The sequence below is a fragment of the Scyliorhinus canicula genome, chromosome 13, assembly GCF_902713615.1.
Source record: "Scyliorhinus canicula chromosome 13, sScyCan1.1, whole genome shotgun sequence".
Taxonomy (NCBI): Eukaryota; Metazoa; Chordata; class Chondrichthyes; order Carcharhiniformes; family Scyliorhinidae; genus Scyliorhinus; species Scyliorhinus canicula.
In genome coordinates, this window is record NC_052158.1 from 13502086 (window position 1) to 13574174 (window position 72089).

Sequence of the window (72089 nt, forward strand, 5' to 3'; positions counted from 1 at the left end):
TATCCCCGTAACCCCAGCTAACCTTGGAATATAAGAATTTAATAATGAACCCTATCTATTCGAATGTAGAATATTGAGAGGTGGCCTGATTGAAACTTATAAGGGAGACTTGACAGAATGGAGACGGAAAGGAAGTTTCACTTGTGGAGGAGAAGGGAAATAGGCGATAGTTTAAAGAAAGGTGTCTCGCATTCCAGCTGGAGAAGAGATTATTTTTTTTATCTCAGAGGGCAGTGAGTATTTGGAACTTTCTCAGAATCTCCCTGAAGTGCATTGGAGGCAGGTCAATGAATATCCTCAAGGCTGATTCAGATGGCTGCTTGAGTGTCCAAAAAGGTTAGGTGAGGTTGATGGGTTACGGGGATAGGGTGGGGTTGTGGGCTTAGGTAAAGTGCTCTTTCCAAGGGCCGGTGCAGACTCCATGGACCGAATGGCCTCCTTCTGCCCTGTTAATTCTATGATTCAATGATTCTGTGACTAACGAGGAAGTCAAAAGTTGTCAGTGGTCGACAGAATGTGGGGTTGAGACCACAGACAGGTCAGTCGTGATCTTATCGAATGGCGGAGCAGGCTCGAGGGGCGAATGGCGTACTTCTGCTCCTCATTACTATGTTTGGAAAGGTGGAGGTCTTAAGTTTAGCTATTTTCATAAACTACCACTGTACACTGTTCCTGAAATACAAACAGGAAGAGTCGCAGTTTTTCCTTCTCACGGTACCTGCAGTTTCAGCGGAAGTATCCATCTACGTTGATCATTCCACGAGTATATATAAATCTTTTGAGTTACCAAAGCGGGGAAACTAGAAACAATGTTTTGACAACTATATAGAGAGGAATTTTTTAAAGGAGCAGCAATCATTATTATTACGCTACTTAATATTCAAGTACATATACACCGAGCAATGGCAGGAATGAAACAGAAGATCGCACAGATACCCAAAATAAGAGTAATTACTTGGAATAATCTTAACAGCACTTTGTGATTCGTTTCCTACTTTCTGATCGTCAATAATCCTTAGTATGGACATATTTTCTGTAGGTTTCATAAATCGTGAATTTCAGTTCCTAATCCTCTTTGCAAGGAAGTGCTGACGCACCTCTTTAATTGCCGTAAATCAGTATGTTCCTGCATGTGTTCCACAAATAGTTTTGTTGCTGCAGAGGCGAACGGGAAGTGCAGAGCTTTATTGCATATTTCGCTGCGAAGTTCAAGTAAGTAGATTTTTATAGTTCTGTTTTTAAGTAATGCTCAAGCCGTGTTCAATGTTTATCTGGGTATTTCTTTAAACTGTTGTGATTGTTTAATTCGAGGAAAAAATCATGGAGAATTAGATAAAGAACAAAGAAAATTACAACCCAGGGACAGGCCCTTCGGCCCTCCCAGCCTGCGCCGATCCAGATCCTTTATCTAAACCATCGCCTTTTTTTCCAAGGATCTACTTCCCTCTGTTTCCCACCTGTTCATATATCTGTCCAGATGGATCTTAAAAATGATGCTATCGTGCCAGCCTCTACCACCATCGCTGGCAAAGCATTCCTGGCATCCACCAACCTCTGCGTAAAAAACTTTCCACGCACATCTCCCTTAAACTTTCCCCCTCTCACCTTGAAATCGTGACCCCTTGTAATTGACACCCCCCACTCTTGGAAAAAGCTTGTTGCTATCCACCCTGTCCATACCTCTCATAATTTTGTAGACCCCAATCAGGTCCCCCCTCAACCTCCGTCTTTCCAACGAAAACAATCCTAATCTACTCAACCTTTCTTAGTAGCTAGCACCCTCCATACCAGGCGACTTCAGGTGAGCCTCTTCTGCACTCTTTTTACAGCATCCACATCCTTCTGGTCATTTGGCGACCAGAACTGCACGCAGTATTCGAAATATGGCCCAACCAAAGACCTATACAACTGTAACATGACCTGCCGACTCTTGTACTCAATGCCCGTCCGGTGAAGGCAAGCATGCTGTATGCCTTCTTGACCACTCTGTCGATCTGCGTTGCCACCTTCATGGTACAAAGGACCTGAACTCCCAGTTCTCTCTGTACATCAATTTTCCCCAGGACTCTTCCATTGACCTTATAGTCCGCACTTGAATTAGATCTTCCAAAATGCATCACCTCGTATTTGACTGGTTTGAACTCCATCTGCCATTTCTCTGCCCAACTCTCCAATCCATCTATATTTTGCTGTATTCTCTGACAGTGCTTCTCGCTATCTGCAACTCCACCAATCTGAGTATCATCTGCAAACTTGCTAATCAGACCACCTTTATCTTCGTCCAGATCATTTATGTATATCACAAACAACAGTGGTCCGAGCTCGGATCCCTGTGGAACACCACTAGTCACCTTACTCCATTTTGAGACACTCGCTTCCACCACTACTCTCTGCCTCCTGTTGCCCAACCAGTTCATTATCCGTCTAGCTAGTACACCCTGAACCCCTACGCCTTCACTTTTTCCATCAACCTGCCATGGGATACTTCATCAAACGCCTTACTGAAGTCCATGTATATGACACCTACAGCCCTTCCCTCATCAATTAACTTTGTCAATTTCTCAAAGAATTCTATTAGATTTGTAAGACATGACCTTTCCTGCACAAAACTATGCTGCCTATTACTGATGAGTCTATTTTCTTCCAAATGTGAATAGATCCTTTCCCTCAGTATCTTCTCCAACAGTTTGCCTACCAATGACGTCAAGCTCACAGGTCTATAATTCCGTGGATAATCCCTGCTACCCTTCTTAAACAAAGGGACAACATTAGCAATTCTACTGTCCTCCGGGACCTCACCCGTGCTCAAGGATGCTGCTAATATATCTGTTAAGGCCCCAGCTATTTCGGCCCTCGCTTCCCTCAGTAACCTGGGATAAATCCCACCCGGACCTGGGGACTTGTCCACCTTAATGCCTTTTAGAATACCCAAAACCTCTCCCTTCCTTATGCCGACTCGACCTAGAGTATTTAAACATCCATCCCTCGCCTCAACACCCGTCATGTCCATCTCCTTGGTGAATACTGATGCAAAGGACTCATTAAGAATCTCACCCATTTCCTCTGACTTTACGCATAAATTCCCATTTTGTCTCTGGGTGGCCCAATCCCATTTTGTCTCTGGGTGGTTACCCTCTTGCGAATAAAAGGCTTTGGGATTTTGCTTAACCCTGTTAGCCAAAGATATTTCATGACCCCTTTTAGCGCTCTTTATTGCACGTTTGAGATTTGTCCTACTTTCCCGATATTCTACCAAAGCTGCATCAGTTTTAAGTCGCTGAGATCTTATGTATGCTTCCATTTTCATCTTAGCTAGTCTCACAATTCCACCCGTCATCCATGGTTCCCCAATCTTGCCATTTCTACCCCTCTTTTGCACAGGGACATGTTTGTCCTGCACTCTAATCAACTTTTCTTTAAAAGAGTCCCACATTTCAAATGTGGATTTACTCTTAAACAGCTGCTCCCAATCCACATTCCGTAACTCATGCCGAAGTTTGTTATACTTGGCCTTTCCCCAATTTAGCACTCTTCCTTCAGGATCACTCTCGTCTTTGTCCGTGAGTATTCTAAAACGTACGGAATTGTGATCACTATTCCCAAAGTAATCACCGACTGAAACGTCAACCACCTGGCCGGGATCATTCCCCAATACCAGGCCCAGTATGGCCCCTTCCCGAGTTGGACTATATACATACTGCTCTAAAAAAACTATCCTGGATTCTCCTTACAAATTCTGCTCCATCTACGCCTCCAACACTACATGAGTCACATTCAATGTTGGGGAAGTTAAAAGCTCCCATCACGACCAACCTATTGCTCCGCCATTTTTCTATAATCTGTCTAAATACTTGTACCTCTACTTCACACTCGCTTTTGCGAGGCCTGTAGTAAAGTCCCAACAATGTTACTGAACCCTTCCTATTTCTTAGCTCTACCCATATTATCTCAGAGCTTGAATCCTCCATCGTGCACTCCTTAATCACAGCTGTGCTATCATCTCTGGCCAGTAATGCAACTCCTCCACCCCTTTAACCCCCCTCTCTATCCCTCCTGAAGCATCTATACCCTGGGATATTTAGTTGCCAGTCTTGCCCTTCCCTCAACCAAGTCTCAGTAATACCAATAACATCATATTCCCAGGTACTAATCCAAGCCCTAAATTCATCTGCCTTACCTGCTATACTACTCGCATTAAAACAAATGCACCTCAGACCACCTTTCCCTTTGCGTTCATCATCTCTTCCCTGTCTACTCTTCCCCTTAGTCACATTGAGTTTACTATCTAGTATCTTACTGGATTTAGTTGCTGCCTCTTTACTGATCTCTAACGTCCTAATCTGTTTCCATCCCCCTGCCACATGAGTTTAAAACCTCCCCAACAGTGTTAGCAAAAGCACCCCCTAGGACATTGGTTCCAGTCCTGCCCAGGTGTAGACCATCCGATATGTAATGGTCCCACCACCCCCAGAACCGGTTCCAATATCCAAAAATCTGAACCCCTCCCTCCTGCACCATCTCTCAAGCCACGTATTCATTCTGACTATTCTTGAATTTCTACTCTGACTGTCTCGTGGCACTGGTAGCAATCCTGAGATTACTACCTTTGAGGCCCTACTTTTTAACTTAACTCCTAACTCCCTAAATTCTGCTTGTCGGACCTCATCCCGTTTTTTCCCTATATCATTGGTGCCTATATGCACCACGACAACTGGCTGTTCACCCTCCCCCTTCAGTATGTCCTGCAACCGATCTGAGACATTCCTGACCCGTGCACCCGGGAGGCAACATAGCATTCGGGAGTCCCGTGTTCGACCACAGAATCGCCTGTCGAACGTCTAAGAAACGTCTTAAACGCCCTTACGATTGAATCCCCTATGACTATTGTTCTGCCAGTCATTTTCCCGCCCTTCTGTGCAGGAGAGCCAGCCACGGTGCCATGAGCCTGGCTACTACTGCCTTCCCCTGGTGAGTCATCTCCCCAAAAGTATCCAAAACTGTATACCTGCTTTGGAGGGAGATGACAGCAGGGGACACCTGCACTGGCTTCCTGCTCTTTCTCTCCGTTTTGTTCACCCATTCCCTGTCTCTCTCACCAATCCTAATCTGCCGTGTGACCAACTCACTGAACGTGCTATCCACGCCCTCCTCAGCTCCAAAGTCAGTCTATCCGCAGCTCCAGAGCCGCCATGCGGTCTAACAGGAACTCCAGCTGGACATACTTCCCGCACAGGAAGGAGTCAGTGGAACTCCCACATTCAGCACGAGGAGCAAAACACGGGTCTGGGATCTCCTGCCATTTTTACACTTTACCTTAACTGATTAGAAATGTAATATCAAATACTGAATAAGTGAAAGGAATAATGATTTTACTTACCAATCGCAACACTTACCAACGTACGAAGAGTTAACACACAGGAACACACAGGAAGGTTGAACGGTATGTATTGATTCACGGCATGTGGGCATCGCTAGCAAGGCCAGCATTTGTTGCCAACACCGTATTTTCCTTGAACTTAGAGGCTCGTGGGACCGTCTCAGAGGGTCACCAGAGTCGACCACATTACTGTGGACCTCGACTCACACACAGGCTAGTCCGGGTAAGGCTGTCAGATTTGCTTCGCTGAAGGACTTAAGTTAAACAGAAGGATGTTAATGAGAATTGAAGAGTGTCCCGGTCCCCATTTCTTAGGCAAGCTTTATATCTCAGATTTTTCTCATTCATTGATATAACTTAAGCTGAACCTATGTGCCCGGAGCATTAAAACTAAATCAAAATGCTGCGGATGCTGGAAATATGAAATAGAAAGAGAAAGTGCTGGAAAAACGGAGCAGGAGAGGCAGCGTCTGTGGAGAGAGAGAGACAGAGTTAATGTTTCGAGTACAAGTGCCTCCTCTTTCTCTGGAATGTTAGCCTAGTCAGCTTATCACTAAACTACTGTCCTGATTGATATGTTTCTGTAAATAGTGCTTTCATGTATTAGATTACGAACTTGTGCTATATGTCAATGGTAAATGTTCATGACTATATGGGAAGATTTATGCTTCCACGCTTCCAAGAACAATTAACGGTGGACAATGATACCTGGTCTTGACGGCGGCGCTCACATCCCATAAATTAATAAAATATATGTATTAAGCAATTATCCTATTGACGCTCGATTCAGCAATGACTCAAGTAGGAAATTCGTCTCCCTATTTCGAAATCAGTCCATTGCCCAACACCGCCCTAGTGCCCTTTAGCTCCATATGGCCAGTCTATCATTGCCTTGTCATTAATCAGCATCACGCATTCAACATATTATTAGGTCATAGTTTTTGTTGTCTTGGTCCCTGACGCTGGAATTCCCTCATGAAACCGTTCCCCCTTTCCAGCGTTGTGACCCCTGCTTGAACTGACCTTATAAGACATGAGTCGACTCGCTGATCATTCTTTGTTCACTTTCGAGGCCATCCCACCAACCCTCTCTTCCGAGTAATCGGACCAGAATCTACAATAAAGGATGCAATTGGATCTGGTGGATAGCGAAGTACCACATGCCTGATATTCGGGTTACAGACGTCAAGAAAAATGAATATTCGCCACAGTGTGGTTTTGAAAGCTCTCGCCGGTGAATCTGACGGTGATAGTTTCAATTGGTCGCAATATTCAAACAAATTGCTCGTCGGCAGTAATGCGGGTGAGCTGCCATGTCAGAGCTGCTATTTTGTGGATCAGAGGTAACCCGCTACGTCTGGTCCCTTTCAGGCGGACTTAAGGAATCCCGCGAAACTTACCGGAGAATAGCTGGAGGAGCTATTCCTGATGCCCTGGCAGTATGTGTCTGAATCTGGCCATTGTCCCAATGCTGAGTTTTCTACATTGCAACAGTGACTGCACTTCAAAACTTACTTGAAAAGCTCAATGGGAACTTTTGTGGTCATAAAAGATACTGTAAAGTGCACGCTTTGTTTGACCGATGCATTGCTGCCTGCTTTTCATAGCCGTTCACATTGAATTTAATCTCTACGCTATAGATAAATATTGTTATTTTATTACGCAGTACATTACTTTGATTAGGTGAGTGGTAATTTCAGCGCAACTTAATTGAAAAAGTATCAGCGGCAAATAATAGAAAATAAACACCAATTGTACCCTCGTTTCTGACAGCAGAACAACACAGTTCTCAAGCGGAAACTAATGATTGGTGAATATTGAAGTGAAATACTTCTACCTGCCAAAAAACACTCCAAAAAACCCGAATCGCATGGAAATTATCGCTCCTATATGTAATGTCCGTCCAATTTATTAAGCCTGGGAGCACAGGACTTGCATGTCGAAACATACTTCGAATCGAATTTCCCATTCAACAAGACCATGGTTGACCTTGCGGGCTCAACCCCTTGCCCCTCCTCCTCCAGAACCCTTGATTCCTTCAATTATCTACAACCTGTCTAATTAGGCCTTGAATAAATTCAAGACCAGCCGCCATTGCATTTTTGGGAAGGGAATTTCATATAGCAACAACACTCTGCGAAAACCTACCTCCTCATTGCCGTCTTAAACTGTAGGCCCATTATTCTTGCATTTGTCACCTCACTAATCACTCCCAACAGTGAAAACATTCTCCTCTAAAAAATAAATCCTCTCAGAGTCCTTTTTATTATGAATAAGATCGCCTCTCATCCTTCTAAAAACAAATAAGTATAGACTCAAATTATCAAGCCTCATTACATTGAACTTGTAGGTCACCAACCAGATAGTATAGTGTCATCGGAAGTATATAGCTGTAAAGTTAAGTTCATGTTCTCTCTTTCATCGTTGTAACTGTGGCGGGAATCACAAGAAAGGCAGTTTATCGGCTAAATACGGAGACATTATGATTAGGACATGGGTATTGAGCCCCGATAGTTCGTTGGATTTTACCTCCAAAGTGGTTCCACGTTTACGCCCGGCTTTCTGCAGCATTTCCCCTGGCATTGGGCTGTCCAGGGCGGGAATACCACGGAATTTCTCCTTCATCTATCTAAAACAAACGAACAACCAAAGTTGAGAAAAAAACATTGAACTGAGGGTTGCCTTTTCGAGAAGGTAAAATGTCAGATGTGAACAACTTTTAATTAAAGCTGCGAGACTAAATGCAAATTAAATGTGTAGTTTCAAATCTCGTCTTCATTATTGCATTCACAGGACAGGACAAAGTAGGAACATGTACCCAGATACTATCATCGGGGTATTGCTGATTTCTGGTAGGTCTTTAATTTACTTGAAGCAAAACATTTATATGCGTTAATGGAATGTGGGCCTCACGAGCAAGGCCAGCATTTATTGTATCCCTATTGTTCTTGAGAGCCACCATGTCGAATTACTGCAGCCCTTCAGGTAGAGCTATCCCATAGTGTTGTTCGAAAGAGGTTCCAACACTTCCACGCAGTGATATGATGGGAAGGACATATATAATTCCAAGTTAGGATGCAATGTATCCGGGAGGTGCAAATGTTGGTGCTGCTGTTACCTTGCACCTGGTGCTATTTTCTCTGGAGGCAGTAGAGATCGCAGGTTCGAAAAGTGCAGTTGACTGACGCTTGGAGAGATGCTATACCTATGCACAAATGGGAGGGGTTGAATGGTAAAGGTGGTGGATAAGGGTGTCGATATAGCAGTCTACGTTGTCCCAGATCGTTTCCATCAGCTAGAGTGTAGTTGACCGCGTTCATTTCAAGAAATTGGGATTGTTCCATATCTCTTCTGACTTGGAAGTTCAGCTGTTAACACAAATTTGGGGAGACAGGGGGTGACATACGCAGAGTAGAATTCCAAGCCTTTGACACTATCTTGTAGACACAGCATTGTTTTATGAATTCATTGAACGTCATTGTTGCTGGGAATGCCAACATTTACTGCCATCCATATTAGCATTTGAGAAAGTGATCATGAGCTACCTTCTTAATCTACTATAGTTCATATGTGTGGGCACAACCAGAGTGCTGTTAGGGAGGGAGTTCCAGGATTTCCATCCAGCGACAGTGAAGGAACGGTGATATGTTTCCAATTCAGAATGGGGAGTGACTTGGACGGGAACATCTAGATGATGGTGTTCCATGTGTCTGCCGCCCTTGTCCTTTTAGAAGATCGTTATCGTGGATTTAGATGGCGCTGCCTAAGAAGCATTTCTGAGCACCTATTGTGTCTCGAGCAGACGGTGCAGACTGCTGCCACTGTGCGTCGGTTGTGCAGGCTGTAAATGTTTATGGGTGGATTGCTCACTGGCTACAGGAGAACTGAATGCACAGCGACTGTCCTTGAGAAGGTTGTGCTGAACCACCTTCTTGAATTTCTGAAGTTCCCGAATCGGTGGCACATCCATAGTGCCGTTTATTTGGGTGATGCAGTTAGATTTCTAGCCAAGAGTAACACCCAGCATATTTTTGGTTGGAGATTAACCAATGGTAATACAGTTGAATGCTAAGGGGAGATTTTTAGAGTCTCTCTTTTTGAATCTGGTTTTTAGCCCAAGTCAGAATATTAGCCAGGCATTGCTCCAAGCTGGCAGGGACAGCTTTATACCTACGTTAGGAGGAGAAGAGATTAAAGTACAAGAATCCACATGTATCTGAACTTATGGTATAGAGAAGGCCACTCATGAAGCGAATGAAGGTTGGGCCCAAGGCTCTGTGTCGGGGAACACATGCAATGATGTCCTTGGAGGAAAATTGAACTCAAACAACAGCAACCATGTTTCTTTGAGGTAGATATTACTCCAGCCAATGACGAGTTTCCCCGGGGTTTCAGTTTATTTCAATTTTACAGGCTTTCTGTTCAAGAGCAATCTCTCTCAGTTCCCGCCTGCGATTTATCACTGTTTAGACCAAGGCTGCAGTGATGCCTGTGGACAACTGATCCTGGTAAAACGCAAACTGAAAATCCGTTAGCAGCTAATGGCTAATCACCATCTCCTTTATATCATTGCCAAAAGATGTACCTTCTACCCATTTATTGATAATTGCGGCGATATCTGTGGCCATAGTTCACTGGATTATAATTGGCCTGCTGTCAATGGATAGATTTTACGTGAACAATTTCCGGAGCATCGGGTAGACAACCATTTCCTAGCAGTACGACCACAGGTTGGCTAAGGGCATCTGAACAAAACGGGGATCAAGTTGGACCAATAACCATTGGAGTTTGGAAGAATGATCTTCCTGAAACAGGATGGGTACTGAGGATATTTCCATTTGTTGGGAAGTGTAGAACTGATAGACAGTTTAAAATCTATGGGACTCCAATTTAAGCCTGGATTAAGGAGAACATTTATTTCTCCGTCAGAAGTTCGATTATCTGTGGAACTGTTTTCGCCATAGAACAGTCGAGTTTTAGATTTTGATTATGTTTAAGGATCATTTAAACGTATTTGTGATCAGCAAGTGAATCAAGGGCAACGATGGACAGACGACAAAGTGCATTTGAGTCTACCATCAGATCAGCCATAATATAATCTTATGGCAGAGATGATTCGTGATTTCGAAAGGCCTCCTTCTCTTCCTAATTCTGTTCTCCTTGCGATGTGGTCAGTTATGGAGCCGACGTCACCAGAACTGTAGCCTGAATGTTATCAGATCCCACACCCTTTGCCCATTCCAGATTTTCAGCAATTCCTTGATAATAGGTGGAATGAGCCCTGATAGCTGAAGTAGTATATGCGATTGCGTCAACATCAGTGTTACGCAGCGATGGATCATCCACTCAGCTTATCGCGTTGAAGATGGCTAGAAATTCATCCACGCTAACACTCACGTGCTGGATTCTTCGTTGTTGGAGATGGTGGACACTTATGGAGCTTCCTCCTACATTTAATTGTTTAAGTACCAACAAACAGGAATGGGTTTGGCAGGACTGCAGAGATGTTATGTGATCCGTTGGTTTTGGGTTGCTAATTATTATTAACACTTTGCTTTTTGTATTTGGCTTTCATGTGTTGTATCGACACCAGGTTGGTATCGGATCTTTAGGGCTGTCTGGTGCTGTCCCTGGCATGTTCTCCGCCACTTCTCATTAAATTGGTAACGGAATGCCAGGTCGTTTCTGTGGATACCGGCAGTCCTTGCACATTAACAGTCCCTTGACCGACTCAGTGGGCGTCAAGGAAATGAGAAGTTCCATGTGCGACTTATCAGTGAAATTGGATAGGATGCTGATCCCCCGACATTGCACCTCAGGTTTAATGGCTCCAAGGGAAAAAAATAACTGTCCGCACCAAAATGGTTCATGGCAGGAAACTCTGGTCATCTTGTCACGGACTTTCAGGGGATGTAAGTGGGTAGTCGTTGTTGGAATTCGAAATTAGTTGCATTTGAATTGTTTGCAAGGTGTCAGTACAAGTAATCTGAAATGCGGAGTTGATTTCTCTAACAAAGATCATTGGTGTCTCTGTTTTACAGCTGCTGCTATTGCTGATGTCAAAGTAACTCAAAGTCCAGGAAATATCGAAATAACCGAAGGGCAGGAGTTTCAAATCTCCTGCACGTTTACTCCGTTTAGCATCAAACTTTACGCAATCACCTGGTCCAAGGCAGTAATAGGTTCTCAAAACTGTAAAGTTACGAACACGTCTGAAGAATTTATTGGGCGAGTATTGTATAAACACGATAAAGTGTCAAAATCCAGTCAACTTATAGTCATGGACACAAAACAGAATGATTTTGGGATATATTATTGTGAAGTGCAAGTCATGAATGCTGGCAATGGAAGTGGAAAGGGCACACGGGTAACAGTCAACGGTACGTGGCTATTCTGCTAATTTCTGGCTTTCTTTGCATCTATTCTTTCCAATAACGGATCATCCTACTTCCTCTTCCAACATCCATTCTGTAATTCCGAAATAAGAGTCATGAAGAGCATTTATAAATATTGAATCTGTGTAGATTAATTCTCATTTAGTCGACTATAAACCTAATAATCTGCTTATTATGAACACTACAAAAGGATGAATTTCAGTGTTGAATCCATATTCATTTGGAGCATAGGTTTAAATGTGTAAATCGATTAATCATATTTGAAACTTCCTGAGAATTTGAATCTATCTGTACAGATTGCCGTTTTAACACAATTTACCGTGTATGAATAATAGAGCCCAACTATTTTAGTTAACTTAATTCTCTCTGAATTGTATTCTACTTTGAACCTAAGTTCAGTGAAATCCTCCAAAAACACAACAATACGTTACACCTGCATTCCGATAACACACAGCGGAAATATGCGTGCCCCGCCATACTACAATAACCAATAGGCTTGTTGTTGAAACACCTAAACATACAACATAGGATCAGGAGGAGGACATTTAACCCTTTAAGGCTGCTCCGCCGTTCATTATGATCATAGCTGATCATCCAACTCAATAGCCTATTCCCACTTTCCCCCATATACCTTGATCCCATTCGTCCTAATTGCTATATCTAACTGCTTCTTCTGAAACCTACTGGCCGAAATATCGGGCAGAAGCAAGAACATCCGCTCCAATGAGTGGCGGAAATACCGCCCATCCCTCGTTGTTGAGCACCATAGAGCTTTCTGGCGTCAGGGCTGGTCGGAATCAAATGACGTAGTTTCCAGGGGACATTGCATCGCCACTAGTGAATCAACCCATTGGTTTTAATTCCTCAAACTCCATGGGCAAGGGATTCGCTGCAAGGGAACTTTGGGACGACTGAAGCCATCTCGATTGCCGTCACAAATACTATTTCATGACCGTTGTCTCAGTTGCTGGTAATTGTTTCAACTGAGTAAGACATTTTTCAATCTTGGTGCCTTATTTGACGACAAGTTTAGTTTTCGTTTGTACATTTGTGTTATCACCAAGATTGTTTATTTCTACCTCCTTTATATCCCGTTTAATCTACCTTAACTTCTCTTCCAATGAAATCCTCATCCATTTGTAAATTACCTGTCGATTTGATTATCCCAATTCATGCAATTATTCCTTCTGCAAAATCGCGTGTTCACCTGAAACATGAATTACTTTTCATAACTTGTCTTGCTCGCTATCTTATTCACCAATCATTCCAGAAAAATAGAAACCAAAGTTGGAAGGCAGAGGAAACGGGGGCCAGAGAAAAATTATATGTAAAGATGTTGAGAAGACAAGTCTCAAGTCACAGTATGTGAATACACGTATGATGCGCAATATGGTAGAGGAATTTACTAAGCAAATTGGGACGCACAGGAATTATATTTTTGTAATTACGAAGATATGGCTGCACGGTGATCAAGACTGGGTATTGATTATCCAATGGTATTCAATATTTATGAAAGACTGAAAAAAGGGAAAGGGGGGTGGTGTGATTATGTTAGTTTTGAATGATATCATTGCAATAGTGGGGTAAAAGCGACACAAGAAATGTAAGCCAACCACCGTTCACGAAAGAGGAGTCCTATAAAGCTGCCAGAAACAGAGCATATCTAAGGATTAGTAGAAGGTCGATATTTTGTAAAGGAAGAAAACGAGATTAATTAAGAGAGGTAAATAGTGAATGGGAGTAAACTTTCAAGGAACATAACCGTGCCATTTTAAATATATTAACAGAAAAAGACACAGGAAGAGAAATGCAAGTCCTACGTTCCATAACAGGATACTTTATAACAGAAGAAAGGAAATGGCAGAGCAAATAAACAACAACTCTCCTTCTCTCTTCACGTAGGAAGAAAGAAATCACTTCCCAGAAACGCAAAGGAATCAAAGGTCTCGTGAGAAGGAGGGATTGGAGGAAAGTGTTATTACTAGAAAAATACTGTTGGGGAAATTAATGGGACTCTAAGCTGATAAATCAGCAGGACCTGATAATCTACATTCCGGGATACTACAGGTGGTGGCCATGGAAATAGGCCTTGCTTGTCGTCAAAAATCCTGTAGATTCTGGTACAGTCCCAACAGATTGTAGTGTCGCAAATGTAATCCTGCTATTTTGTTTAAATACTGCTAGGGTAAACAAGGAATTACAGACCGGTAATCCTGACCTGGCATCAGGAGCCGGGAAAATGTTTGAGTCTATTTTATAAAGGATGCAACAAAAGGACACTTCGAAAATATCAAAATGATTAAACAACGTCAACATATATATATGATGTTTGACGAACATACTGTAGATGTTTGAGGATATAATTAGTAAGATACATAAGTATGAATCAATGGATGTGATGAATTTGGATTTTAAGAAGGGGTTTGACAAAGTCCCACAAAAGAGGTTAATATTCAAAATGAAAGCCCGCGGGGTTGAGGGTATTATATTGGCACAGGTTAAAAAGTAGCAGTCAGGAAACAGAGGAGGAATAAATCAGTATTTTTCGAAACGACAGCCAGTGACGAGTGTGATGGCGCGGGGTTCAATGCATGGCCCTAGTTATTCACAATATACATGAATGATTTGAATGAGGGAACCATAAATAATCTTTCCAATTTTGTTGATGACACATGTTCGTGCTAAGGAGGATACTAAGAGGGTCCAAAGTAATTTAGACAAGCTAAGTGAGTGGAAAATACGTGGCAGATGCAGCATTACGTCGATAAATGTGAAGTATCCACTTCATATGGAGAAGCAGAATGGCAAAGCATTATTTGAGCGCTGATAAATTGGGAAATGTTGAACTACAAATGCACCTGGGCGATCTAGTACATGAAACCATTCAAAACAAGCATAAAGGTGCAGGAAGCAGTTAGGAAACAACTAACATGTTGACCTTCATTGCAAGAGGACTTGAGTGCAGGAGCAAGAATGTATTACTGCAGCTGTACAGGGTTTTGGTGATACGACACCTAGAATGTGGTGTGCTGTTTTGGTATCGTTATCCAAGAACATAGTGGGAGTGCCCTGAACATTAACTGGACTGATTCCTGGATTGGCAGGATAGCTGTATGAGGAGAGATTTGGGTCACGCGGTCGTTTTTCACTGGAATGTAGATGAATGAGAGTCGATATAATTGAAGCATGTAAAAATTGAAAAAGAATTGGGCAGATTGGATACAGGGATGTTGTTTTCTCTGGTTGGCGGGTGTAGAACAAGGTGTCACAATCTCAGGATACGATTAAACGATTTAGGACTGATATAACGAGATACGTTTTCTTTCAGAGGATGGTTAACATGTGGAATATCGACCACAGGAAGCTGTGGGGACAAAGTCACTGAATATATTTAAGACGGAAATAGATATATATCTAGATTGTAGGGATGCCCACGGATATGGGGAGACAGCTGGATTATAGTGTTGGGATAGAGGACCGGCCATTACCATGTTTAGGCTCGAATGGCCTAATCCTGCTGCTATGTTTATATGCTCCATTAATAATTATTATCTTTATTATTGTCACAACCAGGCTTACATTAACACTGCAATGAAGTTAACGCCGTGCGAAGATGACAGAAACGTTCTTCTATCGTCGTTGCTCTTCTTCATGCTTGTCAAAGTCTATATGACTTTTTTGTTTTATTTCAAATCGATAACGATTAAAGGTGTAACCTTGACTTGGTGTTGATACGCAAATGTGCACGCACACGAATCTACTCATCGGCAGATCTATCAGAAATTCAAGACATGGATATGGAGTTATATTTCATATCACAGCTCTTTCGCCAGTTATCTCTTCGATCATTCCAAGATCATTGAATTAGGACTGATGTCGTGATTGTGCAACAGGGCGGACCGTAAATTTCCCTCAGGTGTGTGGATAACCCTACGCACAGTTTGTAACACGCACCCTCAGGTCGATTAATTCACACAATCACATGTAACTCGGCAGAACGCAAAAGATCCCCAACAAATAAAATGTAACTGAAAGGTAAACTAAATGCTTAAAAAAAGTCGTTTTAATAATTTTATAATGACCCAAGGAGTTGGTGTTCAGTTCATTAAAACAATCGAGTGGATGTCATTATTACCAATCGTTTCTTAATCCCCAGGTGTGAACGACAGCAAGAAGAAAGTGTCTGCTGCAAAGCGCAAATTGACCGCTTTATCTTCATCGCTGGTGTTGATTATATTGCTGCTGCTCCTAATCACAATTCTTATTGTTTTGCGCCGCAGAAAGAGTCAAGGTAACTGTTATATGCATTATGGTGGCGTTAAGTGAACGGATATATTGAGCGTTAAAAGCATTATTGGATGGAAACGCGTGAGTTCTGCTAGGTATTAACTGCCTCGTATCACAAAGAAAGAGAGAGTTTGTCTCATTCCAGCCAAATCGTCTGTGACCATGACAGAGATATAACTTTATACTGGAGTTTCCGGAACTGATGACTTCTTAAGCCCACTTTCTAATAATGAAATGCGTTTAAAGCGCAATGCACTGTCAGGAGGTTGACAAGGCAAGCTGCAGAAGCAAGAATGAAATCACGATAAGAACATTTATTTCCGGGCTGTTGTCTCATTGATCAATATTGGCTGTGGCACGAGGTGGGGTGGGGGCGCGGGATTCACTTGTTCGTTCGCGTTGTATTGATGGTTGATCGTTCACTTTCAGATTAAAATCTCCTAGCCTAAAACGGACTTTCTAGAGTCCGATTCATCCCCTTCCAAATACAGCGCCTGCGTCATTGGAGCGCCTCTTCTGCAGCGTCAGACTGTGTGTTCAAAGTTGTGGAGTGGGGTTTGAGCTCCAAAGCTTCTTACTCGGAGGCAAATATGATAACATTGACAAATGGCCCAAGGAGGCAGGTAGCCGAATATGGCACAAGCTGACAGCAGTGCAAGCCTTGCAGACAGCCTCCAAAATAAGCAGCAAATAATTAGTTTACACATATGCCTAATGTTTGGCCATCAGCTTACGGAGCACTGCTGTTCTAATTATATACATACATAAAGCTGAGTGTTTGTAGAATAACTTGCAGTGAAGCGCCATAATACCTTTAGAGCTAATAAGTAGATGGTAACTGATTAGCCAATATTTAGTTGAGGAATGCGCTGAAATTGTGTTTCTTTCCTGTTTTATATATACTTTTATCGGATGCGGCTGTCACCTGTAAACCCAGCATTTGTTGCTAATAGGGATTGCCTTTGGGGAGGTGGTAACGAACCAATATCGTCCATCGCCTTTCCCCCACCTGTTTGGTCCAACTGAACAGATTAGCAGGCCACTTCCGGTCATAGTCCAACACATTGCTGTGGGTCCGCGGCCATCTGAGGAGAATATCGAGTAAGACCGATCCCAGGAGACATTATTGCACCGGACGGGGCTTGGCCCCCGTCGGTGGTTTCATGGCCATCATTATTGAGACAAGCTTTCAATTCCGGAATTATTTAATAATTCAATTTGTATTCTACCAGCTGCCTCGTTGGAATGTGGACTTTTGTCCCGAGTAATAAACCCTGGCTGTGGACTAAAGGCCAGTATAATGTCCTATTGTCCAGCATTCCGGCCAGGTTGCCTGTAGCTCACGTGATAGCACAAAGGTTGGCCATTCAAGTCCGACTACATATTTTACATTTTGGCTTCCTACCTTTATTCGGCGATAAATTCATGTAAATGATAAGCTGATTGCTTCATTCCATTTACTTTATTCACCGCATATATCTTTATCTCAAACATTTTCCAGATAGAACATCAAGAACTGGAAATGAAGAACAGGTAAGAATGATAGACCACGTTAGAGGAGACATATTTATTGTTTTAACGAACTGTTACTCTTGATGAAAGTCAGGGATGAAATGTCAACACATAAAAGGCATTGGGTTAAAACGCAGATTGCGAGTTCCGTAGCCCAATCATCTCAATTATCATTCTAAGTGGATTTCAGAAAATGTTCGTTCTAAAAGATGCTGCATCCTCTTTATAATGTCCAGTGTCTGGTCCCCTCCAAGTGTGTATTTTAAAAGAGAAAATTAACACGTAAACACATTATTAATCGATAATCACATGTTCTTCCGATCGCTAATTAGTCCCTTTACTCCAAGTACATTCCCGCGATATTTTTAAATTGCGGAACAAGAAGCGTTATCAGCACTGAGGAGGTTAGTCTTGCAGTTCAAGTGAACGTGGTTGGAGCGTGGTGCAATGAGTGGTTTGTGGTAGATGAAAATGATTTCAGTGAAGTGTGAGTCAATGCCATTCGATTGGAAATTGGAGGAGACGCCTACAAGCTTAAAAGCAGGGTGGTACGGTAGCACAGTGGTTAGCACTGTTGCTTCACAGCGCCAGGGACCTGGTTTCGGTTCCCGCTAGGGACACTCTGTGCGAAACAAGCATGTTCTCCCCCTGTTTGCGTGTGTTTCCTCCAGGTGCTCCGGTTTCCTCCCACAAGTCCGGAAAGACGTGCTGTTAGGTGGATTGGATATTCTGAATTTTCCTTCTGTGTACCCGAACAAGCGCTGGAATGTGGCGACTAGGGGCTTTCCACCGTAATTTCATTGCCGTGTTAATGTAAGCCAACTTGTGAGAAGAAAGATTATTATTTTTAATAGTGCAGTTTTTGAAGGCTAAATATTTGGAGTTATCGACCCCAGAAAGCTTTGGAGGCTCGGTTATTTAGTATGTCAAAGCAGAGATCGTTAGATTCTGCGCATTAAAGGCATCAAGGGATGTGGGGATAATGCGAGAAAATGGCTCTGAAGTAGATCAATATTAATCTAATTGAATGGCGCATCAGGCTCTAGTGGCCGAATGTTCTATTCCTGCAAATATTTCCTAAGTTTGCATGCAAGGACAGATCTAAAGTGCTTAGCTCTAGTATAAAAGTATGAAAAGGCAGGTGATCCAGCACTTGCAATATTGAGTACTGTAAATAGAGACGTACAATACTAAAAGCAGACAGTTGTATTAAACTCGCGTGACATACAACATACCGAGTGGAAAAAAGCAAACAAACGCCAATGTCAGGTGTCAATGACCCAACACAGCACAAAGCCCGCAGGAGTATGGAAAATGCAGGGTGAAATTAAAAACAAAGGAATACACATTGAGAACAACACTACGAAGTACAGAGGCCATAGTGACTTGCAAGTTAACGGATATGGACGTCTGAAGTTGAGAGGAGAAGGTAACAAGGCTATGCTACTTTGCGTCTCTTGTATAGCTGCATTAACTTTGAAAGCAGGAAAGTCATGCTGCATAAAGCAATGATTATGCTACAGCTAGAGAACTGCGCCAGTTCTGGTCGCTATATTTCGGAAGACGGAAAGAATAACTGGAAATGCGTGGAGGAGATTTACAAGAATAGTTCCAGCGATGAATGAATACAGCTACAGTGTTAGGTTGCAGAATTTGGGGCTGTTCTTCTTGGAGCAATGGTGACTGTGCGGACTTGCTAGGTTTAGATCAGAGGGACAAAAGAAAAGCCTGTCCCTGTCAGCTGATGGTACAATGACTTGTTGGGGGGGGGGGGGGGGGCGGGGGGGGGCAGGTTTTAAGTTTTGGGCGAGAGAGGAACAAGGGGCTAGAAAGCAAAACTTCCTTACGCAGTGAGTGGTTGCGATCTAGAAATTGTGAGGAAAGGAAATAACAAGGCCAATTATAGACCGAAAAGTTAACATGCGCCTGGAGATAAAAGACATGGACATGGATGATAATGCACACTTTCCACCTGTATTTATCTGAGAAATAATGTAGACAATGGAGGTAAGGAGGCAAACCCGAACAATGCCATGATATGAACGTAGTGAGGAAGAGTAACCTATTTATCGGACACGTCACCAGGCCCATGTGAAACGTAACCCTGGGTTATAAAGAACACCAGTAACAACAAGAGGCTGGAAAATCATTTTCCAGCATTGAATAGCTATCGGAGCGATGCTGTAGAAGAAAAACACTGTTAGCATGCACAGTTATTTCAAAAGGAAGGATGGGATGGACCAGTTACTTCCAGAAAACTAAGCCTAACCACACTGCTTCGCAAATTACTCGAAACATTTCTGAGAGATGATATATATCCTCATTTAAGAAAGGCTGGGATCAATAAAGGATTGTTAACGTGGACTTCCAGTCTCTCTACACTTCTAACGCCCAGGCCGGCCTGAGGGTATCCTTGATTTGGATTTATTTGGATTTGGGTTTATTGTCACGTGTACCGAGGTACCGTTAAAAGTATTGTGCTGTGTACAGTCCAGACAGCTCGTTTCATATATGGAAATCATTGGACATACAATAAATACACAATGTAAATACGTAGAGATAGACATCGAGTGAAGCATCCGGAGTGCAGAGCTACTCAGTAGAGAAGATGCGTGAAGAGATCAGTTCAACTAATTCCATCCAGCACCACCCCCTCTGCTTGACTGATATTCTCTCCTGCTATCGCCCTGAAATGGAAAAACTTCAACAAAATTGTTTTTAAAATTCACCCTTCTTCAGTTCTGACGTTCAGTCACGGTGGCCTGCCAGCTACAGCAATCCTCAAACAGTAGTGACGGGTTTCAAATTAAAGCCCGTTAAAGAGCAATAAGCCCCTACTTATATATACAACTGGAATCTTGTGAGAAGTGCAAGGGAACACCACTGTGTCACCACCCCCTGCAGGTGAGAGGGGATAGCCTATCGGTAGGAGGTCAGAATCTGTCATATTTCAGGCCTTTGAATAGCTCATTGGCTGCAAATGGCAAGGCTCCTGCTTTCCAATGTCGCATAGAAGAGATCCTAGATTCAGATATCGCTAATGGCCGCATGCAATGAACTTACTTCACTAACTCTGACAGACACGAAAGTGTCCCTCTGCCTCTTCATTAATATGTCCCTGTGCCACACTGCTACTAGTCTTAACGTGGGTTCTCCTGGTCTTCCGTAACCAAGGGTTAAAGAATGAATGTAAAATGCTATAGGATATAGCATGAATAAATTGTAAACAACAATTTCTTAAACCTGGGGTAGATCATTCTTTCAAATTTCTCCACTTGCTAATAATATGTCCCATAGAATGTCTGTTTTTCCCATTATTTGTCATTTTCGAATTGAATTCATAAGGTTTCATGTTGTATTCAGTTCACTAATACACGGCAGCTCATGAAGTCTTTCTATATATGTACAGTCGGTTAAAGTAAACCCTAAGTAGATGGACGTTTTTCAAGTAGTTCTATGTAAGAAGTGTGCAGAGACTATTTAGGATTTACTTTGTGATTTGCAGCACTGGCGCTGTTCTTTGTATGTAATAATAATAATAATAATAATCTTGATTGTCACAAGTAGCCTTACATTACCACTGCAATGAAGTTACTGTGAAAATCCCCTAGTCATCACATTCCGGTTCCTGTTCGGGTACACGGAGGGAGAATTTAGAATGTCCAAATTACCTTTTGTTACTTTTCTGAGGAAACCTGAGCACCCGGAGGTAACCCACACAGACGCAGGGAGAGCGTGCAGACTCTGCACAGTCGCCGTAATCCAATAATAGCACGGTGGAAACCTATGGAAAATGTTAGAAAGTTAGTCATAGTTCCTTATGGAATCAAAAAGTAGTAGAGCACGAACTTTTTAAGAATGCTTCGAACTAATGAAAATCAGTCCAAGGTCAAACGACTGATGAATGAAAACATCAAAGCACACTAAGTCTCAATTTCTGTCAAGGGCATTTGAATAGCATAGGAACATAGGAAACGAGTAGCCCATGTAGCACCTCGGGTCTGCCCCGCCATTCAATTATATCATGGCTGATCTGTGGCCCAACTCCCTATACCTGCTCTTGGGCCATGTCCCTGCTGACCAAAAATCTATCGATCTCAGATGTAACATTAACAGCTGTTCTCGCTTCAACTGTTGTTGGTGGGAGAGATTTCCAAACTTCTATCAACCTCGAGTGAAGACGTCCTTCCTAACATTTGATCTGAACGCTCTGGCCCTAATTTGTTGAAAATTTCAAATAGTTTAAAAATTCCATGTTGTAGGGCAGTGTACAGTAGAACGATGAATGCAAAAACAAATTCCTGCCGTGTGACGGTAACACAGGAATAGCACCCTTTTAATAAGCAACTGCAGCGTCAACTGTTCCAGGTCTTTTGTTCATTTTCAAATTTCGTTTCGTTTCAGGTGGAAACACCGAACACTGTTGTTTATGCTAACCTGCGCATCGACAAATCCAAAAGGCATCGTCCGGGAAATCACATCAACGATCAAATTGCGGGGCCCCCCTTGCGGGCATATCACCGGGACGAAAACACAGTTGTATACGCAGCCATCCGTCCACCTCGTGGAAGACCGAATTGAGGGAATGGGCGCCAGTGAGGATTCCTTATAAGATGTAAGAACTGGTAATTTGCGGGATGATCGCATCCGGTTGCACCAATTATGTCTCAGGCACAGACTCCGCAGTGTTCAATTCTAACTTCAATAGAAAGTGTAAAGTTCAATAACCCTTTCATTTTTATCCTGAAAGTTAAGGAGCACCGCAGTCAGCAACATGTTGTAACTAATTTTGGTACTAAAAAGTTGATAACTGCGCGGTCCTTTTTATTACTTTGCATTACATTTTAAGCATTATTTTAAGCATTACTACTATTGTACAAATAATGATCACTTGTTTCATTCATATCGTCTTCCCAATTTCGCCCCATCACTCAAATCATTCTTTTCCCCAATTAACTAATCATCTAATTACCATGAGTTGTCCTGGAGATACTGAGGAAGAGATATCCTTCAGATCGCTCTCCCGGGTTCCAAGGCGGTTGAATATGTCTGTGTTTGGTTTGGAGTATGATGTTGGCTCAGCTATAGTCCTTCAATCGGAATATTTCACTTAAGAAACATTCACAGATTTGCGTGGTTTAGCAGTAAGGTTCGAAAAAGAATATCTTCTGGCTCAATTCAAATAAAATGATCTTCCGTCTCAGTGCCCTAGCCAATGTGCTACAGTGATATTCTCTATAAATATAGATTGCCATTGGAAGCAATTTGTTGGGTGAATTATTTTTGGAAACCGGCGTGATGACACCGTAAACGGTGTCCTACATCATCACGCCCCAAAATTCGGTTGGCAAAGGAGGAAACGCTCCCGGTTGGTAGAATTCATCCCCTGATATTTCATCCCACTTTGACGAAGGAAAATGCATGATGAAGTCTGTTGACTGCCGCGGTTCAAATAGCAGGGAAACTCACTGAAATCATCAGACCAGAAGGCAACAATGCGCTTTTAGAGGAGCAGGTGTGTGGGCAAATCACAGAGAGGTATGTGAGGAATAGGATTATAGTCGTCCACGATTTCAACTTCGCCGGTAATAACTGAGAATTGCTTTAGCGTGAAATGATCAGACACGTTGGAATTTATAAATTGCATCAAGGAGACCATTTGCTGCCAGCAGATAGATAGTTCTCCTAGGGGTGGAGCAGGACTAGACCTAATCCTAGAAAATTAATCCAGACATGTGGTCGAAGTGTATGTGGGCGAACATTAGGGAGATAATGACCACAGTTCTGTAAGTTTCAAAGTAATTATGGAAAGCGTTAAGCATCGTCCAGCAATAAAGTGTCTGAATTGGGGGAAGGTCGATTTCATTAGACAGGAGCTGGCAAACGTACACTGGGAACAGCTACTTGCAGATGGATCTACAGTTGGAAACTGGGAGGTTTTAAAAGTGAAATAGTGAGCCTTCAGGGCCAACATGTTTCTTTAAGAGAGAAGGTGGCAAGTCCAAGAAACCCTGAATGTATGGGATATCGAGAGTTTGATTTAAAAAAGGAAGCCTATAGTATATATAGAGGCCTAAAACGGGAGAGGATCCTTCAAGACAACAGAGAGTGTAGTGGGGTGCTTCAAAAGAAATTAGGAAAGCAAAGAGGGGAAACAAAATATCAGTGACAGACAGCATTAAGGAAAACATCAAGGCATTCTACAAGTATATTAAAAGAAAGAGGCTGACAATTTACCAGAAACTGAACTGTGCTAGCCATATGAATACTGTGGCTACAAGAGCAGGTTTGAGGCTAGGAATTCTGTGTCGAGTAACTCAACTCCTGACTTCCCAAAGTCTGTCCAACATCCATAAGGTACAAGTTAGGAACGCAATAGCATACTCCCCAGTTGTCTGAATGACAGCTCCAATAGCACGGCCAGCAGCACGGTTCGATTCCCGTACCAGCCTCCCCGGACAGGCGCCGGAATGTGGCGACTAGGGGCTTTTCACAGTAACTTCATTGAAGCCTACTCGTGACAATAAAGCGATTTTCATTTCATTTCATTTTCAATAGCAATCAAAACGTTCGACACAATCCAGGACACAAGCAGCCTACTTGATTGCTACCCCTTCGACAAACACCTACCCCCTCCAGCACCAGCAGCAGTATGTATGATCTACAAGATGCACTGCAGAACCTCACCAAAGTTCCTTAGGCAGCACCTTCCAAACGAACGACCACAACCACATAGAAGGACAAGAGTTGCAGATACCTGGGAACACCGCGACCTGGAGGTTTCCCTGTAAGTTGCTCACGGCCCTGACTTGAAACTACATCAGCCATTCTTTAACTATGACTGGCTCAAAACCCTGAAACTCCCTCCGGAAGGGCATTGTGGGAGTACCTACACCTGATGCACTGCAGCTGTTCAAAGAGACAGCTCACCACTAGCTTCACAAGGTCAATTTGGATATAGCTGCTGACCTACCCAGAGGCACCCACAGCCTATATTTTGTTTGTAAATGCAGCGGCATTTCCCAGGTTGTCTCAGAACGCACTGTGACGTGAGAAATGCAGGGTTCCATCTCAGGGATTCAGCAACGGTATTCTCAACTTTACATCACTCCTCTCTTTCCAGGTTACCCGCGCACCCCCCCCCCCCCCTACCACCACCCCCCGAGCTAATTGATCGTACAACCAACGGATCAGTCGTAAGATCGACAGTACTGCCACATCGAGTTACGAACTATGGTGGACCTCTAAAATTCTAACCGGGGTGAATGGTTACAAAATCATCCCGCTCTTCAACCATACAGAAGCCCAGCACGTCAATGCAAAGACCAAGGGTGAATGACTTGCAACCATCTTTGGCGAGATGTGACAAGTGGATATCAATTTCGGCCTCCTCCGAGATCCACAGTAACAGAGATGTCACTCTTCATGTATTCAGTTCATTCTTCCGGATCTCGGACAACGGTAGAATATGAACATAGAAAATACAAAATAGGAGGAGGAGGGGGCCATTCGGCCCTTTGATCCTGCTCCACCATTCATTATGATCATGGCTGATAATCCAACAGATCCCAATTTCCCTCCATATCCTTTGAACCCTTTGCCCTAAGTGCTAATATAAATGCTTCTTCAATAAACTTTAGTGTCACAAGTAGGCTTGCATTAACAATGGAATGAAGTTACTGTGAAAAGCCCATAGGCACCACATTCCGGCGCCTGTTCGGTTACACAGAGGGAGAATTCAGAAAGTCCAAATTACCTAACAGGCATATCTTTTGGGACTTGTGGGAGGGAACCAGAGCACCTGGAGGGAACCCATGCACACACAGGGAGAACGCGCAGACTCCGCACAGACAGTCGCCAAGCCAGGAATCAAACCTGGGATCCTGGAGCTGTGAAGTAATAATGCCAACGACCGTGCTACTGTGCCGCCCAATGTTTTGGCCACAACTACTTCCTGTAGTAACACATTCTTCGACCACACTCTGAGAGAAGACATTTCTCCTCATCTCTGTCCTAAATGGTCTACCCCCGTATCCTTTTGTGGGCAGCACGGTAGCATAGTGGTTAGCACAATTGCTTCACAGCTCCAGGGTCCCAGGTTCGATTCCTGGCTTGGGTCACTGTCTGTGTGGAGTCTGCATGTTCTCCCCGTGTGTCCGTGGGTTTTCTCCGGGTGCTCCGGTTTCCTACAACAGTCCAAAGATGTGCAGGTTAGGTGGATTGGCCATGCTAAATTGCCCTTAGTGTTGGGTGGGGTTACTGGGTTATGGGGATAGGGTAGAGGTGTGGGCTTGGGTGGGGTGCTCTTTCAAAGAGCTGGTACAGACTCGATAGGCCGAATGGCCTCCTTCTGCAATGTAAATTCTATGAAATCCTGAGATTGTGACCCCTGGTACGGGACACACCGATCTGCACACGATATTCCGCGGGGCCTCACCACAGCCCTATACAATTGCAGCAACACTGCGCCTTATGCAAACATATAACAAGGGCTACGAACAATGGCAAGATTACCATTATAGTACCGAAGACTGGAGCTTCAGAACAAGCTGCCTGTTATCCAAATTGTTACAAGATGGGTGCAACGTAGACAATGTCGAAGATTGCCCAAATATGTCCCGACACATCAGTCTACTCTTGATCATAAGAAAACTGGGGTGCGATTGTCCGCACCCACGAAAAATCGCGAAATTGTCGTAAAAAACGGGCGCGTTTTATGACAGTCGGGAAGGGTCCATTTCCCGACGTATTCACTTCCGGGAAATGGGCTAGTAACGCGGCCGCGTCAATCACGTGCGCAATGATGATGGAATGCAGCGACGACACGATCACGCCCACGTGACGCCGCCCGACGCCGTAAAAAGGCGCGGGCGAGCACAGAATCTGTCGGCCATAATGCCGGAGCCCAGGAGAGCTGCACCTCGTTTTGTGGAGGCCGATGTGGATATGCTGCTCGATGCTGTCGAGCAGAGGAGGGGCACCATCCGCCCGTGGAGAGGGCATCGCCAACCTGCCAGTGTGGTATGCGAGGCCTGGCGTGAGGTGGCTGCTGCCGTCAGTGCTGTGGGGCAGACCCCTCGCTCTGCAGAACAGTGCCGAAAAAAGCTTCACGACCTCACCAGGGCTGCCAGGCTAAGTGCCAAGAAGGTGCCCCCTGGTCACAACCATCCCTCCCCCCCCTTTATTTAATCACCCACCTCCCCCCCTGGCACGGGGGGTGGAGGGGGATTGGGGCAGAGTTAGTTGAGGGTGGTTCACAAAGTTGTCACAGCCCCAGCGCTCTGGCCCCGTGGAGAGATGCAATCGTCTTATGACAACTTGACCACCAAACTGTGCCAGTATCTGAACGGACTGCTGATACCTGCCGTATTGTAATGATCTACCTATGTACCCTCCCCCAACAGGCCAAGTCCGCTCACAACACCCGTGAGCGGCACAAGACGGGAGGGGGTTCGCCCAACCTGCACCCCCTCACCACCTTTGAGCAGAGGGCACTGGACCTTGTTGGGGGGTCTGCCACCCGGGATGTTGCGCTATGCGAGGTTGGCGGAGCTGCAACAAGTGAGACAACCCTCCTTGACAAACACCCACCCCTCCCCCATCCTCTGTCCCTTCACACACCCTGCCCACTTGGACCCCTCCCCCATCCTCTGTCCCTTCACACACCCTGCCCATTTGGACACCTCCCCCATCCTCTGTCCCTTCACACACCCTGCCCACTGGACACCTCCCCCATCCTCTGTCCCTTCACACACCCTGCCCACTTGGACACCTCCCCCATCCTCTGTCCCTTCACACACCCTGCCCACTTGGACACCTCCCCCATAGTCTGTCCCTTCACACACCCTGCCCACTGGGATACCTCCCCCATCCTCTGTCCCTTCACACACCCAGCCCACTGGGACCGTCCAGCGGCCTGCCGAGCAAATCTAAATAAACCGTCTCATTCTCTTCCCTAGGACGTGATGCCGAACGACCAGGGCCATCTGGCTGCAGACGGACACAGGCATCTGCCGCCACCTCACCCGGGGCCGCACGACAGAGGGTGCCCGATCAGCGGGGAGTCCCATCCTCCCCAACCCAATCTGCGGATCAGGACGCCCAGAGGGTGGCGAGACCACAAGCCACGGAAATGGCCAGTGATAACCCTCTGGACTCTGAGCGGCCCCACACCATTGAGGAGGCGCTAAATTGCGACAACATCGGGCTTGCGGCACTGCTATCTCCCACAACATCCATCATCCCAGAGACACTCACCCCGGCGGGCCTATTTAGTGATGAGTCTCCTGGGTCACAGTCTGGTTCGCACATCACAGCTGAGCAGGTACAGCAGGTGGAGGTCGGAGCAACCGAGGGCCCGGACTCGCGGAGGCCAGACCAGGCCCAGCATGCAGCTGGCTCCCAGACGTTTTCGGAGTTCCTGGAGTTTCTCAACCCACCCGCACAGCCGATGCCTCAAGAAACCCAGGGAAACAATGACGGGATGAGGGCTGTCTCCCAGACTCTGCAGACGCTGTTAGAGGAGTCGAACCGCATCCACGAGCAGGGAGTGGTGCCGCTCTTGGCAGTGACCCAGTCCAACACCGCACGGATGGCATCCGCGGTGGAGGCAATGGGTCAGGTGATGTAAGGCGTTGGGGTTAATGTGCACGCGTCATCCTCGGCCCTGGACAGGGTTGCCCTCTCACAGGCAGCAATGTGCCAGAGGCAAAACGACATTGCCGGCGCCCTGCAGGCCTTGGCCCAGTCTCACCAGGTCATTGCCCAGTCGCAGCAGTCAGTCGCCGAGAGCATCAACCGCCTGACACATGTGCTGGATGGCGTCGTGCACACACAGGTTGAGGTCGCACAGTCCCTGGCGGGAATGTCTAACTCCCTGGACTCCGTGTCTGCAAATCTTCGGATCCTGGTGGATACCGTTGCAGGCCTCCAGGACTGGGAGCGCCAGGTGTCGGTGATGCGACGGGGCACCTCCCCGCTCGCACCTCTGTCCCAAAGTGAGGCCCAGGGGCCACCGGGCTCCCCGAGAGAGGAGGAGGTTTCGGGGCCCGTCCCATTAAGTCCATCACAGGACGTCCCGGAATTCTCGGCCTCCCCCCCGTCCCATCCCTGGTGCATCGGGTGGGCAGCAGGCAGAGCAGGGTGGCACAATGTCACCCGAGAAGCCCGCAGAGCAGCCTGGACCATCAAGGCCGGGTCACCCCAGGAAACGCTTGGCCAAGGAGAAACGAGTCGAGGGGGGCGATTCCTGCTGTATCATCTGGGGAGTCACGTAGACGTAGTGTTAGGGCCCGTAAAGCAACTAAGATAGACACTGAGTAAGTTGGCACGGGTGAAGGGCACAGTTTAGTTGTAGGGGCTAGGGCACCTGTAAATAATTGTTAACATTAAACGCACTGTTCCACCTTACTTGTAATACCGTGTGATTGTTCCACAGCCACAGGAATCGTGATGGTGACCGAGTGTCGCTGGGGTTGACGAGCGGTGAAACTTCGGTGCTGGGTGTGCAGTCCCTGCCCCTCCCCCACCCCCTCCCACAGCTAGCCCACACGGGGCACATGATAGAGTGTCAGTGACGATCTCAGCGGCCACCAAGGTTGATGGTTCATCTATTGCCATGGGTCAGACTCTCTCTAACGATTCTGAGCTCACATCTCTTCGCAGAGCGGGCTGTCATCATTCCACATGGCACTGATCACACCCGCTGACACAGCCATCAATGTTGTGCCATACCGTCTGGACCCAGTGGTAAGGGTGATGTCTAAGTGGAGCAGTGTGCACTGAGAGGGGTGAGGGGGGGGCTTGTGGTGGTGGAAGTTGTGTGTTGACCCTCTGCACGACTAGTGATGCAGGTGGTGGTTTGGTGTTCAGCGGGAACATCACATGCGAATCGAGAACCGTGCTGCCACCAAGGCGTCGCGTGCCCGCCGTCCTCGCCGGGTCTGTCGTGCCGCCTCCTGGACATCACCAGCACCTGGGTCGTGTCTGCGTGCTGTGCCTGCCACTCCGCCAGCCTCCTCCTCCTCCTCCTCCTCCCTCTCCTCCTCCTCCTCCTCCTCTGTGCTGGCACCACTGCCACTGGCTTCTCCCTCCGCCTCCTGCAGCAGGTCATCTGCCCTCTGCATCACGATGTTGTGCAGCGCGCAGCAGACCACAACAATGCGAGCGACCCTGTCGGCCTGGTACTGCAGGGCCCCTCCGGAGCGGTCCAGGCACCTGAATCTCATCTTCAGGAGGCCAAGGCAGCGCTCCACCACACCCCCGGTTGCTGCATGGACCTCGTTGTATCGTGTTTCCGCATTGGTCTGAGGCCTCCGTATAGGCGTCATCAGCCAAGACCTCAGCGGATAACCCCTGTTGCCAAGCAACCAGCCCCTCAGCCTGGGGGACGTCCCTCAAACATCGTAGGGATGAACGACTGCGCCAGTATGTAGGAGTCATGCACACTCCCTGGGAACCTTGCAGAAACATTCATGATCCTCATGTGGGGGTCGCATACCACCTGGATATTCATGGAGTATGTCCCTCTTCTGTTTGTGAAAACGTCCCTGTCCCCTGCAGGCGGGCGCATGGGGACATGAACACAATCGATTGCCCCCTGCACCCTCGGTATCCCGGCCACGCTGGCAAATGCACGAGCTCGTGAGTCTTGACTTGCTTGGTCCTCGGGAAAGGTGATGTAGCGGTCCACGATGGCATAGAGGGCGTCGTTCACATCCCAGATGCACCTGTGCACCGATGACTGGGAGATCCCGGAGAGGTCCCCGCTCGGAGACTGGAAGGAGCCAGTAGCATAGAAGTTAAGAGCGACCGTCACCTTGATGGCAACCGGGATCGCGTGTCCTCCCCCCGTTCCACGTGGGGCAAGGTGCGCCACGAGGTGACAGATATGTATCACCGTCTGCCTACTCAACCGGAGTCTCCTGCAGATGATGTCCGTCATTGTTAGGAAAGAGACCCGGACACGGTACACCTTCGGCCTTGGGCGTCGCCTCTGGCGCCGTGGCTGCACCCTCACTCTCTCCTCTTCCTCTTCCTCCTCCTCATCCTCCCCATGCTGCTCGATGACTGACAACTCCTCGGCCCTTCCCTCTGCTGCTGCAGCTGGCCCTGCATCCACTGTGGGTTGTGGGTGTGGATGTTGCTGCATCGCCACATGCAGTGCAGCGGCCCCAACCACTGCGCAGAACATAGACGTTCTGTTCACATACATTGTGCTGACCTACAGAAGGGTGGTGGGGGCAGAGAAACGGGACATGTTAGACGGAGGTTAGTCGACACCTCGGCAGCTGCCTGCCACGGGATACCTGTGTGTCCCGGTGGCCTGGTCGCGCTGCTGACACGCGGGCAGCCTAACCCCTGGTCACTTTCTGCATCCAACGGCCAGTAAACTATGTCCTCCTCACTGGTGTGTCAGTGGCCTGTGGCCGTAAGCCACAGGGGAACCAGCGGCCGTGTCCTCGTGACCGGCACGCCATGGCATGCTGGCAGATATCTTGTTACGGGGTTGGACGGCTCACTCGCTCACTCTCTACCTAACCCCCCCCCCCACTCCCACTCCCATTCCCCCCCATCTCCCCCACTCCCCCCCTCCGTCTCCCCCACTGCCCCCTCCATCTCCCCCACTCCACCCCCTCCGTCTCCCCCACTCCCCCCTCTGTCTCCCCCACTGCCCTCTCCATCTCCCCCACTCCCCCCTCCGTCTCCCCCACTCCCCCCTCCGTCTCCCCCACTGCCCTCTCCGTCTCCCCCACTCCCCCCCTCCGTCTCCCCCACTCCCCCCTCCATCTCCCCCACTCCCCACCCTCCATCTCCCCCACTCCCCCCCCCCCCGTCTCCCCCACTCTCCCCCCTCTGTCTCCCCCACAGCCCTCTCCGTCACCACCACTGCCCTCTCCGTCTGCCCCACTCCCCCCTCCATCTCCCCCACTCCTTCCCGCTCTGGACCCCCATCCCGTTCTCAGGGATGCCTTCCCCGTTGTGGCCAGACTCGAGCGGTGCGCTGAGCGGTGCGCTGAGCGGTGCGGTAACCTCCTGGAAGCAGTCGTCAGCCAGCACGACTGGTTGACGAACTTAAAAAGCAGGTGTGTTTGACGCCGTGTAAACAGTGCGCGATGACGTCGGGACTTCGGCCCATCCGGACCGGTGAATAGCGGGGGGGGGGGGGGGTGAATTTGTCGCGATTCCGGTCGTGTCGGGGGCATAATGGAGGCGTTTGGCGGGAATGGCGACTCAGAGTTTGTGCGGGGTCGGAGAATAGCGGGAGGGCGTCAGACCAGCTTCGCCGTAAAAATTTGAGACGCCCGCTATTCTCCGACCCATCGTGAGTGCGGAGAATCGCTCCCCTGATGTTTGATGTGCTATCAAGCGACACTTTCTAGCAATGACCTGCTGGTGGTAATCAATTTGGGTTTCGTGAGGACCACCGCGTTCCTGAACTCATCACACTGTTCTTCTAAACATGATCAAAATAACTGAACTCATGAGGTGTGGTGAGATTGACGTGAGGCAGCATTTGATCAAGTATAGCATCAAGGAAGCCTAGTTAAACAGGAATCAATGGGAATCAGGCGTGAAACTTTCCGATGTTTGCAGTCATATCTACTACAGATGTGCGGTTGTTATCTCAATCCCAGGGCATCATTCCAGTGTTTCCTTCCGGTAGTGTCCTCGGCCCAACTATCTTCAGCTACTTCATGAAGACCATCCTTCCATTATAAGGTCAGGTGTGCGGGTGTTCGCGAATGATTGTGAATGATGGTGATTATTAATGTGAGTTCTGTAAAATTCAAAAGTTATCAAATGCTTAAGAAGTCTGCATTCATATGCAGGACGATCTGGCTTGAGGTGATATGTGGCAAGTAATCTGCATACAATACAAGGCCCAGGTAATGATCATCTCCAAAAAGAGTTAATCTAACTCCCTGCCTTGACATTTAATGGAATTGTCATCGTTCATTCGTCCAACATCAACATTCTGGACATTACCATTGACCAGGAACGTAACTGTATCAGCTGTATAAATATGATGGCTACAAGAGCATCCCAAAGATTAGGAATTTGAAGACAACTACATACAAAGTCAACGTAGGTCAATTGATTCCTCAAGACCCCACCGCCATATATAGGATCACGGCTACCCTAATTGTAGCCTTAACTCCACTTTCCTGCATAACCCAATCTCCCCTTAACTATAGATACCTTTCTGAACAAATAATTGTAGACTCCTTTCCGAATAATCTCTGCCATGAACATTTTCATAAGATCCAGCTTCTACTGCTCTCTGAGATTGTAAATTCCACTTTCTGAAAGAATAAATCCCTCTTTATTTCTATCATTGAATGGTGGTGCAGACTCAATGGATCTAACGGACTACTGCTGTTCCTACAACCTATGGTCCTATGACCTTGAATGGAAGGCCCTGCATATTGAAGCTGCATCCACATTTTAGATTCTCCCAACATGTTGAAACATCCTCTCTGGATTTACCCTGCCAAAAGCCCTCTGAATCATATATGTTTCAAATCTTCTCCTAAATGAACATGAGTATAGGCCCAAATAACTCTATCCTTCCTCATGAGTGAAATCCTTCAATCTAAAAATGAACCTAGTCAACCATCTCTCCACAGCCTCCTTACATAAGGAGGCAAAAAGAGTTCACAGTCCAGTCGAGGTCATAGCACTACTCCGCATTGTTGCAACACGTGTACTATTATACTCTGCACACCCGATAAATAAGTATCAACAAACTATGTGCCTTTCTAATTGCTTGCTGTGACTGTGATTCATGTACAAGTGCACTCAACCCCTCCTGCAGCATAACATTTTTCAGTCTATTTCCATTTCAACAATATTCTAGATTTCCATTCTTCTCACCAAAGTTAACAACCTCACGTTTTCCCACATTCTACTGCCAAATTTTTGACTACTCGCTTTCCATTTCACTTTGCAGATACCTCATAGCCTCTTTACAACTTGCATTCCAACCCATCTTTGTATCTCAATAATTACGGCTAAAATACGTTCAATCTCTCATCCAAGTCATTTATATAGATTGTAAGGTGTTTAGCCCCAGTACGATTCCCTACGATACCCCACTATTTCCAATTTGTCAATTGGATTATTACGAATTTATCCCAACTCTGTTTCCTGTTAATCAACAAGTCTTCTATCCATGCTAACACATTTCCCCCAACAACATGAAATCTAAACTTTTGATGTTACACCTTATAGAATGACTTTTGGAAATCTAATTACATTATATCCACTTGTTCCCTTTGTCCACCTGCTTATTTACCTCAACAAGTTATTTTATTTGTTAAGCAGGATTTTCCATTTAAAAACACCGTGTTCATTCTACTATATCCATTATGATTTTCTAATTGTCTGCCATTACGTCCTTAATGATTATCCCAGCATTTTCCAACATTAGTGTGAGGCAAACTCTGCCATGGTTTCTTGTTTTCTATTCTCTTCCGTCTGTACATTTGCTATTCCTATTGTCAGTTTCTATGTTTCTTGCTGATCTAGTCTCTTATCCTAACCTCTCTCCAGTTTATTATATTTTCGTCACCCTTTTCTTGTTTTCAATATGTTCTCAGTTATCTGGTCTTCTACTCATCATTGCGCATAATGCATATTTCAACGGCATACTGCCCTAAACCTAAAAGAACTTTGTCTACGTTCTGGGTACCATTTCAACTCCAACTTAAAATTTGTCCTTTCGAATTTAGAGATCCAAGCAACAGGAGACAGTTTGGTTAAGGAACGCGGGATACTTTAATACGATGGAAATTAATAGTTATTAAAACGGAGCAATGACTTCACAGGTTTAATACTGCTCTTGCTTTCCGATTTAGTTTGGGTGCAGGTCAACACTCGGCCTGTTCTCTCGCCATGACATCTGCTTCTGCTTCCATTACATCTGCTTCCCTGTGGACAGCAGATTCCGCAAACCTCAATCTTGGTGCGCGCCTCGGTCAGTGATAGCTAACAAGAACTCTCAGCCTGATGAATTATAGGAATGCATTCTGATTGGCCTAAACCAGGCAAGGGTAACTTTTAATTGGCTTAAGGAGTGTATTACTAATCTGTGATTGGTCTACATGGCTCATTATCAGTTCCTGAATGGTTTCTCGACTTTGATGGTCATACCCTGATGCAATTTCCTATTGTCCGATGACTGGCGCTCGATGGTGACAATTAGTCGTAAGAGCATCCTCTCATTATAATGGATAAAAACAACTCTGATAATATGAACTCTGATAATGAAATAAACTCAAAGTGTGAGAAGTATCCCCAGGCCGCGAGTTCCAGGGAAGAGCAGAACAAAAGTAATGATAGACTCAATCGATTTTCAATCTCAACCATTATACAATGCATACCCACAGTAAAGAACCAAGAAAAAAAATTGAAACAGCATGCGAGTCAGATTGCAGAGCGTTGATAAATCATTCGTTCGGTGACACAAACTCCGCCCTAACAGGGGCGTCAGTACAAAATACAAAAGCACTCACACAAATTGTTTATTTATTTTTGTTGCCTTTTGACACATGACGTGACTATACTGCGGCCATATGCACTTAGCATCTTACTTACCCTTCAATATATCAACCTTACATACGAATGTCGCACTAAAGCCTGCTGTATTCGCAAGTTTTCTTTCAACTCCAAAACCTGAAGCGTAGACAGTGAGTAATGAGTTCCGTGTGAGGTTGATTCACAGCTTCCCTCGAAATTCCACTGGCATTACACAGCTTCTGTTTGATACTCCCATTGTTCATTTTACTTTCTGTTAGTCACTGACTGAGTTTCTGTACCTCAATAATATATGCAAGCTAGATATAGTCCGCTATTGAAATATTGAAACTGACCTTAAGCTCCTAATTATAAAATGTGAATTTTAACGATCTATCCCCTGATTTTCCTGGAAGAACTTATTTCCCAAATTCTTCACCTCCTCCCCATTCTTTTTCCAAGCCTCACTAGTTTTCTGAGCACAGTGATATGCTGCATTTATCAATAGACCCATTGCCATTTCAGCTCTTAACTTCGTCTCGTCCATCTGTCTCTGAACGAATGCTATTATCTGTGCAAAAGAGATAGAACATAGAACAGTACAGCACAGAACAGGCCCTTCGGCCCTCAATGTTGTGCCGAGCCATGATCACCCCACTCAAACCCACGTATCCACCCTATACCCGTAACGCAACAACCCCCCCCCCCCCCCCCTTAACCTTACTTTTATTAGGACACTACGGGCAATTTAGCATGGCCAATCCACCTAACCCGCACATCTTTGGACTGTGGGAGGAAACCGGAGCACCCGGAGGAAACCCACGCAAACAGGGGAAGGACGTGCAGACTCCACACAGAGAGTGACCCAGCCGGGAATCGAACCTGGGACCCTGGAGCTGTGAAGCATTTATGCTAACCACCATGCTACCCTGCAAATGCTGCAAATAATTTCTGAGTAGTATTTGGAATCCTTTGCTAGTCACGTTTGCTAGCGTCTCTCGGTAGAGAAACTAAGCCGTTCCAACTAACACCTATGACGGTAGTATCAGAGACATTGGCGAAATTACAGTGACCCCAATACCTCGAGGGCTGGCCTTTGCCCATTACAACGTTGGCCTGGCTGATTCACCAAGATCCATTTTTACAAACACCAATGTTGTCATTCTGTCTCAAACGTTTGGTGTCACCAATTTATAAGTTCTAGAGAGAGTGAAACAGAGTTAACGTTTCAAGACGACATGACAGTTCTTCAAGGTCATTACTCTGTTTCTCTCTCGGCAGGTGCTGCCAGACCTGCTAACGTGTTCCAGCATTTATTGTTTTTGCTTGCGATTTCCATTACCTGCAGTATATTTTTTTCATTTACAGAATTTGAGGAGCTATTTAAATTAAATTCCAATTTTGTGCATTTGTGGTTCTAACCATACAGGCAACAAGAGAAAGTTTGCTGAAATTACAGAGGACATTTTATGAAGCTGTAAATGAATACTTATGAAAGCAGAGGAGCGAATTTATAAATGCACCACGATTCTTGCTTTCCAGTTTAGCTTTTTAAGGAGGACGATTCATGTCTAGCCTTGCTCTTTGACTTTGTATTAGTCCATTCTAGGCAATATACTTACCCACTTATCTAAATACTGATGCTTAGATATAGATTTCCAAAAAATAAATTGTTGAATTACAAGTTTTTTTTAAATAAATTTAAGTGAGGAATATTAACAAGTTGCAATAACTCACTCATTTGCAGAACATTCAAGAAGGAAATACAGTCAAGGACATTTTAAAGGTAGAAATAGCAGAGAAATTCAATAGAATACAATTAGATAAAGATAAGACACTTCAAACACTCAACACCACTTCTGTCGTGTCCAAAGTAGGTAAGTCACTTTATCCGTTTGGAAACCATTGTCTTTTGTTATGTTAGCAATTGTGGACTGTCTGGGATGGGGTGCTGCCAGAGGAGCGGGAAGTTGTTTTTTTTAATACAGGCCTGTTCAAAACGGGATAAACATTACAATTAGAGATCAATTAGGTTTATTGACAGTAACATAAAAAATAAGAGTAGGCCATTCGGTCCATCTAGACTGTTGTGCCATTCAATAACATCATGGCTGATCTTCTTGCGAGTTTAATTTTCCAGCGCCCCATCATATTTGGTTTCCTCAAAAATTTGTCTAACTGAGCCTTGTATATATTCAACGATCTGGACAACGCTGCAGTGTGAGCAAGAACGTTTCAAAGACTAACAACTATCTGTGAGAAGGAGTCCATATTGCCAACCCTCTTAAATGGGAGACCACGCATTTGAAATATGTGTACCCTCACGAGGGAAAACATCACCTTAGTGTGCATCTTGTCAATTCCATTCAGAATCGTATAAGGTCACCTTTCATTCATAGAATTTACAGTGCAGAAGGAGTCTGCACTTGGAAAGAACACCCTACTTAAACCCACACGTCCACCCCATCCCTGAAACCACGGGAACCACGCCTATCCTTTTTTGAACACTCAGGGCAATTTATCTTGGCCAATCCACTTAACCTGCACATCTTTGGACTGTGGGAGGAAACCAGAGCACCCGAAGAAAACCTACGCAGATACAGGGAAAAAGTGCACACTCCACACAGTGACCCAAGCCAGGAGTCGAAACTGAGACCCTGGAGCTGTGAAGCAACTGTGCTAACCTTTGTGCAACCGTGCTGCCCATTCTTTCAAATTGAAATGAGTATAATTCGGTGAAGAAGACGTTTATGGAATCTGTCAGCCAGCATCAAATAATTCACAGACAATGTTCGGATCGATGAACATTCTAGAAACAGTGAGGCTCCGTGGTGGCGCAGTGGTTAGCACTGCTGCCTTATGGCGCCTAGAACCGGGGTTTGATTCCAGCCCCGGGTCAGTGTCCATGTGAAGTTTGCACATTGTCGCCGTGCCTGCATGTGTCTCATCTCCACAACCCAAAGATGTGTAGGTTAGGTGAATTGGCCACGCTAAATTATGCCTTAATTGGGAAAGCTAAATAATATATTTTAAAATGTTCTAGACATAGTAGTTAATGTAGAAATATTCCAATTGGTGGGAGGGCCGAGAATTACAGAACACGGTGAATTCTGAATTCAGTAAACCTAAATCTGAAATTAGAAGTCTAATGATGACCATGAAGCCATTCACAATTGTAAGAACCCATTTGGTTCACTAATGTCCTTGAGGGACGGCGATCTGTCATCCTTACCTGGTCTGGCCTACATCTGACTCCAGACTCACAGCAATTTGGCTGACTCTTAAATGCTCTCAGAGATGGACAATAAACGCTGACCCAACCAGCGATGCCCACATCCCATGAACAAATAAAGAAAAGAAAAGAAAATAATGTGAATGGGAAAAGTGCAACAGGCAAGTTGGGAGTCTTGTGAAGGCAGTGGGAGGGGAAACAATACAGCGAAAAGAAGGGGTTTTGAAAGTAGTTTAATTTCTCTTGTAGACATGGGTCGAATGGCCCTCTTCTGTGCTGTACGCATTCACTGACTCTATAATGTAATGTCCATCAATAAATTAGGCGAACACCTATTTATCAAAATTAGGTTTGACTAACGGATCAATTATTTGATGGAAAGCTAGAAAAAGTGATAAGGGTACCGTACTTGATGTTGTGTATGATGCCTCTTTAAAATTGATAAAGCAGCACACCAAAGATCAGGCAAGCATGCGTTGGAACGGTCGAATCGAGAGGTAACGTAGACAAGGTGGAGAGTTTCAACAGCAGATGAGATGAGACATGTGCGACGTCGAGCGATGTTATGCAGGTGGAAAAAGGTCGTTTTGTTGATGTTGCAAATGAAAGACCAAATGCTCATCTCTGGATTAATGGTGACACAAAGCTTCTGATCAGACTAACGCAACGTCAGACTTTAGCCAGACAGAGGGAAGGAGTCGGTAGGTTGGTAATAGAGATGGAGCAAGGACTTAAAACAATGGATTCTTCGCAATATTTCATTTTAATATAATTATGCTCAGGCAGTCCTGGATGTCGACATAGCAGTCTGATAAATTAAAGGTTGCGGAGTCAATGGAAATACTGTTGAGGTGGAGATGGCTGTCAATAACAACCATATAAAAATGAATGCTGTGCCTTCAGATGATGTTGGAAGCGAAAAAAATGATGAGGCTAAGAGTTGTTCCTGCGGAACGGCGGGGGAAGTATGAAAATAATTCGGCATGTAATTCGTAGGTTAAGCTCGGTTAGATACGAATTGAATTATATGAGACCAGCCCTACCACATTGAACGGCAGTGGAAAGTCATAGGAGAAGAATAGCGCGGCCAACCATGTGAAGGGCTGAGCAGGTCGAGGAGGGGCGGCTTACTTTTGTCACAGTCACAAAGGATGTAATTTATGCAGTTCATACCAGGCACAAGGGTAGAAATCTGATTGGTGTGTTTCAAACATGGAATTCTGGGAAATATTAAGATGAATTCAGAATTTTGTAAAGGGAAATTAGATTTGGGGCAATAGAATGCCTTCTTTCACCATTAATATATATATGCTTCTCCTGAGAACCAGCATTGCTGAGCTTGAAGATATAATTTAGACATATTTAATTGAAGACTCAGGGCATAATTAGGGTTTGATACAACAAACAAATTTCCAACAGCGAGTTCTGGTGCCTTTTCTCTAACTGGGTTAAGCATTATTTTTGCTCTTGCATTCTTTTCAAATTTGCTGCCATTTGCTGGGAAACAGTCAATAAAAGGGAACTGGAAAGTTGGGAGGATGAGAATATATGTTCTTGCGGGTTGAGGAAAGGGGGTTAATAGAGGAACTGGAGAATTATAAAAGAACTATCACTTTTACGTAAACAGAATTGTGCAAGATAGAAAGTATAAACAAGGGCACAAGATATGTTCTGTTAACATGATTAATGCAATAATGATACAAAAATGCTAGAAATGTACTGAAGAAATCTTGAATCATAAAGATTTAGGTCTCACGTAAATGCACATTTGTCAGCGAATAGACTTGTTTGATTTATCTCGCAACTGGGTTGTGTTGAGTCTCTCTTAGATACACTAAGATACAATTGCAAGCACGGGGGCGGGGTTCAAGGGTAGTTGTTTGTGTTTGGAGGACAGGTGTGAAGCAGAGCATGGAGTCAGAGAGGTCGACAACACAGAAAAGGCCTTCGGCCCATCACACCTGCGCTGGTGAAAAACAACTGCCTCGGTATTCTAATCACATTTTCCAGTCTGTGACACACAGCCTTTCATGCTTCGGCATGGCAAGTACACATCAAAATACTTCTTAAATGGTATGAAGGTCTTTGCCTCCACCATATTGACAGGCAGTGTGTTCCAGACTCCAACCACGCTCCGGGTGAAAAAGCTTTTCCACATATCCACATATCCTCACCAAACTTCTTACCCTTTTATCTAGTTGTTGATGACACCCATCTCAACCCCAACAGCATTTCCTTCGACTCCGTAACGTTTGGTAATTTCAACAATTTATTGTGCAAGATAACTAAACGATAGACAGCTCTAATTTTAAATCTATGCCCCTTGGTCATTGATCCTTCTCCCAAGGGGAAACGTTTCTACCTGTCGACTCTATTTATGCCCCTCATAATTTTATATATCTCAATCATATCCCCACTCAGTTTTTTCTGCTCCAAAGAAAACAACCCAAATCTGTCCAATCTCTCTTCATAGTTAAAACTCTCCAGCCCAGGCAACACTCTGGGAAATCTCCTCTATGCCCTTTCCAGTGCTTTCAGATCCCTATTATAATCCAGATTCCTGTAACATGCAACGCAAAGCCAGGCAACGTCTGGAAAGAGATATCCACTTATAATACCAGCTAACAAAGGAACCTGTCTGCTGGGATTGGGGTGAATTGAGTGATCAGCAAGTGAAGGATCGCGGGAACAGCAGGTGGCTCTGATTGGAATGACGAGCTCAGAGAGGGCAAGAGGGGAGATACAGGAGAAATGGAAAGACGCCAGTTCGCGCCTATGGCAGGGAGGATTACGACAGGCAATTTGATCAGGTGACCCGTTGAAGGGCGGGATAAACAGTTTTTTTGACGAATACGTGCATGAAATCTTCACATTTTTTGTTGGAGGTGAGGCTTGAGAGGGGCTGGTTTAGCACACTGGGCTAAATCGCTGGATTTTAAAGCAGACCCAGGAAGGCCAGCAGCAACACAGGAAAGGCCTTCGGCCCATCACACATGCGCTGGTGAAAAACAACTGCCTCAGTATTCGAATCACATTTTCCAGTCTGCGACACACAGCTTTTCATGTTCAATTCCCGTACCAGATTCCCCGAACAGGCGCGGAATGTGGCGACTAGGGGCTTTTCACAGTAACTTCATTAGAAGCGTAGTTATGACAACAAGTGATTTAAATTTCATTTCATTTCAGTACAAGGGACAGGAGTTAAGAAGACGATTTGTAGTAGAGCAAAGACGTTTTGGCAGTTAGCCTTGCATTCCAGCATAATCCAGAATTAGTAAGTAGTTTTAGAAGAGGGCATCAATCTTTCATGTAGCCTAGCAAGTCCAGCAGTTGCCCATCATATCCTATCTAGTCGCGTTCTTTAGACTTTAGGGAATGGGATGAGGGTCGCGCCAGGGGAAATGGCCGCGTTGCCAGGGTACTGACTTTATTGGGGAGTAGGTCATCAAAGGTAGAGGTGAGGGCACTGTTGAGTAAATCAGTGCCTGCAGCAAGGGTACTGGGGAACGAAGAACCAAAAGTTAAATAGTAGGTGTTCTCAAAGTGTAGCTATAAGTGAATTGACGTTCGTTTTTTAATTATTCAGTGGTCACTATTAAATGTACCCTGAACCCATTGACTCCATCTACACCTTCCGCTACCTGTGGAAAGCGGGCAGCATTATGAAAGACCCCTCCCACCCTGCTTACTTACTCTTCCAACTTCTTGCATGGGGCAGGAGATACATAAGTCTGAGAACACGCACGAGCATTCAAAAACAGCTTCTTCCCCACTGTTACCAGACTCCTAAACGACCCTCTTGTGTACTGACCTAATTAACACTACACCCCTGTAGACTTCACCCGATGCCGGTGTTTATGTAGTTACATTGTGTACCTTGTGTTGCACTATTATGAATTTCTTTTATTTTTTTAAATTTTCGTGTACTTAATTATCTGTTTAGTTGCTCATAGAAAAATACTCTTCACTGTACCTCGGTACACGTGACAATAAACAAAATCCAATCCAATACAACCTCTTCTGTTCTAAGGGCAGGAATCGCGAATCATCCAATACTCAAATGGAGGAGAGGAGCTCTTCCCCCTTTAAAGTATCACAAGTAGACAAGTAGATTGGATTGAGATAAACGGTTTCAAGTGTTCTTGTCGTTTGGGTTTGAAAGTGCATCAAACCATTCAGCATTTGTGCATAGTGCATGTTGAAAATGAAATGAAAATCGCTTATTGTCACGAGTAGGCTTCAATGAAGTTATTGTGAAAAGTCCCTAGTCGCCACATGCCGGCGCCTGTTCGGGAATTGAACCGTGCTGCTGGCCTGCTTTAAAAGCCAGCGATTGAGCCCAGTGTGCTAAACCAGCCCCTGCACGTTTATTGCTGACGCTCGGATTTGACTATACCACTGAAAACCTAAGTCATCATACTAGTCAGGTTTATGTGCACGTTTGATCACATATGAAGGTCAATTCTTCACGCGCATTTCAACAATTTATTGCGCAAGATAACGAAATGATAGACCGCTCTAATTTTTAGCGTGGAAATACCAGGTAAACGAAAGCTTGTGTGGGCGTCACTTGCTTGTAACCACAAGACATTATCTAAGCCTCATATCAAAGCAATGTTTCCATCAATTATTCAGGGGAACAGCAATTTGCAAGACAGATTGAAACATATAATTTATTAGTATTGAATAAAAGTGTTACAATAGAAGATTGTTTCTGAGGCAGACCAAGTGCTTAGTGACATAACAGTAAAGCAGAAATCTCTTGATCGTGCACTCTCCAAGTTTGAACTGGCTCTAAATACACAACAATTATTTCATTCGAAGAAGCATTCTATTGTGGTTTCAATCATATGCTGAAGGCAGGGAGACAGTGGCGCACTGGCAATATCGAAAAACTAATAATCCAGAAGCGATTTGGTTCAAATCTCACCAGTTGGTGGAAATTGAATTCAATTAATAAAATTGGAATATAAAGCTAATGGCGAGCGTGAAAATGTAATTGATTCTTGGGTTATTTTTAAAACATGAAGGAAATGCGCCATTCTACCTGACCTGGCCTGCACGTGACTACAAACCCACAGCAATGGCTCACTCTTAATTGCACTCTGAAATGGTCTAGCGAGCCACTCAGTTCAAGGGCAATTAAGGATAGATACCACATGGTGACCTTACCAGTGACACTCCCGCCATGAGAGAAAACAAAATGTATTTACTGTAATTAAATATTCCAATGAAGCTTCTGGGAGATACATCGAGCAAAAAATGTAACTCTAGACACTAATGGAGAATAATATTGAGCTCGGTGTAAAACTATCATTGTACCCAAACTGGTTCAGTTTCTGAGGGACGAGTTAAGTTAAAATTACCAGAATATTACTATTTTTATTGTTTTCGCCTTCAGTACATTTCACCTTTCTCAGCAGCTCTCCAAATTATTAGCATCCTTTCTCAAATTATGAATTAATTATTTTTGGTTCCAAGATTCTGCTGGTCTGTATCTTCACAGGCCTTCTCATCTGCAAAACAGTTTGTTGGAGAGTTTCACACAGCAAAGAAAGAACAAACCAAATGAGTGGCCCGAGTCCTACTGAATGTCAATTGAGAAGGTGGGCACTAATTGGTAAAAATAAGTAGTTTTAGTGATTAATGTCCAGAACAATGTTTTTTATGGAAAAAAGTGTGGGTACTCTCACTACAATATATCCCCCCTAATATTAGCGTCACTCTGGATGAATTCGTCGTATATATTCTTCTTATCCAAACTGTATTTGCTGCAGTGGTTTAGCATTCAAACAGTATTTCGTCTGTATGTGGTTAAGTTCAAATCATGAAATATTTCTTGATTGATTAAGCTCTGATAGTGATATTTCGAAATTAATGAAATGGTTTACATCGCTCAGGAGCCGAAAATGAATTAATTAATTGCACTCTCCACAAATCCAATATAACAAACTAATATATCACAAAAAGATGGTAAAACAAATACAATAATTTGTCACAAACTCATATTTTCTAAGGTTCACTTTGGTAAAAGATATAATCTAAATGGTTCCTAAATTGACAAATCAGTTGAATTATTGCCCTAAGAGTAAATCTGGAGGAATTCAACAAAATGGAGAGAGCACAATTGGTAAGATTACATGTTAGCATTGAGGAGATCGCAGCAATCATCGAGATATCTTATATATCCGCATCACTGGGATGGCCTTTGCCTTCAAGCTAACGAAGATGCATCAGCCTTCAACAGAATAGATCCAAAGACACAGTGTAACTGAACAGCAATAGATTCAGTGTAGACATGATCTTCCCTCACACCTGCCCTGTCATCAGCTTCCAGAAAAGTGCAAAGTGTAGTGCAAACTATTATCACATGTTTTTCTGAATTTCACTAAAGCAGTTGATACCCTGAGTAGGACGAGTCTAAAATGGTACCAGTGGAAATTGGGCGCCCTCCAATAGTTCGCAGTTGCATAGACTTTCCATGATACCAGGCGTCACACCATTCAGTTCAATCGCTCCCACAGTGACATCCTGGTGATCAATAATGGGCTCAAACAAGGTTCCATCTTACTTCTGACTCTGTTAGGTAGTTTTTTTTTATCAGTCCTATTGCCTCCGCACTCACGATAAGACTGGAAGCTCCTTAAATTATCAAAATTGAATACTAAAGCAAATGCGTCCTGAACAGGGGACATATGTACACCGCTGATGCTGCACTAGTTGCTCAGATTAAAGAAAAGATCCAAATGCTCATGGAAATTCTTTCCCATGCCTGTGCCACCAGCAGAGCCACGAACACTGTAATTATAGTAAGACGTCTTGCAACGCCAGGTTAAGGTGAAACCCCAGGAAGGAGCAGTGCTCCCAAAGCTAGTGATTTGAAACACACCTGTTGGACTTTAACCTGGTGTTGTAAGACTTCTTACTGTGCTCACCCCAGTCCAACGCCGGCATCTCCACATCATCACCGTAATTATGGCATAGCTTATTGTGTCTCCACCCATGATTGGAGAAAATAACTCACCACTACGAACAGTAAGCAAATCATGTTACCTTGGATCTACGATGATGTACAACATATCCCCTAATGAGCCTCGCATTGTAGAGGCCGCCACCAACTTTAATCGATTAACAAAAAGTGCATGGATACACAACAAATTGACCACAGAACGAATGTGCTTACCGACAGGGCCAGTAACCTCTGCACATTGCTGTAAGGCAGGCAGACCTGGCGATGTACACCCTCCAAAAACAAAGACTCATATCCAACTGTATCTGGTGTTTACTGCGCATCCTTAGCACCATTATTAAAGATGAAGGAAATTAGTTGCATAACACATCACTGACTTGGGCATTTGCGTTGGATGGAAAATGGCCACATCCCCAAGGATGTGATACATGGGGAGATATTCGGTGCTAAGTAATGAGAAGAGCGCCCAAAGCACGATGCAAGGAGATTGCCAAAAGATACACGAAAGCTTCAACATCAAATATTTCAAGTGGAAAACTCTAGCTAACGATGAGTACAAACAGCAGCAGCTGGCGGACCCCGACGGTATGTGGTTTCAGAAGTTCCACATGAGCCGCCAACACTGCAAACAAGTGGTTCTTAAAAATCATTCGGCACTCCTGGAAAGGGATAACTTCACACGTAACACTTGTGGTAAATTTTGTCTTTCCAGAATTGCTGAGCCGGCAGAAGTGAGTCAGATGATCTCTTCTAAGTTCTCCAAATGTGTCTGTATTCCCAACATTTCTTACAGCAATAAGTCTACCAAGCACAGACCATATCTATGTTTACCAGAATGCTGAATCAGATTACCATGAACATTTATTAAGTGACTCTGCCCCAATCTTGAGAAACTCACTCCATGATTTCTAACACTTTGCTCCTTCTTTCCTTTGAAAGGCTATTTAAACAAAAACACTCCCAAATACATCTCTAAGATGTTATTAGCTGTGAGGAGCACGCAGCCAAACCAGAAGGCACCTTGATATAGAATCTAATTCGTCGAGTGCAGAAGGAGGCCATTTGGCCCATCGAGTCAGCATCGACCCTCTGAAAGAGCACCCTACCTAAGCCCACGCCTATCGCCGGGAGTCCACATAAATTAGACATGTTTGTATACTAAGGGGGAATGTAGCATGGCCAATATACCTAATCTGCACTTCTTTAGACTGTGAGGGGAAATTGGAGCACCCGCAGAACACCCACGCAGACGCGAGGAGAAAGTGCAAACTCCACACAGTCGCCCAAGGCCGTAATTGATCCCAGGACTGTAGCGCTTTGGGACTGCAGTGTTAACCACTGTGCCACCTGTTTTAAACAGGTTACTCCCCATTTCAAATATGCTTTTCCAGGAGGTATGGCATCATAGTTTTGCCTCCATTAGTGAACCTAGACGATCATTACCTATCCCTCAAGGCTATTATGAGCAGTGGTATTTCCTGACAGAAGTCAATGAACCTATTTTGGATCTATTCTGGCCTTCCCTCCATCCCTGCTCCCTAATTCTAGGGATTTCGTTTTTTATCATTCAGTTTTGAAAAGTTCTCTGAGACATGATTCCGCAGCTCTGAAGCAAGATTAGTTATTATTGCCATTTATGTTATAGTTATTTAACTGTTTAGCAACAAATCTCATGCGCAGAAATTGAAAATCAAAAATTGAAATGCGCTTTTATTGAAAAGAGCAGAAATATTACTAATTGTGCAAGTGTGCAACTGATTCATATGATTAAGTTTGTATTTCAGTCGCATTTCTAAAATTGTGAAAATTATTTGCATAATAATACATTTACTTAAAAGTAGTGCAGATTATTAATTACAAATCTGTAAGAATTTACCCGACAGAAAGATCTGTACTTAAATGAAAAACACAATTCTGGTCAAATGTAGCACGTGGTATTTAGCATGTGAAATAATTTTAAAATAGTAAGAAATATAACATAACCATCTGTCATGTTTTGTCAGTACATGCATATTTATCTTAACCGAATGCACATATATACATATCCTAATGGGGCGTTTCCTGGTTTCAATACATTTTGTTTCTTTAATGCCGCCCAAAATATTGTTCGGTGTACAGTGAGATACTTGTGCACACATACATTATTTTCAATTTTAAAAGCAAATTACTGCGGATGCTGGAATCTGAGACAAAAACAGAAAATACAGGACAATCTCAGCAGATATTCCAGCATCTGTGGAGAGAAAAGGGAGCAAACGTTCCGAGTCTGGATGACTCTTTGTCAAAGTTGGCTGTGACAAATAGTCATCCATACTCGAAACGCCAGCACCCTTTTCTCTCTAAAGAGGCGTTCAGACCTGCTGAGATTCTCCAGTATTTTCTGTTTTTGTTTCTGTTCAATTATGCTTGTTACTCTATTTTATTATTCCAATTGCTGGTTAGACGCAACGTATTCACATGTACATGTTTCCCCAGTTTTGTTTGGTATTATCAGTGTTTTCTTTGTAAAGGTTTGGGGTATGGAACATTTTATCATGTCAACTGCGGGCAGGATTGTAACCCATTGGATTCGGATCTGGGAGCTGTCTGTACATATCCCCTATGTCACCTAAAAACAGCAATTATAAAGCAAAACAGATAGGTGACAGCCAGGTTTATCACTGGGAAACATAAGTGCAGATTGAAACTATTGCAAAGTACTGAACTATACAGTAGTTTAACAAATTCAGGGAAGGTGTTTAGATGACGCCAAAGTTTTAAATGAATTTGGAAAGTGGGAATTTGGATCAACGGAGAGAATACAAGCACCACTCCGTTCTAAGCTTGTGATAAAAAAAAATATTTTTAAAGCGTTAGGTCATATACCTGCAATTGAAACTAAAAGCGCAGGGAAGAAAAATAAAACTTCGAGTTGTGTCGTAAGAATAGCCAAGTAAACTTACAGAAGAAATTGACAAGGTGATATCGATAAAACACAAGCACGAATAATTGAATTAAAAGACGGGTAAGCTTACTCTCGGAAGGTCTTGTGTCGCAACGGATAACGTTCCTGAGATCTAATCCCTGGAATCGAGACTCACTCCAGGATATGAAAGGCACAAAAGGTGCATTAGTAACGCAGCCAAACTGTGAATCCCTTTGATGCACCTGTGAGAGTCTCCTGGCCAGCCATGCCTGATGTGGCTTTTCAAGATGAAGTGTTTATCGGTTTGTTCCAACGGAGACTAGCTATGGAAACAGACCCAGGCATTTGTGATTTATCGTGCCATTCAGAACCAGACGTTTTCTACATGCTCTGCGGATATTTCGCTACTCGAAAGCATTTCAGGGGACTGCAGCTTTTCATTGCAATGAACCGTATTAATAATAATTCTCAATAATATATATATATATAGAGAGAGAGAGACTGCACAACGGCAACAGCAACCTCAAAGAAAGACTCTAGTTGAAAAAGAAGCAAAGTCATATATTTGGAATTTCATAAAACGTGTATTCTACATCAACGATCAAAAAATAGTACCACGTAAAATTGAAAAGGTAAAAGTAGTTTTTTTTATCTTACAGTTGTTTTGATAAGGCAGTCGTGAAACAGAAACGCCATAATAATCAAAGAATGCTGTCTACTGCATGTTCCTCCTTGGCGGTAGCGGGCGTTTATTCTTCACTTTGGCTTCATTACCATGACAGTGAAGGTAACTATCGTCCTGCTTTTGGAGAAAGGACACGAACATTATGTTGGTCAGCCACACGGTAGAAAGAAGGCTTTATTTTATTTTATAGAGCAAGGGGTTGTGTTATATAACCTTGACAATTTACTTTCCTTCAGAACCAGTTTTAACTTGCATCCAGCTGAAATTATGGTGTCCAAAATTGAGCCTATGTGAGACGATTGCAGAATTTAACACTTAATGCTTTGATAGTATAGAACATGTGTCGCTGGAAAAAGCGATATATTATAGAAGCTTTTTGTCCATCACTCATCAGGATAGCTACGTAAGATAAACCAACAGTAAAAAGAACAACTATTTATACTGCATCAAGAAATGATGCGGGTTGGTTAGCAATCAGGTGCCAACCAGAAAGCATTCTCTTCTCATGCAATATAAATAGCTGTTCCCTGTACTGCTGGCTTATCATAGGTAGCTCTCCTTACGAATTCAAGACGAAAAGCTACGGTAGCATGTTTCTTCTTTTCTTTAGCAATTTCAAATTTCTTCGATGATGTAGTAAATATTATGGCCGTACCTAGTGTCATTGCTGTTCCAACAACAAGCATGCACACATCAGGTATAGGACATGGTATGGAGTTAAAGAGAAAAGTGATAATGACGGTACTTGTCTGATTAAATTAAAGAAATAGCCTTCAAAGGAAAGGGGCAGCAATCAGAATAAAATCATTTTAACATAATTCTACATTATATTATAGAGCTATGGTTACACTGCATTTACAGGTCTCAGCCACATCAGTATACAGATTATCGTTATGTAGAAAGCTCCCGAAGAACAATCGCTGTTTTATAAACAATTTCGATAGAGCCCCATTAGCTTGGGAGAAAGTACCAAACAGATTAACTTCGTGAGTATTGCAAAGCAAACTGTATTCTACCGGGATCAAGGGAACTGATTTGGTCCCCTTTTCTAAGGAAAATATACCGGCATTGAAGGCAGTTCTGAGAAGGTCAACTAGGTTCATCCCAAGTATGGCGGAATTTTCCTATGAGGCTAGATTGAGTAGGTTGGGCCTGTACTCACTCGTGTTTGGAAGAATGAGAGGTGAACTTATTGAAACATGTATAATTCTCAAGGGGCTTGCCGGGGTATATACGGAGAGTATGTTTCCCGTTGTGGGAGCGTAGGACCAGAGGGCATGATCTCAGAGTAAGGAATCGCCTATTTAAGACAGAAATTAGGAGGAATTTATTTTCTCAGATGGTGGTGACTGTCAATTCTTTACTGCAGACAACTGTGGAGACTAGGTTGTTAAGTCTGCTCAAAGCTGAGAATCACAGACTTTTAGTCAGAAAGGGTGTTAACGGTTATGAGGGCAATACGGGAAACTGGAATTGAGAATTATCATATCAAATCAGTCAAGATCTCATTGAATTAAAGAGCGAACTCGATGGGCTGAATTTCCTACTTTTGCTCCTATGTCTTATAATCTTATGGTCTTGTGTGATTTACCCTTTACCGGGGCAAAATATATCTTTGGGGAAGGAGTTTTTCAATTTTAATTTGTCCCTGAATGTGCAAACCAGTCATCTTTGCACAAGTGTCAGTATGTCCCAATTCAGGAAGCTGTGGGCAAATTAGATTGACCTGGAGACCCAGCAGTGCAACAGGGGTGATGTCCATTTTTGGGACTACATGCAGTCCAGCCATCAAGAGCCTAGGAAATACGGGTCGCGCTGCCCGGTTGTCAGTCCCCTAGTGAGGGATGTGGTGGATGTGACCAGGGAAGAAGAATTAAAGGGAAGATGACCTCGAAGCGATGGAAAAAAAGTGATTTCTACCATGGCCTTCCCGGCGTCATCCCATGCCGCTTCCGCATCCAGGCTTTCCAACTGAGGTGGGACCTCCCATATCATGAGCAGCAGTGGCTGGATGAGCGCATGCGTCACTTAAGTGCCTTAGTAGGCCAAGGGCAGGTCGGCATTGTTCCTCCATACTACGTGTAATTCCGATGTGATAGGAGCAGTAAGTTAGATGCCGGGCTCGGCTCTGCTAGATTTTGAGTCAATCCTAGCCCCACCATCAATCCCTACGTTTTAAATTAAAATACATCTTAAGTCACGAGGGAGGTTGGAGATAAATTGAATCTCAATCATACTTTCATTACTAAGTAATTCCGAAAGATCTCAAAAATATATATAATTAAACCAGAGCTTTGCTTCTATCCCCGTGAGACTTAGTGGAGAGCATGGCCAGGTTTACGCAACTGCAGCTATATAATTGCGTGTTGCGGGTGAAAGTATTTTCGGCGTTTCGAAAGTGCCCTACCGTTTAGCATTGACCTTTGAGTACTTTGCAGGCTATAGTTGGAATGCTTTTTCTTGGCAGATCGTTGCAGCAGACTTGAAATATTTTTAATCAATAGCTCCGGAAGCAGGACAGAAAATAGGGAAGAATTCGGATCATAGACTCAAAGCGGGTGATGTGCAAAACGAGTTACCGATTCCCTATCACCAATTGAGGTTGCCCACCCTCTGCCAGGTATGACAGTACTGTTCACTGGTGAACGGTCAGAGTTCATGAATATGTAGTAATTCCAATTAAAGGCCATGACTACTGCAAATTTGGAAGAAAATTAGTTATGATCTACCCGAAACCGTTTGCTGCTCTAACCCTCCTTCTTTTCTTGCCCTTTGATGACACGTTGCTCAGAAATGTCTGTACGTCAGTTCAGTGGCTTTACTTGATCCGTTTTTGAGAAGTATTTTGATATAATCAATGTAATTGCAATATATATGTGCCTGTAAAGTTAAATCACACTTCATACGTAACAACCAGTGCAACTACATAGACAGACCCGCATGTACCTGATGTGGGGCAGGATTGCGCCTTTTTTTTCTCTGTGGTGGTTCTGTTTTGGGAAAGGAGAAATAAAGTTAATGATTGTTCGAGGAAAATAACGTAAAACATATCTGATATTTTGGGTGACGAAATATTTTCATTCTCAAAATGCAGTCACGTGTAGATTTATAGACCAAACGTAGGTGGCGTTCAAATTATGTTGGGGGCTGCGAATGGAATCAGCCTGTCTGTTAATGAACTTTGCATGCATGCTGGAAGGCATGGCCAATTCACCTGCTAGATGCTTAAAATCAAATTTAAGGAAGAATTTGAAGTCTTGCCACAACCTTTGGACGTCCAAAAAGGCTTTGCTATCACATAAATACGTATATACTAGTCCAGTTGTGGAATTTAGATTTAATTTAATCTCGTATTTTTGCCATTTTGATCCCTTTTTCGTTTTATAAATAATCTGCAAGCAGGGACTAGTGTAACATAGCAAAATCTGCGATTGATACCAAAACAGGTGGGAAAGCAGACAGTGAAGAGGAACAAAATATAGAACATAGGACAGTACAGCACAGATAGGCTAAGAGAATGGACCAACATTTGGCAGATGGAGTTTAATGTGAGTAAGCGTGAGGTTATCCATTTTGGCAGAAACAATATAAAGGTAAATAATTATCGAAATGTAAAGTAGATTCAATATGCGTCCGGGCAGAAGGACCTGGGTGTCTTTATCATGAATCGCAGAAAGTCGGTACTCAGGTAAAGTATGTAATTAAAAAGACAAGTTGAACATTAGCGTTTATTGCAAAAGGACTGGAGTATAAAAGTAGAGAAATGTTGCAACTATATAGGGTGTTGGTGAGACCACGTTTGGAGTATTGTACCCACTTTTGGCCTCCTTATTTGAGGAAGGGTGTGGTGGTATTGGAGGTAGTTCAGAGGAGCTTCATCAGATTGATTCCAGGGATGAAAGGGTTGACATATGAGGAGAGATTAAACAATTTCGACTTATACTCGCTGGAGTTTAAAAGGATGAGAGGGGATCGGTGTGAGGTAGATAAAATACTAAAAGAGATTGTGAAAGTAAACGTAAACCAAATGTTCTCCCTGGAAGGGCAATCTAGAACGAGAGGTTTCAGATTAGGTTGCGGGGCAGTAGATTTAGACTTCTCGCTGAGGATGGTGAATTTTTGGAAGTCTCTGCCCCATCGTGCGAGGGAATCTGAGTCATTAAATGGTTTGAAGAAGGAGATAGATATAGTTCTGATTTTTTTAAACAACGTGTTATTGGGCTATGGGGGACAGGTAGAGAGGTGGATTCGAGACCAGAAAGAGCAAACGTGATCTGATTGAATGATGGAGCAGGTTCGAAGGGCCGAATTGCCTACTTCTGCTCCTAATTCCTGTGTTATCTCATAGTGTATTGGGACTGCAGCTACCTAATAGCGAGGAAGCTTTATTGTTCAATATGTCAGGGTGCAATTTGGCCAACTTTACTCATCAGCGGCTGATGATACGCAAATTATATGTGTGATTTGTGTCTGTTAACTTATTTTGTCCTAACACATTTGAAACCTGAGGCTGCATTCACGGCCCCAAAGCCGCTTGTTTCTCGGCGGCGACGGGGTCTATCCTCCCGCCGCTTGTCAATGCGAATTTTGCATTGAAACCACCCCATATCACTGGGAAACCTAAGGGCTGGGGTGTGTTGCTAGCGAAAAGAGAATCCTAATGACTCTGATAGCCGTACAGCCCAAAGTTTGCCACTAATACAATAGGATATTGAGAGAATGAGCGACTGGTATTCACTGCTCCGGTCAAAAGTATACCACGGCCTGCTTTTTTCCAGCTGACTGGTGTGGCTTTGATGGAAAAGTCCCAAGGCAAGCGGCGGGAAGATATAATCCCGCCGCCAGCGAATGGTGAGCCAAGGAAAAGGGTGATCTGGCGGATGGAGAATCCCGTCCATTATGTAGTATTTTGTAGGAGTGCCTGGTTCGTCTTCTTCAAACCAGAAGAAGTCTGGGCCTCTTCTTCAAAATTGCGCTCACATACTGTAATGCATCAGCAAAGACAGTGGGAAAATCTTAATGCTGACGCAGAGGTGGCCTTTGTACATGGTGGAAGCTTTGCCCGGTGCAGAAGCCAATTAAGACACTAAAATTGCCACTTAAGGATAGTCTAACAGCTTCACCGCCGCCAGTATTGAATCAGTTGCGGGCAACTATTCCCACTGGAGGGACTGGATAATAGCAAGGGGGAGCAAGCCGCAGGAAGACACGAGCCGGCCCTTCACAAAGATATCACTTGCGACTCTCCATTCCACCTTGACTATCCCCCAGAGTTCCTCTACCCACTCAGCTTGCTTTCAGTGAGGGGCCCGCCCATCATCATTATCGGGCCCCCTGTTCTTGGTGCTGGCAAGATGGCTCTCCATGAAGTTACACCCAAAGAAGTGTGACTAAAAATGAATAAAGATTTTGTGCTTTCATTAACGAATTGTAGAAAAAGCCAAGGTTGAAAGGATTACGTCTGTTACTCAATAGAAAAAAGGATGCAATACAGTGTATGTTTCCCTATCTCAGCTATTTAAAGACACTGCATGATGTCTGAATGTAGCAAATCACAATTAAAGGATTTCATTGCACTCATTCCCGTATAAGCCTCCCCGAAATGGCGCCGGAATGTGGCGACTATGGGCTTTTCACAGTAACTTCATTTGAAGCCTACTTGTGACAATAAGCGATTTTAATTTCATTTTCCTTTCATATTTGGTTTGTCACATTGGCATCGTCTTGCTTTTATGTCAAATCAGCATCCGCTGCGATTTCAGTGGGGTAACGGATTCTCTGCCCAATTGCGTTTCTTGATTTTGGCATTAGTCGATGGAGAATCCCGCCACTTGTGCGAGCTTGTGATGCAGCAGCTGACATTGGTGCATCATACACAATGACAACTAAAACTGTGAAATTAAGGGAAAGATAAAGATTAAGGGATATTCGGGTACCGAATATATGCCACGCAGTAAAAATTGAGCTATGCTGCTGATACCTGTGCAAAGAAGCGAAAACAATGTAGGCACAGCTACATAGGAAAGGCCTCACTGGGATACAATATAGTCTGTCACAGATACATGTCTTGTTGGGCCTCATAGTCATTGGCTGTTACCCATATAAGAGAAGGGGAAGTTTCTCGCCTGATAGATGCTGGTAGGCCTGCTGACTTTTTTTCCAGCTTCCTCTGTTCTTGTTTCAGATTCCAAAATGCGCTGTATTTTGCTTATTTTAGAGAATAAGCAGAAGCGGTTAGAAATAGAAGCACAATAGCACGGATCGCAGCGACAGAGAGGAAGATAGCTGGCCAGCAGTAGTTTATACTAGGGATATAAAGTAGCTACAGAGAAGGATCGTGCCTAAATTCCGAGTAAGAATGTCTAATTAACTCTTTCCAGCAAGCAAGTGGTGCAAAACAGCTCTGCACATCGTCTTTTATTAAGTACGAGAAGAGTAAAATAGATTATATATATTTTCAAAATCTGATCCGACAGCAAGTATTAGAGATCGAACTTGACGGACAGATATTGTTTTGATTGAATGCGCCTTAAGAACGTTGAGGCTCGTTTAGCACAGTGGGCTAAAGAGCTGGCTTGTAATGCAGAGTAATGTCAGCAGTGCGGGTTCAAGTCCCGCACCGGCCACCCCAAACAGGCCATAGAACGTGGTGAACGGCTTTACACAGTAACTTTATTGAAGCCTACTTGTGACAATAAATGATTGTTCTTTAAATGTGCATCTACTCACTGCCATGTTATGTTCTGCTGCTTTACAGGACGACGGGAGTTTAACTCTTTGTAACGTCCGTTATTACCATTAACAGAAATGAAAGTGTTTTGATCAGTGCATTTTCGATTAGCATATGCTGACCGTACAAATTGTGTTTTCAGTACACTAATATAAACACAATGTTTACTTTATGATATACATTTCTTTCTGGTTTTGCCTGGAAAGCTGAAATTAACCAGAAGGGTTTTTGATAATTTTAACAAACTACGAATACTACGACTGTTCACGACATGGCAATGTGGTTCAGCCAGCAGACCAGCCACCATACTGAACAGTGGAAGAGGCTCAAGGAGTCGGCTGGCCTTACTCTGGCTCACATTTTTTATGTTATTATGAATCAGAATCATAGAATTTACAGTGCAGAAGGAGGCCATTCAGCCCATCGAGTCTGCACCGGATCTTGGAAAGAGCACCCTACCCAAGGTCAACAACTCCACCCAATCCCCATAACCCCATAACGCAGTAACCCCACCCAACCCAATAGGGCAGCACGGTAGCATTGAGGATAGCACAATCGCTTCACAGCTCCAGGGTCCCAGGTTCGATTCCAGCTTGGGTCACTGTCTGTGCGGAGTCTGCACATCCTCCCCGTGTGTGCGTGGGTTTCCTCCGGGTGCTCCGGTTTACTCCCACAGTCCAAAGATGTGTGGGTTAGGTGGATTGGCCTGATAAAATTGCCCTTAGTGTCCAAAATTGCCCTTAGTGTTGGGTCACTGAGTTATGGGGATACAGTGGAGGTGTTGACCTTGGGTAGGGGGTAGGGTGCTCTTTCCAAGAGCCGGTGCAGACTCGAAAGGCCTCCTTCTGCAATGTACATTCTATGATATCACATAGAATATGTTCTAACCCTTTGCTACTTCTGAAATGTACTCTTTTTTGCCCGTTCAAGATAAAAACAGTTTACTTTAACAATACCGCAGAAAATGCGGTTGAGCGGCATGACTCCAAAATGTTACAACAATGTTGAGGGAATTTGTCAGTCAGCCTGAGTGACAAAATGCATTGGATTTTATGGTTAATTCGATGGGGTGTGTTCACCTCAACTTTCCAAATTTCACTTCTGATCCCTTTGTAGGTCAAGAAATTATTTCTCAGAAACACCCTGAGCTAATTAAGTAACTTTTATGTTGAAACAATCTATTTTTGCTGAATCTTTTCAGCTACACCCAAGGTTGAAATTCGATAATTTTATTGGTCTGTCATTCAATTCTGATGTGTTTGGAACATTATTTATTTTCAGATTAAAAGGATGGCGCAAATGTTCCTTGCTGCCCTGAGTAAGGACAAACCGAGACACAATCACGTGCGTGCGCACGCACACATGAACCCTCACAAAAACAAAAACACACACAAACGCGCACAGGAACAAGTACGCACACAGGAGCGCAGGCAAACAAACTCACAAAAACACACACACACAGAAATAAATATACACTGACAGATAGGCACACACACGCAATCACACATACAAACACCGCAGATTCTTTATCTTAAATACAAGCCGCTGGCAATCTCTTGAGTAAACCAAATAAAGATGGAGATCCCTTACCTGTTTCTTTTGTGCAATCGAAAGAGGAACATTCTCTGCAGAATAAGAAGGTATTTAGCAAATGTGTACCTGGCTCTAATTTTTCATCTTGTGTAAAGGGTTAGAATGAATCATGACATTATTACAAATCGACAAGGAACTGTTGATCGGCTTACCTGACCAGTAAAGCGTAAGCTGTAAATAAGAAAATGATTAAATGTAATTGTGGTTAATATTGTTATTTATAGTGATGATTAATATGGCAAAACAATGATTGACTACAATACAAACTCAAAATTATGGAAATCCTCCAAATGCACATGTGCCGCTGCTGAGTCGGACTTACTTTAAATGTGCTTGTTCTTATAAATGGTGAATTAACAATTGGATCTTAGTCATAATATCGGTGTTCCCAATGTATTTTCGTTTATTTTTTTAATCTTACTTTTTGTCTTTTCATTTTCCGCTTGCACATGCTGCTTGGAACACGTTACAGTATTAAACAAGATTAACTTATTAATACAGCTTATATTTCTCTGAAAAGTAAAAAAGTACCTTTGCATATTAATACTACTACAGTAGTTACTGGACTAGCAATCTAGAGACCCAGGCTAATTCTATGCGGGAATTCAAATCCCACCATGGCAGCTCAGTTGCTGCTACAATTTAAACTGAGCTAATAATAAGTCTGGAGTGAAAGCTAGTTTCAGTAATGGTGATCATGAAACCTAATGTCGATTGGTGTAAGACCCCATCTGGTTCACTGATGCACTTTACGGAAGAAACTCCATCGCCCTTGCCCTGCTTGGGTTACACCTGAGTCCAGACCCGCAATAATATGGCTGACTCTTAACTGCCCACAGAAATGGTCAAGCAGTTGCCAGGTGATGATGTACGGGCAACAAATGCTGGTCATGCGATCTCATAAAATAATACATGTTTTACAAATGACTCATTCGAAAATTGCGTGCTGTTGCAACGCAGAAACAAACATTTCAACCCTACAACTTCACGCTTGTTAGTTATGCCCCACAAAGACCTCTTCAAACCCTTCTTCATCTAACCCCATCAACGCTTTTTGATATTTCTTTGCATCTCATGTGTTTCTCTAGTTTCACCTTAAACGTTTCTATGCTAGTCGAATCAATTACATTTTGTGGCAATAAGTTTCAGATCCTAACCGCACCCTGAGTAAAGCGGTTTCACATGATTTCACGATTTAATTTATTAGTGACCATTTTATATTAATTGCCCGCAATTCTGATTCGTACCATCAATAGCCTATGCTACATCTTTATATTTTCACTTATCAATAGCTTTGACAATATTTTTTCTTTATTCTTTCATGAGATTTGACCGTCAGAATTTACAGACTTAATAGTGGAGAAGGAGGCCATTCGGCATGGGCCCTTAGAAACAACACCCTAAAGCCCACACCTCTATTCCCGCAACCCAGTAACACCACCGAACCTTTTTGGACAGTGCGGCCAATTTAGCATGGCCAATGCATATAGCCTACACATCTTTGGACTGTGGGAGGAAACTGGAACACCCAGAGGAAACCCATACAGACACGGCGAGAATGTGTAGACTCCGCACAGACAGTGACTCAAGCCGGGAAACGAACCTGGAACCCTGGAGCTGTGAAGCAACAGTTTTAACCACTGTGCTGCCCCATTTACGTCGCTGGCACTTACAATCATCCCAATTGGTCTTGAACTGAGAGGCGTGTTAGGTCACTTCAGATGGGAGTTAGGAATCAGCAATTATGGTTCTGAGGTTGTGTTTAGCGTAGACCGTGAGGAAGGCAGATTTCCTTCCCGGAAAGACGTAAGTGAACCAAATGGGTTTTATGAGAATTGGTGATACTTTCGTAGTTATCATCACTTGGAGTACATTTTTATTTCGGAATTATTCATTACATTTTAATTCCACCAGATGCCTTGATAGGAGATCGTCCCGAGTATTAATTTTGGTCTTTGAATTACTAGATTGCTGTCATCATCATGATGCGACCGTCTGCCATGACTTTATAAATCAGCTCCTGCCTCTTCAATTATTCCGACGCGGAATAAGTACTGAAGAGGAGTGTTTAGCTTAGATAGCCAAATAGTGTACTTCCGACCAGCAACAACAGCGTGGAATCGATTCCACGCACAGCTGAGGAGGACTTATGACCTGCCTCTTCATCCTACCTCTGAGAGTGGAAGACAATGACAAAAGCTCACTGGAAAAACAAACTGTACAGGAGATGCCTGAGGATGGAGAATCAACAGACAATGAGCCAGGGAGCTGTCTTTTGACACATCACTCAAGTAATGGAATGACATAACTTCATCTGAGTAAATATTATTCATTGCGCCTTCTACAAAGGCTATGTGCCTTTGTTTTTTAAAAATATGGAGACCAGAATTGTTCGCACACTCCAACTATGAAAACCATGTGTGTCATACATGCTATATTCACTAGAAAATGCAAAATCTATTGAGCATTCACTTCCAATTTGCGAAAATGTGCATTGCACTGTAATTATATTTTTGCACTGTGAAGCATGAGACAGGGTAAAATTAATATTTCATGGCATGGATATAATTTTCAATATTTTAAATACCTTTGTTACGTCGAGTAAGAACTATTATCACCACCAGCAGTGCCAGAGTAACAAGCAACGCGACACCCCCTGCCACTGCAATCCACATCCAGTCGAACGTAAAGTTATTTAAAGGACGTGATTTGTCGCAAACATCTGCAGAAGGAAAGAAAACGTAAGAGATTTCTTCATAAATTCTCATCGAAGGAACAACAGCAAAGAAAGCAGCGCTATAAGGGGACAGGTTTAGAAATAAATAGGGAGACAAGCACGTGGGGAGAAAGGCAAAAACATACAGGTAAGATGGGCAAGGGGAGAGAGTGAAATTGAAATACGCATGCGCAGAAAGTTTGGAAAGGTTCAAAAAACACAGACAGATAAAGGGTTACACGAAAGCAGAGTAACTAAAGCATGGAGGAAAGAATGAGGGGACGTTTTAAATCAGGGGACAATACTGCAATGCCGTATGGTTAGGTTAACATACGTTCTACGGTGACCAAGGTTCCATTGCCTGTCTGCTTCTGTTTCCCCAGCATTTCAATCTCACAGTAATATATACCAGAGTCGCATTCAGTCATGTGCTTAATGTGGATAGATGCATCCTTCCTCGACTTGAAAGCCTTCTGGTCAGCTTTTATAATTCTTTGCTTGTACCTTGGAGAATCAAAGTCAATGGGACTGTCATCCCTTCTCCAGCTGTACGTCCCCAAGCCGTCTAAACGAAAACTGCAATTCAAGGTCACATTGCCGCCTTGCAATAAATGAATTGAAGCGGGCGTTTGCATCACGCGAGAAATAACGGCCTCCATACCTAGTGGTGCACAAAGAAACAGTATTAATTAACTAATCTAACTAACACAGTATTGCCAAATAGGCATGGTCAATCTGGTTTAAAGCTCGCACTCTTGCCTGCGACTAAAATGGTTGTAAGTTCAAAGTTTGCAAATGCAAATATTATTATATGAAGAGTTTAATGCGGTAAGTAAGCGAATGCCTCCACCCCCTCCACCCCCTCTGCACCCCCCCCCCCCCCCACCCCCTCCACCAAAGGAGAAGAAACGTGCACCCGGTGCAACAGCGAATATTTGTTCAGTGAAAAAATACCCCAAGTCAACTTGCGAAGTGTTGAGATCATTATAATTGAAGAATCTTAGTATCACCAAAGCATTTGGTGCACTGGTCTATCGAGCAACAAATATTATAGTTCAGTTGTCATTCACTGGCCGTGAAATACTTTGAGAAGTTTTTAGTTGCAGGAAATGCAACCTCAGATTATACTTTCATTGAATTCAACTGTACGTTGTCATTCAATTCGGAATAAATTATTATAAGTATGATACAAGCATAGGGGAGAAAGCATTGGAGAAAGAAATAAAGAATGAAAGGTGTAGAGAGAAAATAATGGAAAGAAAACAAAAAAGACAATTTTGAGCCCCTCCTCATTAATATTAGAAGTAATAAATCAATTCAATACATATTTACCCTTCCGGCGTCTTTGATTTTCATATTAGGGAATTATAAGAAAATGCGTTTCCTTAATGCAGAGAGCCATAATATGACATGAGATGCTGGCATTCGCTATTAATATATTGCGTTCGTGAAACTATCGATAGAGTAAATCATTGAGCACTATCCACATCATAAATTCAGAGAAACTAAGCATTGCCTCAAATGTATTCAGGTATATATATATATTGGTGGGCAGCACGATAGCACAGGAGGTAGCACAGTTGCTTCACAGCTCCAGTGCCCCAGGTTCGAATCCCGGCTTGGGTCACTGTCTGTGTGGAGTCTACACGTTCTTCCAGTGCCTGCTTGGGTTTCCTCCTGGTGCTCCAGTTTCCTCCCACAGTCCAAAGATGCGCAGGTTGGGTGGATTGTCCATGTTAAAATTGCTCTTAATGTCCAAAATGGTGAAGTGGGGTTGCTGGGTTACAGGGAAAGGGCGGTGGAGTGGGCTCTTAAGTAGGGTAGGGTGCTCTTTCCAAGGGCCGGTGCAGGCTTGAAGGGCCAAATGGCCTCCTTCTGCACTGTAAATTCTACAATATATATATATATACAATTATACCATTTCCACACTATGCCCATAAATAACCGAATTTCATTTACATCCTAGATTTAGAGATTACGATCTCGAGCGCTATCCCTATTTGGCATCATTATTTTCTTCCCTCAGCTGCTCACCTCAAAGAAAAATTATCTATAAATATGTCGGATGTGGCCGCTAAAAATGCGATCATTCTATAAGAGTCTTCATTTGTAGTTTTCACCTTAATTCCCTAGATTAAGGTATTCATATGTGGTTGAACAGCGGATGAAATTTATGGATTTTAGGCTGTATGTCATATTATCAAAGCAATATAATGAACATTATGATGAATTCAATTAACCATCAAACCACTTTTCTTTCTGATCCGTACCCGAAATTTGTGACTATAATGTTTCTGTCTCCACGAAAGATTTTCTTCCATGATAAGCAACAAAGTATTGTAGTCACTGTTCTCAATTGTACATTTCACTGCATGTTTAGTTAAATAAAGAAATGTCTTGATGTTAACCTTAAATATTAGAGTAGAAGATTATTAGAAAGAGTAACTCTGTAACTTCCAGTTAATTTTATCATTTACAATAATCATCTGTTGAAAGTATGTATCAATTTGGCTGTAATCCAAGAGGCAAAACAAATAATGCTTGATTGTCTAGTTTAAAACTATATCTTGCCCGGTGAGTTATATTGTGGGTTCTGCGTGTGTCACTGTTTCCACCAGCATGGCCAGACATCAGAAGAAGTACAGAGAAGACCTGCACGTTTAATCCCTGAATTGCACAGAATTACTTTTGAGGATCTATCGATAACTATTGATAAGACTATCTAAAAAGGTAAAATGATTTGAAGTTATTTTTTCAAATAAATTTAGATTACCCAATTATTTTTTCCAATTAAGGGGCAATTTAGCGTGGCCAATCCACCTAGAACATAGAACAGTACAGCACAGAACAGGCCCTTCAGCCCTCAATGTTGTGCCGAGCCATGATCACCCTACTCAAACCCACGTATCCACCCTATACCCGTAACCCAACAACCCCCCCCCCTTAACCTTACTTTAATTAGGACACTACGGGCAATTTAGCATGGCCAATCCACCTAACCCGCACATCTTTGGACTGTGGGAGGGCACATTTTTGGGTTGTGGGGGTGAAACCCACAGAAACACGGGGACAATGCGCAAACTCCACACGGGCAGTGACCCAGAGCCGGGATCGAACCTGGGACCTCAGCGCCGTGAGGCGGTTGTGCTAACCACTAGGCCACCGTGCTGCCTTTGGTTTGAAGTTATAAAATAACTGGGCAAATTGGAGTCAGTTTGTCTACGGTTGAAAAAAAATGAAAATCGCTTATTGGCACGAGTAGGCTTCAATGAAGTTACTGTGAAAAGCCCCTAGTCTCCACATTCCGGCGCCTGTCCGGGGAGGCTGGTACGGGAATGTAGGATTTAAGGTTGATTCATTTTCAAATGAAAATAGCAGAACAATTGTAAATGCGAGAAGAATTTAGTTACTCCGGGTGGCATTTTACTGGCAAATGTAGTGGAAGGAAAAGACGTCTTGAACTTCAAGGAGGCTCTTTTCAACAATTAAGGATTGAGGATTATCAGAAATGCACATCGGTAATATTGTGGATTGAATGGCTAAATGGTTCAGCAGTTACTCGTTGGATGGATCCTTCATTTGTGGTGACCACAAACACACTTTGCAAAAATGCTGACATTTGATTTTATAGTTATGCGCTGGTAACACGTCAAGGAATTTCTTTAGTGAATGACCAGGAAACACATCAGTGAAATGTAACTGCATGGTTTAATCATTTGCCACAATAAACATTCCAAACACATTATTATAGATTTACAACGGTACCGGGTGAAACATGCCAACTCATTCACAGGCTAATGTTCAGGTCAGCTCAATACCAGGCGTCTGTATTTGAGTACTTTCACTGGCAATGCTTTGCAAAACTTAAATTTGAATAAAAACTTGACACTAAACATAAATTGGCGGTTGTGTATCATTCTAAACATTCTATTATTGCAACTCATGTTTTTTTCTTCCTCTGCTTAGACAATATAGAAAGGTATTAATGCCTACTTCTCTAGTGTTTTAAAAATGCACGCCATCGTTTACTTAGTCTGATTAATGGTCACGACGTTCTTAGAATATTTAAACAATCAGAGCGTGACTATTCACTTACCGGTTGTACAACTTGAAATCAGGAGAAAAAGAGAGGTTGTCGCCCACCGTTCTGCCGCCATTGTTACGGACTGCATTGAGACAGGAAAACAAATTTCGTTAGTCGAAAGGCAGTTTGCGATAAGATCAGCCTTTAGCGTGAGATAACATTGTGCTTTACAGCACGCCTGAACCGCGGTTTGCCAGTAACCTTGCAATTTGGGTTTGTAGTATATGGCTGAACTGAAAAGCCCACATCTGACAGGATGTCAGACGTCAACAAAATTAACGAGCCTGGCGAAGAAAGGAAGAAGTAAGATGGCAAGATGCATATCCGCCCCAGTTCACATCCTCATAACTAAAGCAAAAACAAACTCTGGAAATATAATTTTATGCCCCTTTCTATATAGTTTAGCACGGGCTATCAAATCCATGGAACCTCTTAAGACCCCCCCCCCCCCCCCCCCCACCCCTCTCCCCGGCTCAGACAAAACCACCCGTTCAGTGCACTCTGATTTTTAAAATTGCACACTTGTCAGCACCCAACTGTCACTTCATCCTTGATGCAGGCTGGTCTCCTCTGCCCACTTAGAGCTGTGCATAGATGTTAGCGCTTTGAATTTTGTCTACGTCTCTCAAATATAGAGCCTTCCACTTATAAGGACACACAACAATAAACACAATGTAATTACTGTCATGCCATCTGAAAGCGTATAAAAATGGCAAGGTTTTAAACTGAATGCAGCTCCAGGCATTGTCACACGCATGAACTCACGATATCACAGAGCGCTTTTACATGAAAGGAAGAATGATAAACAAAGAACAAAGAACAAGTAACAAACAAAAGCACAGCACAGGATCAGGACCTTCGGCCCTCCAAGCCTGTGCCGACCATGCTGCCCGTCTAAACTAAAATCTTCTACACTTCCTGGGTCCGTGTCCCTCTATTCCCATCCTATTAATGTATTTGTCAAGATGCCCCTTAATTGTCACTACCGTCCCTGCTTCCACCACCTCCTCCACAGCGAGTTCCAGGCACCCACTACCTTCTGTGTAAAAAACCTTGCCTCGTACATGGCCTCTAAACCTTGCCCCTGGCGCTTTAAACCTATGCCCCCTGATAATTGACCCCTCTACCTGGGAAAAAGCCTCTAACTATCCACTCTCTCTACGCCCCTCATAATTTTGTAGACTTCTATCAGGTCGCCCCTCAACCTCTGTCCTTCCAGTGAGAACAAACCGAGTTTATTCAACCGCTCTTCATAGCTAATGCTAATAGCTAAAGAAGTGCCGCTGTTTTATATATTGTGGCATTCAATACAATTAAAATGTGCTATGACCAGGCTATAGACAAGGGAGCTAACGTTTGCAAATGGTTAACTGAAATCTGGTTCATTTTTTTAGACAGACTGATTACAAAACAAGTTGTTCATAGAAGTGTTCTTCCTGTTATGTTGATGGAATGAGGAACTAGGTTGCGTGAATTTGTACAACTCTATTGCAGATTAAGACACGCTTCTCCGTGCGCCGTATACCAATTATTTTCACTTGCTGTGGCCAGTGCCTGACCTAAATAAACGCACATGGGCCTGCTACGATGGAAGCATTATGTGAGCCGATTTTTGAAAGGAACAGCTGAATTCAATAACGATGCTGAGCATTAACTGTCGAAAGCAGCTGCGCCACGTAACCTGTACCTTTGAACATCAACTTTTGACCGAAGGCAGCAGAAGTACATTCAAGCAGTTGATGGGGGAGAACAAAAGACTAGAGCATCGCGTTTGCCGCAAATGAATCTACAAATCTTGCCTAAGCCTGTTCTTGAAAAGAATTAATTAATTTGTTCCTCCGCAGCAACAACCACCACCACACAGCATCCAACACTCCTACTCCAGACTCCGCCACCAGTTCCCCATAACCCTATATTTGCCTTCCATTTCAATTATGTATTTATTGCCTTTTTGGAAGTTAGCAGTGACGCACCACCCTTTCAGGCAGCACATTCCGTATCATAATAAGGGGCAGCCAATGACTTTCGCAATTTCGTCTATAATTGTATCATTCATCAGATACCAACGTTATCTTGTCATGAGCCCATAGCCATTGGAAACTGCTTCTAATTATGTATTCTATCATAGTTACTGAGAATTTTGAACCTCTATTATATTTTCTGAAATGTGGTATTGGGAAGTCAATGGAATACTCCAATGGAGGCCTACTCCGTTATTCATAAAGGGGTTGAGTCTAATTTCTGGGGTTTTGTACTATATGCATAAATCCAAGGATCACATACTCTGTTTTCACCCATAGGTCCCTCAATCCGCAAAAGAACCACATCCGGTTCGGGTGACCTTTCGACTTTTAATGCTGCTAACCTTTAAACAGCCCCTTATTATCTATCTCATTCTTCGGAATTACTGTACACCAACACTCACCGCAACGCCCCCCCCCCTCCCCCCCCCCCCCCCACCCCACACACACGCCTACCGCTTGTCCCCCTTTTTTTGTTTACGATGAGCTCGGCATCAACATCTGTTTTGCGAAGACTTGTACAAAGTAATCATTCAAACAAGTAATTTTCCTTCTTCTATCTTTCTGAAAGACTGAGTGGCCCCTCTGATTTCGTTTGACCACATATTTTTATATGCACTTATTGTGATTATTTTCTTTAATTAGTTACTCTTCCGCCTATTGTGTATTCAGTTTCATTATCTATTGTATTGGATACCTAACATGTATCATAAATTCCATTATTCTGTTTAATATTAATATAAATTTCTACAGCCATCAGACAGTTGTACACTTTTGAAGCTCAATCCTCCTTTATAAATGTCTTCATATTGTTACCCTAAATAAATCGTCCTTGAAGACCATTCATTTACTTTAAACAGAAAATGGCATGGATAAAGATGTCCAATCTAGTAGCTGTGTCTCTCAACATCCGGCCAACAGAGTTACCATGATCACCTTCCTACTTTGGCTTGTAGTCACTAAAGTCCCAAAGCAGTGTGAATTATCCTCTGATATTTCCTTCTTAAAACGTGTGCTCTACACAAATGAATGCTATGTTGCCATTTCAAGGGTCCCTTTGTTAAACACCGAAAATCTCCTTACTTTACTTGATGCAATGAAGCCTTTTGTGGAACATTCCGAATGCTGAGTTATCACAGGCCATGGTCACACAAATGGACAATTCTGATGCAGGCTCTCTTAAATGCAATATGACCAGGGATGCCAGCTGAAATACATGCTTCTGAGAGTATGCCGTTATCGAATGGTTCCTTGGATAAGGGGGTTATTCTCTGAGAAAGGTTGCACACTGTAGGTCTATAACCATTGGAGTTTAGAATAATGAGAGGTAATCTTATTGAAATAATAAGATCGTGGGCCGACCTTGACAGGGTGGGAGCTGAAGAGGATAGAAACTCTGAAACATAGAAAATAGAGCAGGAGGAGGCCATTCGACCCTTCGAGTCTACTGCGTCATTTATTATAATCATGGTTGATCACCCAAGTCTATAGTCTGATCGCGCCTTATTCCCATACACTTGATTCCCTTCACCCCAAGTGCTATATCTACATTTTGGAAGCATAACGTGTTTTGGCCTCAACTACTTTCTGTTGTAAGTGCTTTCCCTTGTGTGAGTGACTGAACTCTGGGACACCGGTTAAAAATTTTAAAAACTGTCACTGAAGTCGGAGATAAGGAAAATGTTTTGACTTCAAAGTTTCGTACCTCTGTGGAACTCTCGCAACGGGAGAGCGGCGGTGCCTATGTCATTGAACATTTTAAAATCGGAGTTAGATTGAATCTTGGTTAACAAGTGAATCAAAGAGCATAGAGATAGACAGGGAGGGGGGAGTGGTGGTACAATCAGATCCGGGCCAAATGGACTGTATCCTGCACCTATATCATATGCCCATATATAATGTCAATCTGTGATGCAGATATTACTACTTGTGCATCCATGTGTTTATATGGAGGAGGAATATTTTGGAAGATTGCAGACTGATACAGCAGACTACTGCTACAGCGACTTTTCTTTGCAAATAGAGTATTCGTTATCTTTCCCAATTGTTCTGTTATGTCGCAGTCAAAACGCCATGATATAAAGATGTATTTCAGAAGGCTCTAACAATCAGCCACATTTTGGCAATCACATATAGGCGATACCAGGTGGATGAAAGGCATCGTTTCCGGAAGAAACATCTAAATCTGTTGGAGAACATAGAACATAGAATATAGAACACTATAGCGCAGTACGGGCCCTTCGGCCCTCGATGTTGCGCCGACCTGTGAAACCATCTGAAGCCTATCTGACCTACACTATTCCATTTTCATCCATATGTCTATCCAGTGACCACTTAAATGCCCTTAAAGTTGGCGAGTCTACTACTGTTGCAGGCAGGTGGTTCCACACCCCTACCTCTCTCTGAGTAAAGAAACTGCCTCGGACATCTGTCCTATATCTATCACCCCTCAATTTAAAGCTATGTCCCCTCGTGTTGGTCATCACCATCCGAGGAAAAAGACTCTCACTGTCCACCCTATCTAACCCTCGGACTATCTTATATGTCTCTATTAAGTCACTTCTCAGCCTTCTCCTCTCTAACGAAAACAACCTCAAGTCCCTGAGCCTTTCCTCGTAAGACCTTCCCTCCATGCCAGGCAACATCCTAGTAAATCTCCTCTGAACCCTTTCCAAAGCTTCCACATACTTCCTATAATGTGGTGATCAGAACTGCACGCAGTACTCCAGGAGCGGCCGCACCAGAGTTATGTACAGCTGCAGCATGACCTTGTGGCTCCGAAAATCAATCCCCCTGCTGATAAAGGCTACCACACCATATGCCTTCTTAACAGCCCTATTAACCTGGGTGGCAACCTTCAGGGATTTATGTACCTGGATGCCGAGATCTCTCTGTTCATCTACACTACCAAGAATCTTGCCATTAGCCCAGTACTCTGCATTCCTGTTACTCCTTCCAAAGTGAACCACCTCACACTTTTCCGCAGTAAACTCCATCTGCCACCTCTCAGCCCAGTTCTGCATCTTATCTATGTCCCTCTGTATCCTATAACATCCTTCAGCACTATCCACAACTCCACCGACCTTCGTGTCATCTGCAAATTTACTAACCCATCCTTCTACACCCTCTTCCATGTCATTTATAAAAATGACAAACAGCAGTGGCCCCAAAACAGATCCTTGCGGTACACCACTAGTAACTGAACTCCAGGATCAACATTTGCCATCAACCACCACCCTCTGTCTTCTTTCAGCAAGCCAATTACTGATCCAAACCGCTAAATCACCTTCAATCCCATACTTCCTTATTTTCTGCAATAGCCTACCATGGGGAACCTTATCAAACGCCTTACTGAAATCCATATACACCACATCAAACGCTTTACCCTCATCCACCTGTTTGGTCACCTTCTCAAAAAATTCAATAAGGGTTTGTGAGGCATGACCTACCCTTCACAAAACCGTGTTGACTATCGCTAAGCAACTTGTTATTTTCAAGTTGATTATAAACCCTATCTCATAACCTTTTCCAACATTTTACCCACAACCGAAGTAAGGCTCACAGGTCTATAATTACCAGGGTTGTCTCTACTCCCCTTCTTGAACAAGGGGACAACATTTGCTATCCTCCAGTCTTCCGGCACTATTCCTGTCGACAAAGACGACATAAAGATCAAGGACAAAGGCTCTGCAATCTCCTCCCTGGCTTCCCAGAGAATCCTAGGATAAATCCCATCTGGCCCAGGAGACTTATCTATTTTTACATTTTCCAAAATTGCTAACACCTCCTCCTTTTGAACCTCAATTCCATCTAGCCTGGTCGACTGAACCTGGTCCTCTACAACATTGTCTTTCTCCAGTGTAAACACTGACGAAAAATATCCATTGAACGCTTCCCCTATCTCCTCTGATTCCACACACAACTTTCCACTACTATCCTTGATTGGCCCTAATCTTACTCTAGTCATTCTTTTGTTCCTGATATACCTATCGAAAGCCTTAGGGTTTTCCGTGATCCTATCCGCGAACGACTTTTCGTGTCCTCTCCTCGCTCTTCTTAACTCTCCCTTTAGGTCCTTCCTGGCTAACTTGTAACTCTCAAGTGCCCTAACTGAGCCTTCATGTCTCATCCTAACATAAGCCTTCTTCATTCTCTTGACAAGTGCTTCAACTTCCTTAGTAAACCACGGAAGTTGAAGCACTTGTCAAGAGAATGAAGATGGCTTATGTTAGGATGAGACATGTGGAACGATGTGGAGTGTTCCAAAGAACTCATTTGGAAAGGATTTGGCGGTGGGAGTGGCTTCTAGTGTGGTTCTAGTGGTGTTGAGGAAACAGGTTGCTTATATCACAACAAGGCAACTGGGTCGCTGGGATGTTGGCATCAGCAATAGAGGAAGTAGAAGAACATCTGGACATGTTTCCAAATGCCTATTGAAGACCTAGTGACATTAGACTGGAGAGTGACTGATTGAACACTTCAGTGCGTCATAGGAAGTAAGAAGATCAGGCAGTTCAGTATTCGGTGTTGCAATAAATCAGCATCGAAACCAAGAAACAACAAACAAACATCCAAAAACATATTTGTTATTTAAAAGTTTGACATTTGCAAGTCATTAGCTGAACAGTGCACCGGGAGCGGTGCCAGCGGGGCCAACGAGCAGGAGAGAGAAAGAGGGGGAGAGAGAGGGCCCCCACCCCACCCCCTCCCCGCCATCCCGCAGCGACCACGTGGTGAGCGGCGAGACAAAGAGCGACTCCCGTCCGCACCAGGAAAATTCTCTCCCAAACCCTCCTGAGCCAGTGAATAGGAAGGGGGGGGGGGGGGGAAGAGAAGAAGAGGGGGAAATAACAGTAAATAAATAAACAAGAGTCGAGGAAAGAGAGAAAGGACGGGAGGAAGGTAACCAACCACAACCCCCCCAACAAAAAAAGGGAAACCCGAGACAGATCCAGCGAGAGCAGAGGAGCGGGGGAAATGAGAGCAACCCCAGGGTAAGGAACAGCAGCGGGGAAAGAAAGAGAGACAGACAGATGGCTGGAGGAAAGAAAACCATAAAGGTGAAGGGACAGCGAGATACAAGCAGCAGCAGCAGCGAGGGTAAGGCGCATGAGCAGCGGACGCGTAGGCAGGCCACCCCACAAGATGAGATGGAGGTATGGGCGAGCCTGAAAGGGAAAACGATGGCGGACCAAGCAGCGGAGCGTGAGCAGGACGCAATGACCAGCATAAAGGAGGCGCTCTGGTCGGAGCTCCAAGCAATGATGAAGGAGACGATGCACAAAATGCAGCAGACCATCAAAGGCCTGGAAAGGGAAGTGAAGGCGCAGAAAAAAAATCGATTTTGGAGTTGGAAAGAGACCCCTGGGACCAGAGCGACAGGGTGATAACCCTTGAAGCCGAGGTTAAAAGGTTAGTAATGGCCCAGTGGAGCCTAAGAAGGAAAGTGGAGGACCAGGAAACTAGGTCCAGATGGCAGAATAATAAAATGATGGGTCTGCCAGAGGGGATAGAGGGCAGAGACCCAACAGGCTACATCACCCAAATGATGGGCAAGCTAGTGGGAAAGGAGGTATTCCCAAACCCACCGGAAATAGACAGGACACACAGGTCACTCCGACCCAAGCCCAAAGCCGGCGACCAGCCCAGAGCAATTATTGCGAAGCTGCACCAGTCCCAAGACCGGGAGAGAATCCTAAAGTGGGCCCAGCAAATGAAACAGAGCACATGGGAAGGGAAGAACATGAGGGTGTATCAGGGCATTGGGGTGGACCGAGCCCAGAAAAAGGGCTGAATTCAACAAGGCGAAATCAGCACTGCATAAAAGCATGGTAAAATTTGGGATGTTATTCCCGGCCAAACTCTGGGTAACATTTGGGCAGAAAGAGCTGTATTTTAACACCCAGCGGCGCCTGATGAGTTCGTTAGAGCGAAAAAGCTGGGGGAAGAGCGCACGCAACCGCAATGAAAGACATGGGGCGAAATCGGAAGGGAAAACCAGAACAAAGAGCGGAAGACAGACCCCAAACAAGGACAATGGATTCATGAACTGTGCACATGGGTGT

The 72089-nt window shown here is 43.8% G+C and overlaps 2 protein-coding genes across 2 annotated transcripts; one reads left to right on the plus strand and one right to left on the minus strand.

Moving 5' to 3' along the window:
* Positions 1-1137: 1137 nt before the first annotated feature.
* On the plus strand, positions 1138-22831 carry LOC119975425 (natural cytotoxicity triggering receptor 3-like). The gene is made up of 6 exons (XM_038815066.1): positions 1138-1212; positions 8171-8229; positions 11419-11757; positions 15929-16063; positions 17561-17592; positions 21976-22831. Exons 2-6 carry the CDS (start codon positions 8190-8192, stop codon positions 22150-22152), a joined length of 723 nt encoding a protein of 240 aa, XP_038670994.1. The 5' UTR covers positions 1138-1212; positions 8171-8189; the 3' UTR covers positions 22153-22831.
* Positions 22832-46975: 24144 nt separating this feature from the next.
* On the minus strand, positions 46976-64310 carry LOC119976387 (myelin protein zero-like protein 1). Its single transcript, XM_038816892.1, has 8 exons — positions 64205-64310; positions 64016-64085; positions 60254-60580; positions 59791-59925; positions 57356-57374; positions 57201-57235; positions 51827-51870; positions 46976-48997 (listed from the first exon to the last, which is right to left on the minus strand). The coding sequence occupies exons 2-8, from the start codon at positions 64074-64076 to the stop codon at positions 48911-48913; spliced, it is 708 nt and encodes a 235-aa protein (XP_038672820.1). The 5' UTR covers positions 64077-64085; positions 64205-64310; the 3' UTR covers positions 46976-48910.
* Between the last annotated feature and the right edge of the window lie 7779 nt (positions 64311-72089).

Bases quoted from the DNA above. Each gene is read 5' to 3' on its own strand.
- LOC119975425 (XM_038815066.1), top strand. From the start codon at position 8,190: ATGTACCCAGATACTATCATCGGGGTATTGCTGATTTCTG. The intron at 11,758-15,928 runs GTACGTGGCTAT...CTTAATCCCCAG, and splicing joins CACACGGGTAACAGTCAACG to GTGTGAACGACAGCAAGAAG. The intron at 16,064-17,560 runs GTAACTGTTATA...AACATTTTCCAG, and splicing joins GCGCCGCAGAAAGAGTCAAG to ATAGAACATCAAGAACTGGA.
- LOC119976387 (XM_038816892.1), bottom strand. From the start codon at position 64,076: ATGGCGGCAGAACGGTGGGCGACAACCTCTCTTTTTCTCCTGATTTCA. The intron at 60,581-64,015 runs GTAAGTGAATAG...GTGCACCACTAG, and splicing joins GATTTCAAGTTGTACAACCG to GTATGGAGGCCGTTATTTCT. The intron at 48,998-51,826 runs GTACATGCGGGT...TTTCTCCAAAAG, and splicing joins GCAATCCTGCCCCACATCAG to CAGGACGATAGTTACCTTCA.